Source organism: Schistocerca americana, chromosome 5 (genome assembly GCF_021461395.2).
Source record: "Schistocerca americana isolate TAMUIC-IGC-003095 chromosome 5, iqSchAmer2.1, whole genome shotgun sequence".
Taxonomy (NCBI): domain Eukaryota; kingdom Metazoa; phylum Arthropoda; class Insecta; order Orthoptera; family Acrididae; genus Schistocerca; species Schistocerca americana.
In genome coordinates this window covers 708309763-708381851 of record NC_060123.1, presented here as the reverse complement: position 1 = coordinate 708381851, position 72089 = coordinate 708309763, and the positions used below count along the sequence as shown (strand labels likewise).

At 45.7% G+C, this 72089-nt stretch overlaps 1 protein-coding gene across 1 annotated transcript; it reads left to right on the top strand.

Moving 5' to 3' along the window:
* Positions 1-34893: 34893 nt before the first annotated feature.
* Positions 34894-59850, top strand: LOC124616649 (thyrotropin-releasing hormone receptor-like). Its single transcript, XM_047144978.1, has 4 exons — positions 34894-34899; positions 35190-35389; positions 46515-46760; positions 59706-59850. The coding sequence occupies exons 1-4, from the start codon at positions 34894-34896 to the stop codon at positions 59848-59850; spliced, it is 597 nt and encodes a 198-aa protein (XP_047000934.1).
* The last annotated feature ends 12239 nt before the right edge of the window (positions 59851-72089 follow it).

Below are 72089 nucleotides of genomic sequence, written 5' to 3'. Positions count from 1 at the left end.
CGCCATACGAGGTATCCGTTCGCCCGTAGATACCATTACCGCTGCCCACGCGAAGCCGGTTGAGTCGCTTGTTTTTAATATATTAGAAGACGAATGGCGACTTCTAAAATGCCAAAAATAAATTCCACTTCCTTCCGCGTTAAAAACTTTTTAGTGTTACTAAAATACTCTGCCACGGCACTCATATTCTATAAAAATAACAACACGTTATTTGTACTATTTTAGTGAAACCAGCGGATATTTCGCAACACATGTGGAGGAGAAAAGTCTTTGTACGTTAATACAAGAAACAAATTAAAAATGCACACTTCAGAAGATTTTACAGTAGTGCTGATATAAAAAGCAAACTTATTTTATGGATTTGATGCGAATATTTACCTGAAAAAGCAAACTGTATTTTTTTTTTTTTTTGCCAAACAAGTGAATCATTTTGTCTTCCAAACCAGAGTTTTTCGTTCTTTTCCTGTGGGCACTACAAAAACACAAGCTGATAGACAGTCCGCGTCAGTTGTACTTCAGAGGCACGTCTTCACTGCAGTGTGCTGGAAGAACGCCCTACGGTGCAAGTTGAGGGGGGGATATGGTTTGACAGAATATAAGAAGTCTCCATACTGCTGAGTAAAACATAGTCCGTAAGTCTGTCACGGAGATTTGTTTCTTTTTTTTGTTTTGTTTTTGTTTTTCAAGCTCTCGTTATTGGTCGACAGACTGTACCATAATCTGGCTTTCGTTTTTAAGTTGCCCATTTGATAAAACGTTTGCAAACTTTTTATGTGTCTTTGAAAATCGGCTAGCAGGTCAGTGTTGAGGTATGTGTAGACTGAGTGGAGATCAATGTCAGTATCCAGGAATTTGTTCACAATTGTTTCTAGATACGAAGAATATCTTGGTAACAAAAGACTCAATACTACTGGTGGAAGAACTCTGTGGCGTGGACACTTCTGGTGAGTGGCAATGGTCAGTGGCAGCTCGTGAGTATACATTCTGGGTGCTCACAGATTTTTAGATTAAAAAGTAAATATAAGAATGTGTAACTAATAGCATCTGCTGTATAACTACAGCCACTGAAAATAATGATCATAACAGTAACAACAATAATAATAATAATAGTAATAATAATAATAATATGCATAACTTGGCTGAAAAAATAAAGAATTACTTTTGTGGAAATTTGTTGTTTTATGCATAATTAAGCATAGTTTCGGGAAAGAGGGTCCTAGTCGCTTTGTGGCTAACTTTTCCTAGTGATTTTCTTTTCCGTTACCACTTAAAAACAGATTCAAAAGAGTTCATGCGACACTGCACAAGAAAGCCGATTTCTGCACAGTAAACAACCAGCTCTGGACACTAGCTGCCGTTTGTGGAAATGATTAAATTCAATTAGTAAAGTCTACCAACATGGTCACTTGACGAGAATAGGAATGAGGTACTGAGAACAATAAGGGGAATAAAGCGCACCATCATCGATCCAACACTTAAGTGAATATCAAAGAAACCATCCTTTCGTGGATGTTCAGATATACAATTTGGGCCTACAGCACAGATAAATGTGACTCACCATAAGATCAACAGATGTTAGAAGCATAAATAAATGCTTGAGTCTCTGAGTCAACACTAATGTGCTTTAGGGCCTTATTGTTTTCACCGCCTCAAATGGATTACTGTATGATGAAGCCCAAAACTTAACATACTATAACTCATTCACAAACCCACAAAATAGGATTTCCTATCAATGTAATTATAACAGATATTGAGGTCTGATCTAATTTTAGTGTATAGTGAGGTCAAATGGCATATCTGAGGAATGTGCTACCGTCTAACGGGATTTATGCCAAGGAAACGGGGAAAAGTCTGCTGCAGTGTGTATGTATGTATGTATATATTTGGCCCATAAGGCAATAACGTCACGCACGCGCAAAAACTTCTTGAAGCGTGCACAAGTGAAGGTGTGCTCCCGACCCCAACGCCAAGTTTCACCGATCCAGAGGAACAGCGTTGTGGCGTAGTGCGGTAGAGTTGGCGCTGTGTATTTCAGAGTACAGCACCTGTGTTGTGTTTGACAGCATTCAAAGAAAGATAAATCCGTAAGGTGTCTAAAGTCAAGGTGTTCACGTGCTCTTGTGCTCTTACACAACAGCCGCCACTGGCAGTGTTGGAGATTCTTCTCAACAGACAACGTGAAGTGAGAAGGCAGTGTTGACAATAAAGTAAAAGTTGTTGTGGGACGCACTTTCGATACCTTGTAACTTGTAACTTTTAGTGAGTCATGCAGGTTTCTTTTCTGTGTAGCAGAAACACCTTTCTGTAGAACGGCATTGCTGATATCCATCTCTGAAATAAATACAAGGAAACTTAAGTTGAGAATAGATTAATAGCAGTTCGCTTCAGAGGATTTGTAACTGTAAGCTGGCTTAAGAATTTAGTGTCTTTTTTATTAGAAGCAGAAGAGGCGATAACTTTTCAAAGCGTCAACTTGCGCTCACTTTCTCGCTGTACACCACGCCTTGAGAGCACTAAAAGTCATATATGAAAATGAAAAAATGAAGTAGACATGTAAATATGTTTATAATATGTAAAATATTTTAGCGTTGAACCACTTGTATGTAATATCGGCGTTTAAATCAATTTTTATATTGATAACACGTGGGCTGCAGATTCCTCGACTTGTGCCATATGGTGGTGGGGTTTCGGGTTCCGCTGGATAGGTCAGGAGTCCACTACACACAGCAGGCGGCTACACGGGTAGCAGGGGTTGTGTGATGTGGACTGGGCGGTTTTTTAGGTTAGATGGCCTCGGGCAAGTACAGAAAGGGCAATAGCCTTAAAGGGTGCGGGGCAAAGTCAGGACATGCGGGGACCAAGCAACAATCGGTATTGTAATTGTAAACTGTCGAAGCTGCGTTGGTAAAGTACCGGAACTTCAAGCGCTGATAGAAAGTACCGAAGCTGAAATAGTTATAGGTACAGAAAACTCGCCGAAGCCAGAGATAAATTCTGCCCAAATTTTTACAAAGGCACAGACAGTGTTTAGAAAGGATAGATTGCATGCAACCGGTGGTGGCGTGTTTGTCGCTGTTAGTAGTGCTTTATCCTGTAGTGAAATAGAAGTGGATAGTTCCTGTGAATTATTATGGGTGGAGGCTATACTCAACAACCGAACTAGGTTAATAATTGGCTCCTTTTACCGACCTCCCGATTCACCAGCATTAGTGGCAGAACAACTCAGAGAAAATTTGGAATACATTTCACATACATTTCCTCAGCATGTTATAGTCTTAGGTGGAGATTTCAATTTACCAGGTATAGACTGGGACACTCAGATGTTTAGGACGGGTGGTAGGGACAGAGCATCGAGTGACATTATACTGAGTGCACTATCCGAAAATTACCTCGAGCAATGAAACATCTTAAACCTACTGATAACAAACAGACGCGAACTTTCCAACTCTCTAAGCGCGGAACAGGGAATCAGTGATCTTAATGCCGTTGCAGCATCCCTGAATATGGAAGTAAATAGGAATATAAAAAAGGGAGGAAGGTTTATGGTTTAGCAAGAGTAATAGGAGGCAGATTTCAGACTACCTAACAGATCAAAACGAAAATTTCTGTTCCGACACTGACAATGTTGAGTGTTTATGGAAAAAGTTCAAGGCAATCGTAAAATGCGTTTTAGACAGGTACGTGCCGAGTAAAACTGTGAGGGACGGGAAAAACCCACCGTGGTTCAACAACAAAGTTAGGAAACCACTGCGAAAGCAAAGAGAGCTTCACTGCAAATTTAAAAGCAGCCAAAACCTCTCAGACAAACAGAAGCTAAACGATGTCAAAGTTAGCGTAAGAAGGGCTATGCGTGAAGCGTTCAGTGAATTCGAAAGTAAAATTATATGTACTGACTTGACAGAAAGTCCTAGGAAGTTCTGGTCTTACGTTAAATCTGTAAGTGGCTCGAAACAGCATATACAGACACTCTGGGATGATAATGGCATTGAAACATAGGATGACACGCGTCAAGCTGAAATACTAAACACCTTTTTCCAATGTTGTTTCACAGAGGAAGACCGCACTGCAGTTCCTTCTCTAAATCGTCGCATGAACGAAGAAATGGCTGACATCGAAATAAGTGTCCATGGAACAGAAAAGCAACTGAAATTAGTCAACAGAGGAAAGTTCACTGGACCTGACGGGATACCAATTCGATTCTACACAGAGTACGTGAAAGAACTTGCCCCCCTTCTAACAGCCGTATACCGCAAGTCTCTAGAGGAATGGAAGGTTCAAAATGATTGGAAAAGAGCGCAGGTAGCTCCAGTTTTCAAGAAGGGTCGTTGAGCAGATGCGCAAAACTATAGGCCTATATGAAACTTCCTGGCAGATTAAAACTGTGTGCCCGACCGAGACTCCGAGTTCGAGTCTCGGTCGGGCACACAGTTTTAATCTGCCAGGAAGTTTCATATCAGCGCACACTCCGCTGCAGAGTGAAAATCTCATTATAGGCCTATATCTCTGACATCGATCTGTTGTAGAATTTTAGGACATGTTTTTTACTCGCGTATCATGTCATTTCTGAAAACCCAGAATCTACTCTGTAGAAATCAACATGGATTCCGGAAACAGGGATCGTGTGAGACCCAACTCGCTTTATTTGTTGATGAGACCCAGAAAATATTAGATTCAGGGTCCCAGGTAGATGCCATTTTCCTTGACTTCCGGAAGGCGTTCGATGTTCCGCACTGTCGCCTGATAAACAAAGTAAGAGCCTACGGAATGTCAGACCAGCTGTGTGACTGGATTGAAGAGTTTTTAGCAGACAGAACACAGCATGTTGTTATCAATGGAGAGACGTCTACAGACGTTAAAGTAACTTCTGGCGTGCCACAGGGGAGTGTTATGGGACCATTGCTTTTCACAATATATATAAATGACCTAGTAGATAGTGTCGGAAGTTCCATGCGGCTTTTCGCGGATGATGCTGTAGTATACAGAGAAGCTGCATCATTAGAAAATTATAGCGAAATGCACGAAGATCTGCAGCGGATAGGCATTTGGTGCTGGGAGTGGCAACTGACCCTTAACATAGACAAATGTAATGTATTGCGAATACATAGAAAGAAGGATCCTTAATTGTATGCTTATATGGTAGCGGAACAAACACTGGTAGCTGTTACTTGTGTAAAACATCTGGGAGTATGCGTACGGAACGATTTGAAGTGGAATTATCATATAAAGTTAATTGTTGGTATGGTGGGTGCCGGGTTGAGATTCAATGGGAGAGTCCTTAGAAAATGCAGTCCATCAACAAAGGAGGTGGCTTGCAAAACACTCGTTCGACATATACCTGAGTGTTGCTCATCAGTGTGGGATCCGTCCGAGGTTGGGTTGACACAGAAGATAGAGAAGATCCAAAGAAGAGCGGCGCGTTACGTCACAGGGTTATTTGGTAAGCGTGATAGCGTTACGGAGATACCTAGAAAACTCAAGTGGCAGACTCTTCAAGAGAGGCGCTCTGCATCGCGGTGTAGCTTGCTGTCCACGTTTCGAGAGGGTGCGTTTCTGGATGAGGTATCGAATGTATTGCTTCCCCCTACTTGTACCTCCCGAGGAGATCACGAATTTAAAAGGAGAGAGATTCGAGGACGCACGGTGGCTTTCCGGCAGTCGTTCTTCCAGCGAACCATACGCGACTGGAACAGGAAAGGCAGGCAATGACAGTGGCACGTAAAGTGCCCTCCGCCACACACCGTTGGGTGGCTTGCGGAGTATTAATGTAAATCTTTCTTTTTCCCTTCCCTGAAAGCTAGGGGATGATGGGGAGGGCACGATGCCTTCCCCCCCCTCCTCCCCACCCCTAGCGGCAGTTATGGGCGCCCATGTTTGCAGGAAGTCCATTACTTGGTCTCCGGTTGCAGGTGCAAACTTTAAGAGGTCACGATGTGCACAGTGCGGCGCTCCCCCCTAGAGGCCGACTGCGCCTTGAGGACGAGTGCGCCTGCCGGTGCGTTCCCCTGTCTCCAGCGTCAGGCCAGTGTCACGTTCTGATGCCAGTCAGATCTGGAGTCTGCGCGATTCGACAAGCTGCTTAAATGGAGACCCACAAAGAGGCCCCGTTCAAACTGCCGTGTGCTGACAACCCTGTCTCATACACGTACGCGGCATCTCCGTATCCTTCCCGGCGACAGCTCAGCATCCGATGCCGTTCAGTCCCCTTCTACATCTAGCAGGCCTGGTCACAACACTAATGTACTGTGGTGGCCACACAGGAAATTGCAACACTATCATCTACACGATTGCTGATTGTATGCACGTGTACGAAGTTGCTTAGCGATCCGAACATATCGTTGGGTGTATGACTAAGAGTCGTCAAGAGTATTTTCTCTGGTATTTCTGCAAATATCTGCAATTTAGTGTTTGCAATATGTAGCCGGAGACAGCGTATTTCATGGGACGCCCAGTGTTGACGGAAATCGTCGGTTCATTCCCCGTTCCAAACAAAATGAGTTTTTAATTAGAATTATAGGAGCCCATTCAATAAAGCTGACGAGCATTAGTGCGACATTTGTTTTATCCATATCCTGTAACGTGGACGGTAAGAGGCGAATACTCCAGCAGCGACTCAGCACCACTGCTGCACGGAGGTGGTGGTCAATGTGGGCCATGGCGGCGCGGAAGTCACAGCTGGAGGCAGTACTGGTTATTCTTCGTCTCTTACTGTCCGCGTTAATGGAAGGCATTAAAATGAATATCACACTAGATTCATTTGGAAGCGCTCTGTCGAACAGGCACGTAAAACATTAAGAATCATTTTTATTTTGTAATCGGGAACAAACCATCGCTTTCCGTCGACAGTGGCCGTCTCATGAAAGAAGCGACGAACAGTATTTGTTTGAACTGACTTCAGCTACACATTGCAGTATCGAAATTGCCGCTTATTCACCCCCTTGTCTCCATCAACAATTTAACCTCCTTTCTCCTCTCCACCAACACACTTGCCAGCATTTCCAAATTGACGATTTCTTCATGCCTCAGGACGTATCCTGTCTCCTTTTAGCTGAGATGTGCCCATAAATTTCTTTTTTTCCCAATTCGAGTCAGTACCCCCTCGTTAGTTACTTGATCTACCCGTCTAATCTTCAGCATTTTTCTGCAGCTTTACAGGCGTGGTCCAAACAAAAATACATGTACAAACTTATAGATTCACTGTAGAGATAAAAAGTAAAATTCGTATTACGTGATACTAGTGTCTCAATGTTACCGTCTCCACGCTACGAGCCCTTGAAACGAAGGACTTATTTCAATAGTGGTATAAGTCCACTTTTGTTCATTCTGAGATACACAGTCCTAAAGTTAAATGAGAGCTGAAAAATGTGCAGTTGAGATACCAGAAATATTCAAGTATATATACTGGAATATTTCTGGTATCTCAACTGCAGGTTTTCAGCGCTCATTTAACTTTAGGACTCTGTATCTCAGAATGAACAAAAATGGACTTGTACCAGTACTGAAAGAAGCCCTTCAGATGTTTGACGCTTGAGCTCCCTTCGGTCACCGTTCACACGTGTACTGATCCTTCACATGCGAAACGTTGAAACTGGAATCTGATTTCCAACTAATTACATCTTACAGCTACGAACGTGAGGCTTCATTACTGCTAACAGTATCCCCGCCATGGGTAAACATTTACGTTATTATAATTTTTCAGGCTTTCCCGGCGAGTCGTTGTCAAGTTGACCACTAGGGTTTCTGTCGGTTATTCGCGTCTTTCTTGCACGGTATTTCAACTGCTCGATGTTTCCTTGGACCACCTAAACTCACGTTAACCTAAAATTGAATTTACGTTGGAACTGGAGAACAAACGACTAATCCCGTTCCTACATGTACTAGTCAAGAGGAAGGTAGATGGTACCTTCAGTCACAGCGTGTACCGCAAACCCACTCACACTGACTTGTACCTGCAAGCTAGCAGTTGCAGCACACAGAAATGTTATGGTCAGGACTCTGGTTCGCAAGGCAAGACCTGTGTCAGATTCCGATAATTTGGCTAATGAGACAGAACACATACATTCTGTGTTGTACAAAAATGGATACTTTTCTCGAGATATTCAAAAGACACTGCACCCTGTTTCCCCTCCAGATATTCCTGAAGAAGTACAAGAAGAAACGAAGAAGACTGCACATTTGCCATATGTCGGCCCGATATCTGCCAAAATCAGCAGAATTCTCCTCAAACATAACATCAACAGCGTGTTCCGTTCACCCACCAGGACTAAAGCTCTGCTAGGAAGTGTGAAGGAGGTCCTGGGTCTACAGAAACCGGGCGTTTACCACATACCATGTGAATGTGGTATGTCTTACATCGGTCAGACGACTAGAACCGTTAACATCAGGTGCAAAGAACACCAAAGGCGCACCAGACTCAGACAGACTGCCAAGTCAGCGATTGCAGAGCACTTATTAGACCTCAGTCGTTTTATCAACTATAATGATGCAAAGATTCAAACACAAACATCGAGATACTGAGAAGCATCATCAAAGAATCTATTAAGATTAAGCTCAAAGGGAATCTCATTAACGGTGACACCAGTTTCTAGCTGACGTCTGCCTGGAACGCAGCACTCGATCTTCTGAAGACGCAACGGAGGCAACGTCGAGACCCCAGGGAACACATATACGTAGGAATCGGTGAAGACAGCCCAGTAGATATAACAAAAAACACCCGTGAAACGGTAATTCAGACGTCAAACCCTATTCTTTAGGACGCTCTACCGAGTTTCGAGCAGCAATCTGAACACCACCAGCCTGAAAATAACACTGCATCCACTCCTGCCGGACACGGGCCTCGAACGGAACGCGTGACACGGCACGGCACGGCACGGTAACAGAGCGTCCTAGATCACAGGTGGGCTTAAATGACGACAATCGGAAGGTAAAATGTCTAGGCCGACCTGGACGTCACTCAGAACTTCATACAACAAGATTGACAACGGATAATAACCACGAAGTACGTGCACATGGATCGGCACATCCACGGCTCGAAGAAAACATTACTGTCGCTGCTACTGGTCGGCGCATACGACGGACAGAGCACCTGACGCGTTACGGACCGTAGACGGAGCGCCTAGCACAACACAGGCATAAATACCGGACTGGTTCCACACGGGAATCAGTATCAGTCAGCACCTGAAGAAGGCTGCGAGTCACGCAGTTGAAATATCGTGCAAGAAAGAAGCGAATAACCAGCAAAACCCGATGTTTCATCATAATTACATTGTTATTATTATTGTCGTTGTTATTAGTGGTAGTGGTAGTAGTAAGAGTATTTATGTTGTGTATATTTGAACGTCTCAGTTGCTGTTTACAGGTTCTTAGTGGCTGCTCACACTCTACGCGGTTTGACTGACGTGCATCACATTTACACTGATCAGCCAGAGCTTTACGACCAGCTACCTAACAGCCGGAATGTCCACCTTTGGCACGGGTAACAGCGGCGACGCGTCATGGCTTGTGGAGGGGGAGGGCGGGGGGGGGGGGGGAGGGGGAGCAGGCGGTGGGGTCTGACGCCACGTACAATTACATCCGAGGTGTGTTCGATCAGGCTCAGATATGGCGAGTTAGGGGCTAGCACATTAACTAGAAGTCGCGACTGTGTTCCTCGAACCACTCCATCACAGTCTTGCCTTGTGACATGGCACATTATCTTGCTGAAAAATGCCACTACCGGTGGTAGACATGGTCGTGATGAAGGTGTGTACGTGTTCTGAAGGCAGTGTGAGGTATTCCTTGGCCGTCATGGTACCTTAACGAGCTCCGCTGGCCGCATGGCTGTCCACATAAATGTTCCCCAGAGCCGCCGCCAGCTTGTCCCCGTCCCGCTGTTCACAGGGGCCAAGGAACTGTTCTTCTGCAAGGCGACGGATGCGCGCCCTGCCATCGACATGATGAAGAAGGTATCGGGATTCACCAGCCAAAGCTACGCTCTGCCATGGCGCCAGTGCCGATGGTTTCAGTCTTTTTTGCCATAGTTGGTACTTGGCTCGTCGGCTGCGGAGGTCCATCATTAGCAGTTTTCCGAGCGCTGCGTGTTCAGACACACTTGTACTCCGCCCAGCAGTAAATTCAGTTCGCCGCCTGCCCCCTTTCGCCAGTCTGCCCAGCCCATGACGTCCGACATCTGGCCTCCCAACCCCACGACGTCTGGAGATGGTTTCACTTTGGTTTCACCACGTTGAAGACACTCGGTACAGCACACTCGTGCAGTTTCCGAAATTCTCGTGCCGAGCCTCTGGGCCATCACAATCCGCCCTTGTTCAAATTCGTATAGATCGCGCACCTTCCCTGCTAAACACGCACAGCACGTTCACTGATACCACATGTACCGTGCGTGCGTCTGACTAACAGTCATTCCTCGGCAGGTGACCTTGATGTCGCCTGGAAGGGCTCGTATCGGTAATACGTCGATGACCTGATTAGTGTACGTGGACATACGACACAACAGTCGAGCAAATCAGACTGATTTCCAAGGAAGAAGTTACCAAATGATGTAATATTCCAAAGACGTGATGACCATCTTCGTGAAACAGGATCCCTTGGAACAAACTGATGGTAAACTTGTATAACTCGTAACGTACGAACTATTCAATTCTAGGAAGCCGTGTTACCTCTGTCGTCAATGTGTAGAACGTCCTGCAAGAGACTAACGTGCAGCCATTCAAGTATAAGAAGGTAGAAGACCTGTCACCTTGTGGCTCTCACCAGCGCTTGAAATTCTGATAATGGTATCTACATCAAATTGTAAACGTCGCTGACTTATAAACGTGTGCTTTGTTTACTGAAGACACTGTTTTACAACAGAAGAATATCCAGCAAGTTCAACAGCCATGTCTGGGACATGAAAAATCTTAGATCAACTCGTATCTTCCACCATCAACAAAGATTTACCATAACTATGTGGTTTGGTATTGTTCAGGATCAACTGTGCGATGTCTGTCGCCAACCTAACACTCTCAGCGGTGGGAATTACCACATGTCTCTTCGTAAAGAACTACTCGAAATGTCGGAAAAATCCCGCTAATGGTCAGGCAGCGATGAAGGTTCCAGCATGACGGGACCCCACCACAATTTGTCGTTCATGTCAGAGAAGATTTAGGCATTATTTTCCCCAATTGTTGAGTTGGAAGGGGTGGGCCGTCACATGGTCAGCACGTTCTCATGACGTCTCCCGTCTGGTTTTCTTTCTGTGGGGGAAGATGAAGCATCAATAGACATCCATAAACTTCTTAAAATAACTGGTCACTCGATTGCATGAAGCTGCAGGTACTATTCGTAAAACATTTTGCTTGTTTGACAATGTTAGACAATCGTTACCACGCAGATGCGAGTTGCGCATTAATCTAAAGAGCGTACATTTTCAACAACATGTCAGAAACAAATTTATCACACGACAATTGCCCGCATCTCGTGGTTGTGCGGTAGCGTTCTCTCTTCCCACGCCCGGGTTCCCGGGTTCGATTCCCGGAGGGGTCAGGGATTTTCTCTGCCTCGTGATGGTTGGGTGTTGTGTGATGTCCTTAGTTTAGTTAGATTTAAGTAGTTCTAAGTTCTAGGGGACTGATGATCATAGATGTTAAGTCCCATAGTGCTCAGAGCCATTTTTGAACACGACAATTTGTGGAACGTCTCTCAACACCGCAAACGCCAAAACCTTCACGGGGCCCTACATGAGAACAGTGCATGTACGACATTTGTGTCACACAACAAAACTGTTTTTCTCTTCCTCCTCTAGTAATTTCACAGATATTGTGCGTGTAGTCTTTTACACACACAAAACTTGCACCGGAAATATTGCGGAACTGGGAAGTGCTACTGATGTCCGGTTTTCACGGGATGGATTTGTAGTCATACGTCCGTGTTAATAGCAGATCAACAGATTGCAATAATACTCAGGAAATGTAGTTTTTTTTTAAATTGAACAATGGCTGTTAATGGACATTAACAAACTAATAGTGGGGTAAATTAGAACATCACTCGTGTTCGTTGGAGGATTCTAGTGCGAGTCGTTTACGAGATATCGTATTTTGAAAAGTTCCCACATCGACACTTGTAGCATATTCTAAAGAACAGCACAACTGCACACACTAGTTGTGTGGATTCTGTCCAGTAACGAGACAACTGACCATCACAGGTTGTCTACAAAGCGACCACTGGCAGTGGCAATATAGGCTTCCACTCTGGTATGAAACGACTGCTGTACACTTGGTACCATTTCGATAAAAATATCCCAACAGGCTGCAGTAATACGTCTTTGCATATCATCACATGTAATTGGTATGTCTTTGTAGATTGGGTGTTTCAGCTTTCCCCACAGAAAAGGTACATGTCCTCAGCGTCGAGTCCAACGATCTGGAAACAATTCGTGAAGACATACTGTGGTACTTCGTGCACTATGAGTTGGACAGCCATCATGCTGCTACCACCGGTTCCTCCTAGTACGCAGCGGAAGACGGGCTGCTTGGGTACTGCGATTTCCCGACACGTTTCACCTGACAAAGGCAACGGGAATTGTCAACAGACCAACAGCGCATCTTTCAGCGGTTTACCTGGCTTTGATTGGTAAATAATGTGACTTCATCACTAAACAGGATACATGATACATGTGGAGTATCCGGTCTTAATGCCCATGTACAGAAGTTAACACGGTTCTCATAATCGTTTCCATGCAGCTTGTAACCTCCCCCTCACTTATCGACCTTAATGACAGTGAAAAATTAAACCGCGTGTGCCTAATGGAAATTTGGGAAAAGCAATCGTCACCGAAGTTAATCTATCGGTAAAGAGGGAGGAAAGGGTTACATCTAAATGAAAGGAAAAATGCAAATGAAACTGGTGGAAATTAATTTTGAAAAGGGGTAAAGTTAATAAAGAAAGTAAATGTGCGGCCGTTACGTTAACAATTAACTAGCGGTAATTAGATATTTGAGATTTGGGGGAAATCACGGTCGCCAGTCCTAAGGACAATTACTATAGTAACTGAAAAAAGAAAGGTTATTACACATATAATTAACACTAGAAGCGTGGCAACTGAAGGTTGACACGTGTAGTGTGAAATCTGAAAGTTTGTCAGAAGTAATAAATTTCGCTACACTCTGACTTAATTTAGCAAAAGAATTAATAAAACCGGAAAATCGAAAGTTAATTTAGTGACTGAAGTTAATAGTGAGCTTTCTTTCTGAAGCACATCTAAATCCAGTAAAATACGGTTAGTCTTGGGCTACCTCAACAATCATTTCAAAAGCAACTTGACTCTACGCAATTTAGAAACAAGAGATTTAACTTTGAACTTGAATTAAATGATTCTGAACTATTAACAATAGTAAAATTTAGTACGTACCAAGCTGAGCTGCAGTCACAGGTAAGCTAAAATATGCTAACAAAACTCGCACTCTAAATTTGTGCTCGTGTAACCTAAATATTGTAGCCAGCTACTGAACTTTGAAATTAAAGTAGTGAAATCTAATTATATTATTTTAATGCTGGCGTTTGAATTTCAACGACACTCGGGTTCATTTCGGAAAAGGAAGGGACCCTGCTTGGCAATGCAATTGGGACAATGAGCAACAAAGGTTCATGCTAAGTTGCTGTAATTTTGCGAGGCAAATGGAACAATTTGAAAAGCTGAGGTCTGCCATACAGTTCTGAAACTTTACGTGCTTTTAGTCTTCCTTGTTGGTTGATTGAAGGTTTGAAGCCGTCGATCGAGGAGGTGGCGACAGTCACTCATTGTCGGCCGTCGCTGTTGCAGAAGCTGGATGTTGGCGCGCCTTCTTCTCGACACGGTCACCAGGCGAAACGGGCTCTTGATGTGCGCCAGCTAATGCTTCCCGTCCGCGACACCATGTCAGAAACTATCATCGCGAGTCGAGCGCAATTACATGCTGCCAAACCCCGAAAGCGCGGCAACTCGCGGGAGCGTCACACAACACCTGCTCCACTCGCTACTCCCGCCAGACTCTCACTGCCCGCGCTCCACGCGGCAGAGTTAACACTACCAAAGATCCTACACACTTTGATTCTTCACACGACCCATCGATGTAATCGTTCGATAGCAGTTTTCCCTAGGCAAGACCCAGCGTAAAAATACAAATAATATTTACGAAACAAACCAATTATACATCGACATAAGTGCATAAATATATATATACAAACAGTAAAACAATTACAATATATAAAGAGACAGAAATGTCATACCTTGAGGTAACAAAACAAGGAAAAAAAATAATAGTACAATAGATGAAAATAGGAGGATATGCATTTCCGGCGTTACACGTGCCCCACATTGTCTGAGGATGTTCGTGTAACGTAAACAGACTCAGAGAATGTCCCAAAAAAGAAACAGCGGAAATGCATATGCTCAAAACGTCAACAAAATTTAGCATTCGTCTAATTAACCATAAACCAATTTTTAGACAATAACAATTGAGTGGAGACACTCCTAATCTTATTCCACTCTGTCATCTTGCACAAAATAAAACCGGTTGACAACATATCAAAATTCATAGAAAACATAGAAAATGGTTTAGCTATTCCAAAATCATTAAAATTCGTAACACTATAAGAAATGGAACACTATTTGCAAAATTAATTAGAGTGCATGGTCATAAAAACAGGTAGATCAAAATACGCAAATAAATAATTAAATAGACTACACATTTTATATAACCTCTTCGTAATTAATATTCTCGTCACGAGAATCTATTTAAAGCTAAACAAGAAAATAATGTACAGCAGATCGACAAAAACATAAATATTAACAGCAGAATTCTTTCAGCTGTCCAGGAAGAAAAACAATTCCGCCTTCCGTACTCGCAAGTACAAAGAATGCCGACAGCGGCACAAGAGCCAACAGCGGCACAAGAGCCGACAGCGGCTCGCCTCGCCAGTATTGTTGCGCCCGCGTGTGCGGCACGCTTGATCTCACTCGCCCTTGTGACGGCGTTTCCAGAACGTCCGTTTCACTGAATTCTTTCGGAAAAACTCACTCCCGAGTAATCTCAAGGAGTCCCTTAATACTATCACAGTGGATAACTCAACACTGTCCATCATCACACGCATGTACTAGCCTGAAACTTAAAACAGCGTCTAAGTACATCGGCAGTGACTAGTAAATCACATATTCATGAAATATTACAGCTATTTACAAAAGCATATTTACATTCCTTAATCTACTGTGACTCAGCTGAAAACTTAAACTAGCACCTTCGATTTTTAAATTGATTTATATTCAGTAACTCTTAAATCATTTAATCAACATAAATTACTTATTAATTACAACTTCTTTAATGACCTCTAGGTCAGGCAAAAGCATCGCCACATGGCACATCCTTAAATCTTACACTCTATATCTACATACTGCACAAATTACCCTATCTGTGGTACTAATCAATCCTTGGTTGGTACAATTTCAGGTCTACAATGTTTCGTATACCTAATAGCTTTCCAGAGCTTGGATACTCTAAGCAATAAGCATTTGTGTGAGGTATACCAATGACTTTATATGGTCCATTATAAACAAACTTAAATTTAGAGATTTCATTGTCTATCTCGCTCGATTTCTCATGAGCTTTTACAAGTACTAAGTCTCCGATCGCAAACTTAGCAAAACGCGTTTTAGCGTCATGACGACGTATGCGAGCATCGGCTTTTAGCTTCATTACTTCTCGCAAACGATCTTTTTTCACACCAATACTAATGTCAATCCGTGGAGGGAATTTGATTATCTCTTCCAATTCACTTTCTACACTTTTGTCAATGCCGAAATTCCTCATGTTACGGCAGTTTAAACTCATTCCTACGTCAAGGTCATCCGGCCAGTTAACAATGTGTATAGGCTGGTATTGCCTATGCACACCGTCTCCTGCCTCGTCAAAACCAACTACCATTGTTTTATCTAGTGACATACATGTCAAAGTTTTGCTTTCGCAGTTAATCACTGCACGGCACTTTAATAGCCAATCTAACCCGATAATTACTTCCGTAGTTAAGTCTGGCACGACGACAAACTCTTGTTCAAATCGTGCCCCACATATCTCGAAGTTGACAAAAATCTGTTTTGTGACCGGTTTACTGGCCTTCCCAGTAGCACCGATAATTTTCACTCCTGTTACTGGCATAACTACGATGCCAGGTCTGTCTTTCAGTAACTCAAATATTTTGCCAGATACAGCACTCAATTCTGCACCGGTGTCAATCAACACGTTTAGTTGTAGGTCGTGCATATTAACAGACACTACTATCTGTCTACACTTGTCCTCGATTGTTTCTTTATTTTCCCACAGTAAATCCTCGTCTATATCCAGGTTATTCCAGAAAAAACCATCCGGCTTTGATCCTAAATCCGGTTTATCTGGCGGCTTTTTCAGCCTCTGTTCACATACAGTTTTAATTTCAACACGTTTGTCCTGAGGCTTAGTCTGTAGCTTCGCCTCCAATACCGAAACCTTTTCCTGTAACTCGTCAACTAGTGAGTGTTGCTTTGCTATCAATTCACTAATTGTCACCTTCGTTGATTCCTCTTTAATCAGATTGATCTCATCTGCCAGTTTACCTGGAGACATGTGCCCAGTAGTATCTGCAATTACTTCCTCTAGATCTGCGCAACCCACACTGTTATCTTCTGACCGTATAATGTCAGCTCTAACCTCATACACGCTGTAATCTACGTGCTTTTCTACCAATCGTGTTCGGCTATCACTAAAATTTTCGTAATCTTTCTCCTTAATACTCTCGCAATGTTTAAACTGGACGTTCGCGTCGGATGGGTCGGCTACTTCTACCACTATAACTTTCGGTAAAGTCTGCCGGTTAGGGCCAGAACTTTCCGTTACTACTTCAACATTCAACTCCTGCGGGACGAAACACGACGCATCTTGCTCGTGCTCCCCATTAACATCAACTATTTCTAGTAAAGTCTGCCGGTTAGGGCCAGAACTTTCTATCACTTCACAATCACTATCTTCCTGCGGGACGAGACGCGGCAAATCCTGCCCGCGCTCCCCATAAATGCTTCTCCCGTACAGGCCCCTATAATCTCTTAGTTCGTCGTATAAGTGACCGAACTGCCTTAACCAGACCTCATCCCTCTCTGCATCCCCTCGCTCAATGACAGACGTGTTATCCGACATCTGATCTTCTCTCAACAATTGCGAATCATTCTTAAACTCAATCTCCAGTTCCGCTGTGGGTATTACAGCTGCCCCTTTATAATCGATTTCCGGAACACTACTTAAATTGTTCTCACTGACAGTGAATGTATTTTCTACTGCAGTGTATACAGTTGATCTACTACTTGTGGGCGCACTCCTTTCTCCTAACACTGGCACGCTCTCCCGCCATTGATTATTCCACACGGAATTTTCATAACGACGACACCTGGGTTTTCTCCTGTTATTGGGCCGCCAAAATTTCTCCACGCCCGGTCGGCCCCATACCGGCGCGGCTAATGGTTTCCCTGTCTCGTCCCAGCAGATACGGTCCCCGGATGCTGCTGAGGCGGCTGATCACACCCTCTGGCGTTATTACTATTCTGTGAAGCCCGTATCACGTTAGTATTATACTGGTTTCCGTCATTCCTGTTATTATTTGCATTGTACCGATAGTTATTACGATCCGAACCATTATTGTTATTGCTGCCTTGGTTGCGGTATGCATTATTCCCATGGTTATCGTTGTTGTGGTTGCTGTGGTACCCGTTGTTGTTACCACGGCCTCTACCACTGTCGCGATTATTGCGCCAATTGTCCTCGTCCTCCACTCTTTCCAGGAAATCATTTATTGTTCGGTAATTGCTTCCTACGTAGCGTTTTGTATCATCTGGAAGCTTCATGTAGAGTTCCCAGACTATTTCGGATTCCGTGCGGCGATCACGCAAATATTCCAACTTGCGGATCCAGCCCTCACAAAACTCCTTCATCGAGCCACGCGAATTCGCATCGAAAGGCCTCGATACGACAAATTCGCGCCAGACACTTTGCTGTTTTCGCACTGACCAGTATTCAGCCAGAAACAAATTTTTAAACTCGTCAAAAGTCAGGTTCGTAATGTTGAGGTTTAGGCCCCAACGCTTGGCATCACCAGCCAACACATCAATAACCGCATTAATTTTTCTCTCATTAGCCCATGATCTGGGTAAAACTCTTTCACAATTTTTAATGAAATCCGTCGGGTGTATACCGCCTTTTTTCAAGGGGTCGAACCGCTCCTCTTTCGTCAACAACTCCGAACTATGTGCACAGATTGGCACATAGCTCTGTTTTTCGTCAAGTTTCCTTTCTAATTCCGACACTCTCGTAATTACTTGGCAAGTGGTTGCCGCAAGCGTTTCCACTTCCCTCTTTTCCTCTTCGCAGGTATTAGCCTGCTTCGTCACTTTAGCATCAACCTCGGACACTAAAGCCTTTAAAGTTTCCACCTTCTTTTGATCCTCTTTTTTCACTAATTGAATTTGTTCCGTCACCTTATTCTCGATGATCGGAGCAACTGCGTCTCCTACACTTTTCTCGATTCTGCTAATTTCGGAATCAAAACGAGTATTTATGCTCGCAATTTCCGCCTGAACGCCTATCATTTCCTGTTTAAGATTACCGATTTCGGTATTAATTACAACAATATCTTCTTTGATTTTATCAACTTTTGTGTTAACAACTCCAACATTGTTGATAACAACGTTAATAGCTTTGTTCTGATTGTCTAGCATCCGTTCAAATTTTTCAGACTGAGCTTCTTGCTTGGCAGCCCGAGCTTCTTGCTTGGCAGCCTGATCTTCTTGCTTGACCGATTGACTCTTGATTTCGTTAATCAAAACGTTCAATAAATCAGTTAAATTCCCGGAAACTACCGGTTTTACTTCCGTAGCGGCTTCCTCTTTAATTGTCCCCCCGTATTCGTCATCAAGGGATTCAGATTTGATTTTCACTTCTGATTCCGAAACATTTTCTAAAGTTTGGAATTCCATTTCTGCTCTTTGTTGCGTTTCGGCGGTCGCATCTTTCATGCTAGCCGCCTGCCCCGGAACAATGGGTACCGTGGTGCGCGTTTCCCACTGTTCGACCGATTGTTCCGTATCCAAGTCTACCAAATTTTGGCAATTGTTGCCTTCACTCATTTTAATATTTTTCAATATAAATGCCAAATCTCAACTCTAATTAGGATTCCTCACACGAATATTCTCGCTGACGTATCGACCATTTCGTAACCAGTACTTTGTTACGACATTTGCACCAAACAAAATTCGTGTCCAGAACAACCTCAAAACTGAAGATTGTCCTGTCACCAGGTCGCCACGTGTAACCTCCCCCTCACTTATCGACCTTAATGACAGTGAAAAATTAAACCGCGTGTGCCTAATGGAAATTTGGGAAAAGCAATCGTCACCGAAGTTAATCTATCGGTAAAGAGGGAGGAAAGGGTTACATCTAAATGAAAGGAAAAATGCAAATGAAACTGGTGGAAATTAATTTTGAAAAGGGGTGAAGTTAATAAAGAAAGTAAATGTGCGGCCGTTACGTTAACAATTAACTAGCGGTAATTAGATATTTGAGATTTGGGGGAAATCACGGTCGCCAGTCCTAAGGACAATTACTATAGTAACTGAAAAAAGAAAGGTTATTACATATATAATTAACACTAGAAGCGTGGCAACTGAAGGTTGACACGTGTAGTGTGAAATCTGAAAGTTTGTCAGAAGTAATAAATTTCGCTACACTCTGACTTAATTTAGCAAAAGAATTAATAAAACCGGAAAATCGAAAGTTAATTTAGTGACTGAAGTTAATAGTGAGCTTTCTTTCTGAAGCACATCTAAATCCAGTAAAATACGGTTAGTCTTGGGCTACCTCAACAATCATTTCAAAAGCAACTTGACTCTACGCAATTTAGAAACAAGAGATTTAACTTTGAACTTGAATTAAATGATTCTGAACTATTAACAATAGTAAAATTTAGTACGTACCAAGCTGAGCTGCAGTCACAGGTAAGCTAAAATATGCTAACAAAACTCGCACTCTAAATTTGTGCTCGTGTAACCTAAATATTGTAGCCAGCTACTGAACTTTGAAATTAAAGTAGTGAAATCTAATTATATTATTTTAATGCTGGCGTTTGAATTTCAACGACACTCGGGTTCATTTCGGAAAAGGAAGGGACCCTGCTTGGCAATGCAATTGGGACAATGAGCAACAAAGGTTCATGCTAAGTTGCTGTAATTTTGCGAGGCAAATGGAACAATTTGAAAAGCTGAGGTCTGCCATACAGTTCTGAAACTTTACGTGCTTTTAGTCTTCCTTGTTGGTTGATTGAAGGTTTGAAGCTGTCGATCGAGGAGGTGGCGACAGTCACTCATTGTCGGCCGTCGCTGTTGCAGAAGCTGGATGTTGGCGCGCCTTCTTCTCGACACGGTCACCAGGCGAAACGGGCTCTTGATGTGCGCCAGCCAATGCTTCCCGTCCGCGACACCATGTCAGAAACTATCATCGCGAGTCGAGCGCAATTACATGCTGCCAAACCCCGAAAGCGCGGCAACTCGCGGGAGCGTCACACAACACCTGCTCCACTCGCTACTCCCGCCAGACTCTCACTGCCCGCGCTCCACGCGGCAGAGTTAACACTACCAAAGATCCTACACACTTTGATTCTTCACACGACCCATCGATGTAATCGTTCGATAGCAGTTTTCCCTAGGCAAGACCCAGCGTAAAAATACAAATAATATTTACGAAACAAACCAATTATACATCGACATAAGTGCATAAATATATATATACAAACAGTAAAACAATTACAATATATAAAGAGACAGAAATGTCATATCTTGAGGTAACAAAACAAGGAAAAAAATAATAGTACAATAGATGAAAATAGGAGGATATGCATTTCCGGCGTTACAAGCTCTTGAGGAGAGATATGTGATAGGAAGGAACCCGTGTCGATGGAGAATGCGTCGGACACTTGCCTGACTCATGCCACTGCCTCGTGCGACAGCGCAGGAACTGACATGCGGATCACCTCCAGCAAGTATAATTTGCAAATATTATTAGAATGTGTTGATTGTCAAAGAATACGAGCCCCTGACTTCCTATCCATTCTGTGAAAACCACACATTTCCGAAATATATGCGATGCAAGTTTTAGGTGATTCACCAGGGGCATTCAATACGTAATGCAACGCATTTTTTTCTCTCTCGGTCAATTATGGTTGAAAAAGTGCGGAATTTGATTTGTTGTGGAACATCGCGGAATATTCCCATTACAGCCTCTATATTTCTATATTTCCATGAAGTCCATTAGGTGGCGGCACTACACATAGCATTCAAAATGGCGTCTGTAACGGAGGTGTGTGTTTCAAACAGAGAGCTGTCACAGAATTTCTTTTACAGAAAACGCGTAACGTTGCACACATTCATAGGCCCTTGCAGCATGTCTTTGGGGTGCTGGCAGTGAACGAAGAAGCACTGTGAGTCACTGGACGAGGAGCCTGTCGTAATCGCAACAATGTCGCGCGAACCTGTCGCTGGCGCTCCCAGGAAACTGAGGGACGACTTGGTCGTTCACGTCGCCACAGAAATGCAGACGAGCTTCTCCTTCTCCATGAAAACCTGGGGTCTCGTACAAATCTGGGCAGCCGGAAGGAGCTCACAAAACCTGTTGAGCGGAGTCGTCTCACTCTTCTGGCGCTGGCCTTGGTGTCCGCTGAGAACAGCAACGAAGCACTGGTTCACGCTGACTGCACTCACCTGAAACTTACCTCCAGGACCACGGCCGAAGGAAACAAGTTGAGGTATGTATTACCCGTCGTTCCTGTGGAATGATGGGAACCCCAGCCTGCCCTCTGCATCGATCCGTTACGGACTCCCACAAGTCCGGTTCTGACGAACTCCTGGAAAATGCTTATAACATCCAGCTGTGCACTCAATCGCCTACGTGTTACACACTCAGCGGCATTTGCATCAGAGAAAGCATTTTTCATTCACTCTGTCATTTGTAAACATTGACTGCTTCATAAATTCACCCGCACCGGGGCCACACTGAGTCCATGTTTATTCATTCACCCCATCATCCCGGGAGCCTGAACTACATAGGGTTTACTGGAAAATTTTGGAGTCAGTTACCCATGTCTGGTTTTGCTGTTCGAAAGCAGTTTTACATGCTGTTGTTGTTACGCTTTGCGACACTGCTTCAGAAATATGGCCTAAGGCTAATATTTTATCTTATACCAGAATCCTGACATGTGATATAAATTACAACAAAACTTGTACGCTTGTGAGAGTAACGTTATCGGCCTCGTGCGTCAGCCAACTGACAATTGAACATCGTGGAGTTCACTTCTGTTTACAACAAAGTCAAAAGACCAGACGTTCAAAATTACAGACATCTTTCACGTTTATTACAAGTCCCTACAGCGTACTCTCAGGTCAAACATAATGACACTACAGGAAGAAAACAAGCCGCTCTCAAACAGACAGCACAGAGGAAAACTGGAAACCCTGCCTTCCTCTACTAATACACGCTGCCTTACAATCAACGCAGGAGAACTAATTGATGCCGCCTTTCTGTATTTCCAAAATGCGTCTCACGCTGATTCCTAACCAAGATAGGATCAAACGGAGTGTAGTCGAAAATACGTGACTGGCTTCAGGAATATTTGACTGACAGGACCCAGTAGGCTACACTGCATGGCGAATCAATTACATAGAAGGAAGTAACATAGCGGTGTCTGCAAGGAAGCTTGTTACTACCTCAAATCTCGTAAATGTACAGCGATCAGCTAGAACATTATGAAAAACCGACCTGCTATCGACATAAACCTGTCCAGGAGATGGCGCGGAAAAACTGCTAGTCATACACATCCACGGTGGATGTACTATCAGTAAACTTACTGCCCGTGCGTAGAATGGGCAAGTCGCACTACCCATCTGCGTTTCACCGAGGCCAGTCTGCGATAACCCGGAGACTCGGCACGAGCATTTCGCAAACTTCCCGAGTTTTCGGGTGTTCGAGGGGTGCTGTGGTGAGTGCCTTCAAGACGTGGTGTAACGAAGGTACAATCGCGAACAGACTTCCTGGGGTTGGGCGGCCACCCCTCATTACAGATGCCAGACAGAGAAGTTCGGGCAGACTGGTAAAACAGACCAGGCGGCAACTGTGGCGTATCTAACATCAGACTTAAATCTTGGGCAGAGTACAAGCGTGTCTGCACACACAGTGCACCCAACACTCCTAACGATGGGCCTCCGCAGCCGGCGACCCATGCATGTGCCAGTGTTAACGCCACGGCATCGCCAACTACGACTCAAATGGGCACGTGATGATCGGGGCTGCGTGTTGCTGCAGTGACAGAGTGTAGTATTGTCTGACGAATCTCGATACCTTATTCATCATGCCGATGGTAGGGCTCAAATCTGCCGCCTTGCAGACCACATTCACCCCTTCATGAGAATCATGTTTCCCGACGGCAGCAGCATTTTTCAGCAAAATAATGGTCCGTATCACAACGCCAGGAGTCTGATGGAGTGGTTTGAGGAACACAGCGACGTGTTCCAGTCGTGCTGGCCCCTAAGTCACCAGATCTGAACCCCATCGAACACATCTAGGACGTTATTCTACGTGGCTTTAGAGGTCATTGCCCCCTTCCCGGAATTTACAGAATGAAGGTGGTATGTGTGTGTGCAGATGTGTTGTCAACTCCTTCCACGACCTAGTAAGGCCACGCTGCTTCCATGCCACGACGCGTCGCCGCAGTTACCCGTGCCAAAGGTGGACGTATCTGCTATTAGGCAGCTGGTCATAATGTTCTGACTGATCAGTGTACTTATCACACGGCATCAAAGAAGAATTTTGCGACGGCAAATGCCGTAAGGATAGGTATACTAGTTATCAGGCTAAAGCATCAGCTCTGTAACACTGTAGACTGGTGACGGTTGTGTCTACGACGAAGTATGGTCCTCGGACTGTCTTAAGCAAATGCAGAAATGTTTGCAAAAGATATGCATCTGATGTAATGCGTGGCGTACGGCAAGGACAAAGGCCTGAGAGTGTTCGGTTCCAGGGTTGATGGTGCACAGCTGAGCACGTCAGTACGTACTAGGGCGTGCTCGAAATTAACGCCTCCGAAATTTTTGTGTAAAAGCTCTTGAAGCTTTTTTAAATGAAACAAACATTATTATCATTACATTTGTTTTGTAAATAAAACAGCCTTTTCTTGCTGCAAGTTAATTTATTATCCCAGACTCGTTTCGCCTTTTCCTTACTCTAAGGCATCTTCAGTGAAGATGCCTTAGAATCAGTAAATTAAGTTGCAGAAAGAGAAGGCTGTATTATTTACAAAACAAGTATTTCTGTGCTTGCTGCGGAGGATGGCCACGCAAACGAACTTGTTATTATCAACGTAAATCTTTATTTCTCGTGTCTACAGACTTATTCCTCAACATATGAGTAACTACCCTGGCGACGAACACATTTTTACCAACCAGGGACCAGTTTGTTGTTACTGTCGCTGTAGAATGTTTGACTTCGTTGACAGAGCCACAACCCCATCACTGCTCGCACCGCTTTATCACTATGAGAGTAAATCCCTCAAAGGTGTTCTTCAAGTTTTGGAAAGGGATGAAAACCGGATGGGGCCGAGTCAGGACCGTATGGCGGATGGTCGGTGGCATACAGTGAGCCCCAGGCGTCAGATTTCTGCAGACGTCGCAGCACCCAAGTGCGATCTGGCATTGTCGTGGTGACGGAGAGGCTACTCCATGTGGGGACAGACTCTTGGAGTTCGTGCTTTCAGTTTTCTGGAGGTTTCGCCGTACCTTACAGAGTTTACGGTGGTGCCTTTAGACGTGAGTTCCAAATGCACCACACGCCGAACATCCCAGAACATTTTCAGGATGACTTTGCCTGCTGATGGTCTGTAGCTTGTTTGGAGTCAGTGATCCTTTATGACGGAACTCCATGGATGATTCAAGTTTTCGCGGTGAATATGGTGAAACTAGATTTTGTCACCGGTCACAATGTTTTTAAATAATCCATCAGCCTCACGCTGAAAACGCTAAAGAAATTGTTGCCAGATGTTCAGTCTGCTCTGTTTCATGTCACGGGTGAGCATTCGAGGCACTCACTGTGCACACAGTTTGCTGTACCGCAGCTATGCAGTGATGGTCTGTACACGCCCTCCTCATACGCCACACTTACTTCAGAGCTGTCTGTTTATTTGCCACACTTCGTCGTTCACATTGAGGTCTGTCAGACACGTTCAGGTTAGCTCCACCGTTTCCTTCGTTACGTGCTCAACGTCGTACATTACTGAAGTCGATATAATCATGATACCTGCGGTTAGAAACTCAATTACAGCACGCTGTTTCTCACTCGCCGTGATAGTTACTTTCCACACGCTACAATTCGGAGCCATTTAGCGACAGAGAGTTGCAACTCGCGTCAGCTTAGCGGCAAATTCGACCGAGTGATATAAATGACGCGTAAATTCTCATCCAATATTGAGAGCAGGATAAAAAATTCGGAAGCATTAATTTTCAGCACACCCTCATACAAGGATGCAGTGCTAATACCTACAAGCGATATGACGTGGGACCATCACGTAAAATCAATATTAATAGAGACGAACGTAAGGACTGCGACAGTTAGGCGGATTCTCGAAAATTTCACGGCGTACGCAAGGAAAACCGCTCACAAGATGACTGATGTACCGTCTGTGTTGCATTGAGTGGAGTGCCTGTGGAGTGGGCGTGACAGCCGGCGTCCAGCGGTCCAGGAGTCGTAACGGCTCCGTGGGGGAAAGCTTAACGGGAAATCCTCGGTGTAGCTAATCGGCAAATGGAAATGAGGGTATGGCGTCGTTGGCCGGGAGGGCCCATCGCGGAAGTTCGGCCACCAAGTGCAAGTCTTACTTCATTCGACGCCCCATTGTGTGACTTGAGCGCCGGTGATGATGATGAAATGATGATGAGGACAACACCCAGTCCACGAGCGGAGAAAATCTCCGACCCTGCCGGGAATCGAACCTGTCCCGCTTGCATGGAAGGCAAGCGCGTTACCACCCAGCTAAGTAGGCAGACACCTGATCGGGAATCCTTGGAGGAAAGGCGACGTGGTTCTCGAGGATTCGTGTTGAGTTAATTCAGAGAGCCCGCACGGAAAAGTGACTGTGCTACCATTTCGCTGTCATCATCGTGTGTCTCGCTGAAGCCTCCTGAGAATAAAGTAAGACGCATCAGAACGTGTTCAGAGGCATACCTCTACAACTACATGACTACTGTGCCTGAAAAAGTTTCATAGAATCACCTACAGGCTATTTCTCTAACGTTCCACTCTCGAAAAGCGCTTGGGAAAAGTGAGAACACACATCTTTTCGTACGAGCTGTGATTTCTCTTACTTCATTACGATGAGTATTTCAGCCGATGTAGGTTGGCACAAGTAAACTATCGTCGGATTTACAGCAAGAAGTTGGTCATTGAAATTTCCCGGAAAGATAGCATACAGGAAGTCATTCTTGGCATGCATAGTACGCGAAAGGGATAGGACTGAAAATGGGTAATACTGGTACTGTGTTCCCTCCACGATGCACTTTACAGTAGTTTATGGAGTATATACGCAAATAAAGATGTAGGTCGCAGCTCAGCTCTTCTTTCAGTAGTAGCTCACGTGGTCCGCGCCACCGATCTCCAAGCTGTTCATTGTTTCCCGCGCGTGCCTATGTCCAGAACAACAGTGGTGATTCGTGGCAGCTACTACAAGCCCGAAATTATCAAAATCTGATAACCTAACATAAACAGCCTGCAGCTATCTTGGTATCCAACATTTCCTTTTACATTTTTTTATGTTATGTGGTTTCAGGCAGAGCTCATTTCGCCAGACACAACGAAATATGCCGGTTAATGGTGTACCAACCATTTGTCCCTATTACCAATGTTCTGGAGATATGTGTCATGAACCATTTTATATCTGTAACACCTATTATTTATTACTGAATGGAGAATCAATGAACACAGCTGCAGGTGTAGTACCCACAGAAAATGCACTCACGTTCAGAAAAATCAAAAGACCTTCAACAACGTTTATGTTAACTGGACACGTACATCAGTATGTCCTGCAGCAATGATTAGGATTTAAACCGTGTCTGTATGCGAGTTCAAGGCCAACATCGATATCGCAACGCAACACCACCTACCAGTAAAGTGTGCCTGCGGCTCTCGTTGTCGCTATAAACCGAAGGTGATGGATCAGTGGGAACTGAGCAGTCGCATACGTATGCGCAAACCGTACCGTCAAATCAGTCAGTTTGAAGGAGACCGCATTAGTGGCATGAGAGAATGACGCATCTATCCCGGAAATTGATACTCGTGTAGGACGAAGCGTTTTGGCAGTGCAACGGGTGTGTGCAGAATGGTTCACGGAAGGCCGTAGAACACGATGAGGTGGGGTAGGACCCACCATCCAGACCACACCCCGAGTAGATCAGCGCCTCACCAGATTGGCATTGCAGGAGCTATCTGCGTCCTCATAGGCTATGGCGGAACAATGGAGCAAACACTTTGTACACTATCAGGGGTGACAGTCGTCGCCGTTCATTACAGCGTGGGTAATGTGCGCGTCGTCCACATCTCCGCGTGCCTGCCTTTGACGAAAGTGTAGAAACAAGCTGGACGGCAATGGTGTGTGGAACGACGTCACTGGGGACAGGAGTAGCACCAGACAGAGTTTTTGGAAGAATCCAGGTTCTGTTTGTTTGAAAATGGTGGCCGCACTTTGGTTCACCGCAGACAGGGGGAGCGGCATCATAGTGATTGCATTCGCACGAGACATACAGTGCCACGTCAAGGTATGTGGGGTATGGGGTGGTATTGGGTAGAACCACAAATCACAATTGGTGCGTGTCCAGGTCACTGTGACCAGTGTGACCTATATGAACGACATCCTAAGACCCGTATTCTGCACAACACTCCAGACGCCATTTTTCAACAAGATAATGCACGACTACATGTTGCTGCACGAACATGTGCCGCCCACGTATCACATGATGTCAGCCTTTTGCCCGCCAATAGAAAATATGTGGTGAAACGACAGGTGCAGACCTGTGACCCAGTGCCAACCACCACAGGTGAACTTTTGAACCAGGTGAACGCAGCATGGATGGCTATACCACAGGACGTCATTTTCGCCTTATACACATATATGCTATTACACATCGAAGGAGCTATCAGGGATCATGGCTGACACTGCCTATTAGGCAGCTGGACACATGCTGAACACACGTGACTGAAATGCTAATCATTTCTGCAGAATCACAAAGCACAAAGGTTTTTCTCTCTGGGTTGCATTTTAGCTCTGATCAGTCATTTATTCTCTACATGCTGATGCCTAATGCCTCTGCGTTCCTACCTGCAGATCTGCTCTCTGAATTTCTAAAAGAATACTGAATACTTTACAGTCACCATATGTATGTCGGTTGTATTTGCGATAGTGTATGTTTCAAAAAGGAGCGATATGCTGTCCTGCGTCTCTTACAAGTGAGCTGAATTTCGAACAGGTCTCTTACAGTTGAATAATAATGCTGATTTTAAGTTTATGTTACTGGTTTCACACGCCAATGACAATGTCACCACAGTAACTGGTAATTAAACTTGAAAGTATTTCGACGTATCTAAAATTCATACGCAAAAGGTGGTTATGATGAGGTTTGTGTCGTGGAATTTGCTTCGAAGATTGGAGTGTTGTGCAGGCATGCATAGGCTTATTTTAGCCATAAACATTTATTAAACACAAATAAATTATTCGACAATTTGTGAAAACAGAAAATTGACAAGAAGGACTCAAGTATCTTGCCCAGCTATTATCCTTGCGAAATAGGTCACCAAACAAATATAAATAAATTACAGAAGTTATCAGTACTGCAGCAATGACAGGAAAATTTGGGGCAATAGCAACAGAATAAACAACCCACAGTACTCAGCCTCTTGGTCAATGGAACACAATAGAGCACAAATAGGGATCAGTAGTCAATCAGCACAAAACAGTACAATCATAAATCACAACTAGACCCTTCAGACTTTACAACAGGGCGTACATTCTCTAACAATAAATTCACCTTTACTTCCACTGAGAACTCGCTCCATTAACTACTCCCTACTGCTAATACTAATAGCAAAAGTTCTTGAATTCTACTTACACTAAAATGACGGAAGTGGCACAATTGTCTACAAAAATGTGCACATGTAATCCCAATAACGCCCACAGTATAACGATCACAATGCAGTTCACAGAACTCTACTCATGAGAGACATCAACGGACATCCTCAGCGTGCAAGAAAATACATTAACCGAAACACATGACACTGTGTTCATGGCATCACCGCCGGCCGGTGTGGCCGTGCGGTTCTAGCCGCTTCAGTCTGGAACCGCGTGACCGCTACGGTCGCAGGTTCGAATCCTGCCTCGGGCATGGATGTGTGTGATGTCCTTAGGTTAGTTAGGTTTAAGTAGCTCTGAGTTCTAGGGGACTGATGACGACAGTTTTTAAGTCCCATAGTGCTCAGAGCCATTTGAACCATGGCATCACCATCCGATATATAAATGCCAACAACCATTTCAGTCAAGCCACAATGCTAGCTCCACAAATGCTAACAGACATTTCAGTCAAGCCACAATGCTGGCCCCATTCTCTGTACACTACACTGATCTTGCACAACTCAGGTTTCAAGCAGCTGATCACTTGTAAAAACAGTTGAACCTAATGGACAGTGTTTTGAAGGAAGGATATATTGTATTGTATGGCGCTGGAGATCGAGAAACGGCGGAGAGGCTCCGTCCCCACTCTAGCCCTCAGTGGTTCACAACCCCACAACAGGCTACAGCAGTCTACTCACACCACCGCCGCCCCTCACTGAACCCAGGATTATTGTGCGGTTCGGACCCCAGGGGACAGTGCCCCCCCCCCCCCCCCCCCCCCTCCCGAACGTCTCACACCAGACGAGTGTAACCCCAATGTTTGCGTGATAGTGTAATTAAGGTGTACGCGTACCTGGAGAAAATGTTTTTGCAGCAGTCGCCGACATACTGTAACTGAGGCGGAATAAGGGGAACCAGCCCGCATTCGCCGAGGCAGATGGAAAACCACCTGAAAAACCATCCGTAGACTGGCCGACACACCTGATATCGATACTAATGCACCAGGTGGATTCGTGGTGGGGACCAGCACGCCTTCCCGCCCGGAAAGCAGTGCGTTAGACCGCATGGGTAACTGGGCGGGCAAGAAGGATATAAGGTAAACATCAACAGAAATAAAACAACGATAGTGAAATGTGATCAAATTAAATCAGGGAATTAGATTAGGAAAACCCGACACTTAAAGGGTAGATGATTTTTGCTGTTTGGACAGCAAAATAACGGACGATGTCCTAAGAAGAGAGGATATAAAATGCATACTGGGAATGGCAAGTAAAGCATTTCTGAAGAAGAGAAACTTGTTAACATGGAACACAGATGTAAGTGTCAGAAAGTCTTTTCTGAAGGTATTTGTCTGGAGTACAGCCATGTATGGAAGTGAAATATGGACGATAAACAGTTTAGTCAAAAAGAGAAAGCCTTCAAAATGTGGTGCTACAGAAGGATGTTGAAGGTTAGATGGGTAGTCATGTAACTAACGAGGAGGTACTTAATAGGATTAGGGAGACAAGTAATTTGTGGCACAACTTGACCAAAAGAAGGGATCAGTTGATAGGGCACATTCTGAAACATCGATGGAACACCAATTTGGCATTAAAGGAAGGTGTGGGGGTTAAAAATCGCAGGTGAGGCCAAGAGATGAATAAAGTAAGTGGGCTCACACAGGATAGAGTAGCATGGAGAGCTGCATCAAACCAGTCTTTGCACCGAAGACCACAACAACAAACAGATGAAAATCATTGCTAATTACTAAAGCATATACCCAGCTCACTGTTTCTTTTGGAATAACCGAAACCCTTAATAGCACATTTCCTGCTGTCACATAACTTCATCACCAGGAAAGACACTTGCCGCCCATCTGGCCTGCTGTTGCCACATAATTCATCAAGCGCTCGCACGACGGCGTCTGCCGGAGGTTCTCATAAACGTCGCCGCACCTCCCACTCTGCTCACCATTCCACTAAACTCAGCAGCCTTTCACCTACCTTGGCCAATGCCCGCAGCTGGGGCATAAGTCCCCTGGGCCGGATGCGTTGACACTAGAATTTTACCGCGAATTTGAGAATTCAGTTACAGATCCTTTCTACAACGAGCCTCATTACCCGTGAGATTTCTCTTCTCTGAGACGTCATCATGGCTGCAATGTTGTTTAATTTAAATACCCAACGAGGAATTGACGACAGACTTGGCGAGCTATCCATACGCCTCTCCTCACCATGGCAGCGATATCGTCTTGGTATGCATTAACCAACCACAAGACAGTCAACCGCCAACGATTGTACGACATTCACATGGTAGATTTCCCGCTCTACTTTATATGTGGCATGCAGGTCACCGACGAACATTCTCTGCAGTGCGGTGAGGCAAAGGATGTTTGGCGGCTGACGCAACGCATCATGGCGCTTCTCCGAAGCAACGACGAATCCACGGTCACGACGGACGCTTTATTTTTCCCAGACGCTGTCTTTTTTCTGTCACAGAAAATGTCGGCAATCCGCTGGATTGGAGGACACGCATCGCACTACGTGCTCTCGCGGGCCTTTATTTCGGGCATGCACTATGGCGATTATCTACTAGTACAACACGAAATCATCCGACGTCATTCTAAATGCAAAATGCACTTTGCGAACTTTGTAGGCAGCATGTTACATGAACCCCCCGAAGCGGCGGGGAGCCCCAGGTTTACGTAATTTCGCGGAATAGGATATTACTCCAAGTGACGAGGATGTCACTTAGGCCCTATATTTCTTACCATTCTTTTTTATATGTGACTTTTTTTCTGGAACATTAAAGTTAAATAAATAAAAAAATAATAAAGAAAGAATTACATACATGTACAATGTTCTCTTTCTGCTGCCTCTCCCTTATCTTGTCAGGAGACCGGGACACCGTGACCAGGCCTCCAAGCACGAGGCCCGCCCACTCTGCCCTCAGATCTACTCTACCTGAAAAAAAAATGATAAAAAATATAAAAAAATGAAATAAAATAAAATAAAAAAAGAAATTGAAATTTCTCTAGTATCACTTTTAAAAGAAATATTTTTCTGAAATATTCATTGCACTTTACACTCAAGAGCACTATTTCTCAGTAACCAGTATCTCCGATTTCGTGACTTCCGTATGTTCAAGAAATGAAAGATGAAATTACTGTGCATGAAAAAACTGGCAGTGACATTTATACTACTTCTTGTCACAAATAATTCACCATTTTTTTCGGAATACGTGGTGATTTCCGAGAGTGTGGTCAGACAGGAATCTAACAGCACAGCGTAAATTGCTGCGAATGAAACTAGCAGCAATCGTCTTTATACTCTAGCTTGTCACAAGAATCGTTAATAACAGTAGTCAGAGATGAAAGGTTCCCACCACATTATTTTCAGACAATATGAAACATTTTCATTCGTCAGGTGCGTGTTATAAACTACAACGAACTTCTATAGCTGCACTCGGCACACGCTCTCCAAAAGCCCATTTTTTGAATTTTGTTTTTATGAAACAAATCGTTGATGTGTCATCTACAGAAGTACGCTACTTCATCTTTTGATCTCTTGGAGCGAGCTACAACCACATTCTATGCATCTTCTTATTCTTTGACACTCTCTTAAACAATTTTTCGTGCTCTTGGAGATGTGTTACGTATATGCAACTAATTGAAGGCAGTTTATTCCGATGCGCGTTTCGCTTCTTTTATGTGTCAAGCATCATCACGAATAGAGGAAGCGAAACGCAAATGGCAATAAACAAACTGCCTTCGATTAGTTACATAGACGGAACGTACCACCATGAATTTTGAAACAAGTAAGGAACGACGGAAAACAGAAAAAATGACGAATTTTTCGGGTGTTTCTATAAATGTATTTGTGCCGTGTACTACTACACTCCATTCCTAACTCATATTCCGAAACGTAAAATCCAAAACAAGACGATGTGAATGAGTATAAAATATCATAATGTGACATGTACGATAGTTTCCAGAACACAGCCAATACACTATCGTTATCATGCATTTATGGAAGCCCATGGTCAGCGAAATTTGAACAGTATTACGTACTCTAACCACACTTTTCGGTACTGTGAAGAATGGCATGCCTGTGTCGGCTGCTAGCCTCTTCGAGTTCCTGCTGCAGGACGCATGCAAGATCTGAGGCAGATTGCTTTTCATTGGTTGGCGCGAGGAGAACTGACAACAGCGTTTCAGTTCCCTAGGACCGTTCGGCATCGCTTTCGAAGCGCGTACTGAATAATATTGGGGTTCCGTGTCGAAAACAAGACCGTTCGGTGCGCTCGCGAACCGAACAGATCGACAGAATAACGGAAAGATTCATAATAGGGCCCCAGGCCCGGGGACGAGATGTGTCGGCTCCAGCAGCGCACCATTGTGTGCTAGCCCCGACCTCTACCTGCCACCTCACACTCCGTTGTTTTCCCATTTGTTTTGGCACGGAGGAATCAATCTGGCACACAGCTGGGAGCAGGCAGAGTCCACAGCCACAGTATGGCCACACACACACATTCAGATGGGTCGCTGACCAGCAAAGTGAGCCGACTCGTCGAACTGTGCTTAAAGAGTGTCGTTAACTGCAGCACAAACGCCGCCGACCACGCTTTCCAGCCAGACGAGTCAGGACATCGTCGGCGCAGCCGGAAGGGTGTCGCAACAAGTATTGACGTGCTGCGAGTTTCAATGTCAGGTCACAGGTCTCAGCCAGCAAACCAAAGTAATTAACGGAATTTCAATGAAAAATATCTAAAAACGAGTAAATGCATCTGACCAGCTGAGCTCCATGAAATATATTCTAATTCCATCTTGGAAATTAGCACGAAAAATTGCATTGTTAGCAGTAAATATCGTGGAAGATGTGTGGAGCTTGTTACCAGACAGCTGCACTAAATTTATACTGTAGACTGTGACCACGGAGAAGTAGTACCCTTGTTACGTGATGTTGGCTCCAGCAACCGTGGTTCCTCTCTGGCTCAGCAGTAGAATACCTGCTGATGGTGTATGTTGCTTGTCAACATTGACTGTTTCAAAAACAAATTACATCAGTCCAGGAATCTCTTTCAGGTACGTTCCAGAGCAGAGAAAAATTTCGTTACGCAAAGCATTGAAGGCTTAAGGGAAACCAATCCATCAGCTAAAAGGCAGGTAAGACGAGATAATGTTTATCGTAGAAGTGGCTCAATTGAAGTACAGTTCAGGTATGTAATGGCTTTCACGGTCGATGGAAATTTGTCAAAGAGCTGCTGTGGCCTAGACAGCTAAAGCAATGTCCTGTGGACAATAATGTCCCAACACCAGGGACAAAGTATGTGAAAATAGCCCGAAATTAAAATCAGTATTGGATAATATACTCCGACATGAATACATTTCCAGTTGTGGATACATAGCGATTTGTGTTGCCCATATGTTAGCCTTGTTGTGGCACATTAAATGGTGTTAGTGGCGTCTCTGTCCTTAGAGGTAAAGTTCTGCTATTTTGGAGTAAATTGATGGTATGTACAAAAAGACTTAGGATACTGCACTGTGCTGCTGACATTGGTGTCCAGAAAGGTCACGAGCTATTATCAAATGGGCAACCAGTGGCTCGGTAGGTAAACAGACTTGTGCTGGCTGCAGTTGGGTATGGCGGTAGGGGACTACCTGGCGACGGTGGAAGCGGAGCTCGTTTGCAACCAGTGGGAATGCCAGTAAGTGCAGGGAGACTTGTACAGGGAGACTGGTAGTGGTAGGAAGTGAGCCTTATGTTAATGGACTTAACTAATGTTGGTGCCATCGGTGTCAAATGAGATAGTGAGCAACTGTCTGGTTGGGAAAGTGAGGCTGAGTGTGTCAGCACAAAGAGTCTCGCGTCGGCTGCTGGTTAGCCTAGCAGTGCCCAGTGCCAGTGGCGTCGATGCTCGACAAGGTCGCGAGCCTGTGCTCAGATGATAACTGGTGAGTGAGTGGGTCAGTATGGAGAGCCTCGCGCTGTCCGCAGGTGAGCCTGGCGGTGGCGGACTGCCTCGTGCTGGTGGCGTCGGTGCCCAACGAGATCCTCAGCTACTACCTGGTGGGCAACCAGTGGCTGTGGGGCGACGTGGGCTGCGCCGCCTTCGTCTTCTGCCAGAACCTCGGCATCAACGCCAGCGCGCTCAGTCTGGTCGCCTTCACCGTGGAGCGCTACATCGCCATCTGCAGGTAACCACCTCCTCACTCAGTCCCAGTCAGCTTTCAGGCAACAGCTATTCGAAGCACAATTTAGCTATGTAATTCCGTAGGCATACAGTAACAGCTGGCTCACAGTATGTAAAGCCGTACACTATTCTACACACTTACCTTACACCACAGTTTGAAGACTGCTGTGATAAAAAAATCCCTCTATCTCCAGCTATTAGTTAAAGAGTAAACCACTCTCTAAACAAAACTAAAAAGTGCATGGCAGAGCGTACATCCCCATAGGACTTGTTGTGACTTGGCAAGACGGCCAAGCCACTATGAGGTAGCCGAAAGGCACGCGTTTAAGCTCACGCAGGCTGGCGTGAGGTCTGGAACAGTTAAAGGAGTTGAGTCTAGTAAAAAAAGTACGTAGCTTCTGAAATACTTAACTTTAATCCATAATTGGTGAACATCGGTCTGACGGTACATGCATCACAAGATAAATAGCAATTGATAATGGCGCCTTGCTAGGTCGTAGCAAATGACGTAGCTGAAAGCTATGCTAACTATCGTCTCGGCAAATGAGAGCGTAATTTGTCAGTGAACCATCGCTAGCAAAGTCGGCTGTACAACTGGGGCGAGCGCTAAGAAGTCTCTCTAGACCTGCCGTGTGGCGGCGCTCGGTCTGCAATCACTGATAGTGGCGACACGCAGGTCCGACGTATACTAACGGACCGCGGCCGATTTAAAGGCTACCACCTAGCAAGTGTGGTGTCTGGCGGTGACACCACAGGACTTTTTCCCAAAACATTCACGGGCGAGTGCAGGAAGAATGACTGTTTAAACGCTTCTGTGGTCACTGTCATCGGTTTAATCTAGTCTTCGAGATCCCTTTTACAGCGAAAATATATTCCTAGATTCAAAACTTGAACTTGATTCTAGAAAGTCTCTATGTAGGCTTTCATGGGATACTTTGCGCATGAGTACAGGTGTCTGCTAGTTCAGTTCCTTCCTCACATCCGTCACACCCTCACCCTGTGGAGATCCGCGCTGCACTTCTTTGAACGCATTCAATATCTATCGTTCAACCTGTCTGGTAAGGGTCCCACACACTTGCACAATGTTGAAGAACGCGTCACTCGAGGGTTTTGTGTACAAATATCCTTCGTAGACTACAGCCATTCCCTTGTATTTTACCAAGGAATTGCAGTCTGCAACCTGCTTTACCCACAACTGGCACTACGCGATATTCCTCTTCATTTGCCTGTAAATTATTGCATCCTCTTATTTGTAAGAGTAGATCGATCATGCTGTGATCCGTTGATACTGTAGTCCTAGGATAATACATAAACACATCAAAAAAAGCTTTGCATCACACCAGTTCCGAGAACTCCTGAAGATATACGTTGAGTGTGGATATTGTATCACAGACACAGCCCCTTTGACTGTTCAGAGATGTCACTAAACCCGCCCAAAGATGTAAACAACCATGCATGAGTAGCGCCTATTAGACGGAGGGGGTCCGACAGCCGATCAGTTACAGTCATTCCGGGAAGGAGATAAACGGCTCGTGGTGTCTGCAGTTCAACCATGCCTAGACCGTCAATACCGTGGTTAGATCGCGTCCGTATTGTTACTTTGTGCCAGGGAGGGCTCTCAACAAGAGAAGTGTCCAGGCGTCTCGGAGTGAACCAAAGCGATGTTGCTCGGACATGGAGGAGATACAGAAAGACAGGAACTGTCAATAACATGCCTCGCTTAAGCCGCCCAAGGGCTACTACTGCAATGGATGACCGCTACCTATGGATTATGGTTCGAAGAAACCCTGACAGCAACGCCCCCATGTTGAATAATGCTTTTCGTGCAACCACAGGACGTCGTGTTACGACTCAAACTGTGCGCAATAGGCTGCGTGATGCCCAACTTCACTTCTGACGTCAATGGCGAGGTCCATCTCTTCAACCACGACACCATGCAGTGCGGAAGAGGTGGGCCCAACAACATGCCGAATGGACCGCTCAGGATTGGCATCACGTTCTCTTCATCGATGAGTGTCGCATATGCTTTCAACCACACAATCGTCGCAGACGTGTCTGGAGGCAACCTGGTCAGGCTGAACGCCTTAGACACGCTGTCCAGCCAGTGTAGCGAGGTGGAGGTTCCCTGCTGTGTTGGGGCGGCATTATGTTGGGCCGAAGTATGCCGCTGGTGGTCATAGAAGGGGCCGTAACGGCTATACGATACGTGAATGCCATCCTCCGACCGATAGTGCAACCACATCGGCAGCACATTGGCGAGGTATTCGTCTTCATGGACGACAATTCGAGCCCCCATCGTGAACATATTGTGAATGACTTCCTTGAGGATAACGACGTTGCTCGACTAGACTGTCCAGCATGTTCTCCAGACATGAACCTTATCGCACATGTCTGGGATAGATTGGAAAGGGCTGTTTATGGACGACGTGACCCACCAACCTCTCTGAGGGATCTACGCCGAATCGCCGTTGAGGAATGGGACAATCTGGACCAACAGAGCCTTGATGATCTTGTGGGTAGTATGCCACGACGAATGCAGGCATGCATCAATGCTAGAGGACGTGCTACTAGGTATTAGAGGTACAAGTGTGTACAGCAATCTGGACCACTACACGTAAAGGTCTGACTCTATGGTAGTACGACATGCAATGTATGGATTTCATGAGCAAAAAAGGGCGGAAATGATGTATATGTTGATCTCTTGTCAAGTTTTCTGTACAGATTCCGGAACTCTCGGAACCAAGGTGATGCAAAACTTTTTTTCATGTGTGCATTTTCATTTTGTGTGTTGTAGGATCTTTTATATTTCTGATCATTTGAAAAGTTACAATCGTTGCACCACTTTAAAATATTATCAACATCTGATTTATCATTTGTGCACCTTTTTTCAGGCAGTACTTTATTGTAGATAACAATATGGTCTACAAAAACGCTGAGGTTACTCTTACTATTCTCCGCAAGGCAATTAACGTACAACATGTGCAGCAAGAGTCCCAACATATTTCGTTAGGGCACACCAGAAGTTACACGTCTGTAGATGGCTCTGCATCAAAGGTAACCTGCTGCGTCATCCCTACCAATAAACCCTCAGTCCAGTCAAAAAAAAAGGTTCAAATGGCTCTGAGCACTATGCGACTTAACTTCTGAGGTCATCAGTCGCCTAGAACTTAGAACTACTTAAACCTAACTAACCTAAGGACATCACACACATCCATGCCCGAGGCAGGATTTGAACCTGCGACCGGAACGGTCGCTCGGCTCCAGACTGTGGCGCCTAGAACCGCACGGCCACTCAGTCCAGTCAAAAACGTCGTTTGACGCCCCGTACGACAGTGCTTTTGATAACAGCCTAGGTGAGAGACTGCGTCAAAGGCTTTGCGGAAATCGAGGGCTGCTGCGTCTATCTGGCTGCTTCTATCCATGGCTTTTTTAGGATGTCATGTGAGAAAAGTGGAAGTTGGGATTCACATGATGGATGTTCTCGGAAGTCATACTCGGTGTCATGGATGAAGTCATTCTGTTCGAGATACCTCATTACCTTTCGACACGCAATATGTTCTAAGATTCTACCTGAAACGTACGTCGAGGATACTGGACGGTAGTTTTGTGTGTCACTTCTGCTACCTTTCTTTTGCACGGATGTCACCTGTACTTCCTACTTACTACAGGACACGGTTTTCCGTTCGGCAGATCTATGGTAGGTTACAATTAAAAAGAGGGGATAAGTTAACCTACAAATTCTGTACAGAATATTTGTTGTGTTGGCAGAAGATCCAACACCGTGTTACTAGTGGAGGCCGAAATGCTCGCGTTTTAGCTCACGCAGGCTGGCGTGAGGAGGGAAGGACTATACTGACGTGAGGTCTGGAACATCACAAGGAATTATAATTCAGAAAGCGGACGTAATTAGTTTGATACTTAACTTTAATCCATTAATGATGAACGTCGCTGTTGACGGTACATGATTCACAATCTTATCTGTTCAGAAGACATATAGTAACTGAATATGGCGCCTTGCTAGGTCGTAGCAAATGACGTAGCTGAAGGCTATGCTAAACTGTCGTCTCTGCAAATGAGAGCGTATGTAGGCAGTGAACCATCGCTAGCAAAGTCGGCTGTACAACTGGGGCGAGTGCTAGGGAGTCTCTCTAGACTAGACCTGCCGTGTGGCGGCGCTCGGTCTGCAATCACTGATAGTGGCGACACGCGGGTCCGACGTATACTAACGGATCGCGGCCGATTTAAAGGCTACCACCTAGCAAGTGTGGTGTCTGGCAATGACACCAAAAATATCACAGCGATTGCATCGGGTCCTGCAGCTTTATTTAATTCTAATGATTTCATCTGTTTATTAGAGCCAGTGAAACAAATTACTGTTTGTCTTATCTTTTTGTGCTACGAGAATTAAACTGGAGCAACACTTATGTTTTGTAAAGAAACATTTGAAAACGGAGTTAAGTATCTATGGACGAGCGGTTCTAGGCGCTTCAGTCTCGAACCGCGCTACCGCTACGGTCACAGGTTCGAATCCTGCCTCTGGCATGGATGTGTGTGATGCCCTTAGGCTAGTTAGGTTTAAGTAGTTCTAAGTTCTAGGGGGCTGATGACCTCAGGAGTCCCATAGCGATCAGAGCCATTTGAACCATTTTTAAGTATTTATGGTTTTGTTTTACTCGCCTCAGTTGCAGGTCCTGTCTCGTCCATGAGTGACTCAACACTAACTTTTGTGTCGCTGCCAACCTTTGCATAAGAGCAGAACTTCCCCGGCTTTTGTCAAAGGACATTCGATGATAATCTGATAGGTCAGTGATTGAAGCCTTCAGTTTTTGCCCTCTTGGCAGCCAAACGCTTTTAATGCAATACCTATCTGTCTATAGCCCTGTGCTTTCTTTTACATCTATATCCAGCAGCCTATATTTATTTACAAGTTTATTTATAATATCTGTATACCATAGAAGATCCGTCCCATCACAAACTATTCAACTGGGTACATATCTGTCCAGTGCAGATCAACAACACTTTTGATCTTGAGTCATAATTCCTCTACATGTTCCCGACTCGAGGTAAAAATTTCAAGTTCCTGGTGGAGAAACGACACTGCCTCTTCTTCATATAATTTACTGAACATACAAATCTTTTTACTTATTTAAATTTCCCTTTGTAGTTTGGTAATCACTCGTGGTACAACTGCTTCAAGGTGACTGATACCAGCTCTCATGTGGACATAATCAAAGAGGTCATGTCTACTTGTTGCCATTAGATCTAAAATGTAACGATCATGCGTGAGCTTCCAAACAATCTATTGTAGTTAGAGAAGCAATTTCTAATGTTTGATAGGATGTTTTGTCATTCCCATCACTAAGAAAACTGTGCTCATCATAACTGGAGATTGAAGCATGATTGGGGAACTTACCTAGAAATGAACTGAAGTTTTCTCTTAAGTTTTCGGTTTCATCAGGAAGTGAGTCTGGTAGTCCATATGGGGCTCCAGTTATAATTTTATACCCATTTTATTGAGTATTTCGTTTGGTTCTACTTCTACAATGAGCGAGGCAAACTATTCAATTGAACACTATGCGGAGTGCATCATGTAAGACAAGCTTGTGGCTCCTGACGAGGGGAAACAGCCGTTTCAGTGGCTGCAGGGTCAGCAGTCTGTCGATGACTGATTTGGCCACGCTGTGCTGCTACTGCGAACGGGTCACAACAATGGGAAATTACAGCTACTACTTTCCCCAACGGCTTGCAGCTCTGCTGTACGGCTAGATGGAATACTCTTGCATAAAACATTCGGACGTGAAATAGTCCCTCATTCGGATCTGCGTGCAGGGACTACTCAGGATAGCATCATCAGCAAGAACAGAAGTCAGCTTGGGTGAACGAACCAGGAGCCTGCTGTGGTGGCTGTCACGAAGCAACGTTCGCTGAACAGTGGTCTAGGAGACTGTGTCGACAGCCCCTCGGTTCATCTGGGCGGTCAGTTTGTCAACAGCTGCAAATCTGTTCGCCTGTACTCGTCTCACCAGCCATTATTCACCCCTCCCACCAACGGCCCGTGGTGTTTCACGGCAGCCTCGGCGTCTGTTTTGGATAGCGTCATTTTTCCACCCACGGCACGCTTTAACCACTTTTTCTGCATTACGAGGACGACTGCACTGTTGTGCGCACCGCACGCCTTGTGCGCCCTGCACTGCTCGTGCTGCCACCTGTCGCCTGAGGTGGGCTGCTGCACGTTGACGTCGGACGCGGTCGCTGGTCAGGTTAACGTGACTGGACCGTGTACATGGCCCACCAGTGTGTGTTTCGCGCTCGTTACAATCTCACACGTTATCCTTCAATCCCGTCGCCACATGCTATGAAGGAATGGGTAGAGATGAGAGGTGTTTGTGGAAACGTGATACGGTGCGAAGGAAGGGTGGAAGTGGAAAACGTGAGGGCACACGACAGACTGTTGCAAGAGTGGAAGAAGCCGACAGCCAAGGGCCCAGGCGTTCTGCATGCAACCGTGCGCTATAACTTGACATAACAGATCAGAGCGTACATTACATAGAACAGCAGTACGCCCCACGCAAAATTCAGATAGTGCAAAAGACTGAATGTGTAGAGCCTCCCAAACACACAGCGCTTTTGCCAGGAACTGTTGGGAACTCAACCCAGATGTGTGCGACAACCTGATCATGAGCGATGAGTACAATTTTTATGTGTCACACTTAGTTAACAATAAAACTATAGATACTGGTTAAGTGGAGATCCTGAAAAGCTTCATGAAACGCCATTTCACTGTCAGAAAGTCTTAACGTGGTGTGGTGTATCATTGTCTGGAATCATCTGGCCATATTTTTTTTAAGACGATCGCTGCATTGATGTTACTGTGAATTCGCAAAGCTGTGTTCACATGTTGAACCATTTTTTAGTGCGACAGCTTACTGATGTTCCGCAAATACAAACACATTCTCCCGATAACACGGAACCACTTGCCATATGTCGTAGTATTCCGTTAACACTACACAGAAAATCTATTCTGGCCATCTCATCTGCAAGAACGGAGACGTTTCCTGTCCTCCAACATCCCTTGACTCTTCAGGTGTGATCTCGTCCTTTGGGATCATTTCAAAAACTGAATCTCTTGGTGAGACCCACTACACACCATCCAGGAACCGAAGGATGAAATTTCGGACGAAATGAATCGAATTCCAATGTCAGCCCAGCATATTTGACGTCTAATTTACGTAAAAGTGTGGGAAGGAAAATAGCAGCTGTGGTGTCACCGCCAGACACCACACTTGCTAGGTGGTAGCCTTTAAATCGGCCGCGGTCCGTTAGTATACGTCGGACCCGCGTGTCGCCACTATCAGTGATTGCAGACCGAGCGCCGCCACACGGCAGGTCTAGTCTAGAGAGACTCCCTAGCACTCGCCCCAGTTGTACAGCCGACTTTGCTAGCGATGGTTCACTGCCTACATACGCTCTCATTTGCAGAGACGACAGTTTAGCATAGCCTTCAGCTACGTCATTTGCTACGACCTAGCAAGGCGCCATATTCAGTTACTATATGTCTTCTGAACAGATAAGATTGTGAATCATGTACCGTCAACAGCGACGTTCATCATTAATGGATTAAAGTTAAGTATCAAACTAATTACGTCCGCTTTCTGAATTATAATTTCTTGTGATGTTCCAGACCTCACGTCAGTATAGTCCTTCCCTCCTCACGCCAGCCTGCGTGAGCTAAAACGCGATCATTCCGGCCTCCTCTCGTAACACGGTGTTGGATCTTCTGCCAACACAATAGCGGCCATCTACATGATGTCATGTTCAATTGACGGCCATTTTAAATAGCAAAAGATTGTAAATGAGTGTCGTATTTCTTTTCTATGAGTGTGGATAAATTTGCATCTCTAGTGGAAGTTCCAACAAGTGTCCATATCACTGCCGGACTATTTTTGTTTTTTGTTATTGTTTTTATTTAATCCTTGACAACCATTGCACATCAAAAGTGAGGCCAAATTGTTGGGTAGGAGCATAAGATCGGAGTATTTTCCCATAATTTTAACGAACACAACACATACACATGACAGAGACTTTAGCCATCAGTAATATACTCTCTTCAGCTATTTACAACACTCTGCACAGCTGGGGTAGCTTTTCGATTCCGTAGCTGTAGCAATCAACCAGTTTTGAGGCGTACAACTCCTCGAGCCACGTTCGGAGCGTATTTTCATCCGGACTGGAAGTTTCTTGAAGCAGCGAGGGGGGCAAAGGGATGTCAGGTACCAGGTGCCACTTGCAGAGAGACGCCAAATGGTCTGGAGCACAAACAAGATTTTTCGGAAAAATATTATTGTTAGAGTAAATTTTGTATGTTATATTTCTATTGTAGATGTGTTTCTGGAAGGGGTGACGGGGCATTGAAGTGTAGAGTCGTACCCCGGGCACCGAGGAGGGGGGTGCCAATAAGTGCTGTGGCCCGGACGGCGATGGGGAGGGAAAGGGAGAGTAAAATGTCGAGACCCGGGCGCCAGTTATCTTCGGTAAACCCTGCCTTGAAAGTTAGTTGTTCGATAGAGTTCGGAAAAGGCGAAAATCTGAGGGCGAAATGTCAGGTGAACAACGTGGGTGGGGAATGCCTTTCCTACCCAACTCCAACACAGTGGCTTTTGCAGGTGTAGGAGAAAGGGGGCGTCGTTATTGTGGAGTAGCGTTGCTTCTCTCAGTCGTCCTGGTCGTTGTTCTTCGGCTGCATCTGCAACGTGTCTCTGCTGTTAACAATAAATGTCGGCAGTGATGGTAACATCTCGGAAAAGTTTCATAACATCATGTCTTGTAGTTGCGTACAGGTCTTTGTGCAGGGGGCTGCTGCCTTGTTTGAGCTCAACCATTCTTTTCTTTTCCTTGCGTTAGCATAAAGGCACCATTTCTCACCAGCAGAAATGGTACTATACAGGAATAGTCAGTGTCGTTCACAAGCCAGTTTGTGACGAGCAGGCAGACTTGCCAACGACCCTCCCCATTGCATGCAAATGTCGCACGGTGGTGGAATTATCGCAGTTCATCACATTTGTCAGTTATTCAGTAGACCGACATGGAACGTTGTAATTAATGCTTGTAAACGATCTTCGTCAAACACGGAAGATATTCGTGAACACGGAGAGTCACTAATAACAAAACGATCCTCGTTTAAACGAGAAAACCATTTTCTTTCTGTTTCTGTCGAGTAACATTATTCCCGTACATGGCGCAAATGTTTCTGGCTGCCTCCCCTGCTAGAAATCGAACAGAAGAATTCGTCGGAAATGTTCCGATTTCTCCACTTGCAACTCCGTTTTTTAGCGCACACAGCTCCACTCGTAAACCCCAAGACAAAATGACAATACGCAAACTCAAATAGCAACAGTGAACTACAAACAAATGGCGATCGATAAATGAAGGCGTAGCAACCGAAATTCTAACACGCAACACAAAAATGCTACCAACGTATGCACCAACCTAATACGTGTCGGGGAGGGAGCAAGCAGAATGTAACAAACTGTGACCGCAGTCCCCGGAAGGCAGCCCTTTGCCGTTGCCTGGGCTGCCGCACTCACTGAGGTTTCGTGGTGCCCTCTCGTTTGGGATGTGAGCCGTGGCGCTCGTTACTGGCGCGCCACTCTCTTGGATGTCCATTATCGATCCTTCGATGCTTCTTATCTTTGCTTGTCTTGTTGTTTTCGGCATTCGCGGGGCGGGTGGCAGTTGACGTTTGCTCGGGCGACCTGCTGAGACGCCGCGAGGTTCGAGGTGTGAAGCAACCACGTGTATGTGGAGTTGGTTGTACGCGGGCTGCCGGTTGAGTATGGAGGATGTGTGTTGGCTGCCTGACTGTCTGCTCTCCTGATTTTGCTCGTCGTGCCTTGCGACCGTCTAGCTTGAGTTGCTACCTGGTGTATCCTACACGAGCCATACCGGACGTCCAGCAGAAGTTAAGCTGCCTTGTGTTTCTTTTAAAGAAAAGGAGCAAATGTATAAGACCTTTTGTAACCAATTTTGGTGGCCTCTTAAGTGTGACCTTAGCGTTTACACTGCCTTTGGGGAGAGCTAATTCTTTTAAATTTAAGTAGTTGGGGTTTCCCGTCCTTCATAATCTTTTGTGGGTTTTATTTGAATGTTTTCTTTGGGGTTCCTTCCATGCGCTTGGTTAAATGTTTACTTGTATAGCGGGAGGTGACACCGGGTGTCTGATGTTACTGCCGCCTCCGGCATTCGTGTTTTCAATTAAGTGTTGTCATCCCTTCGAGCGACCTGGTGTCACTCCTCGTTAATTAATGCTCGTTTATGTGTACTTAATTTTGAATTGTCCATTTGAATTAGTATTTTGGAACGCAGTATAGCACTAAGGCAACTTCATTGTATACCACCTTGTGCCCCGGTCTAGTACCTTAATTCTCAGTGGCACGAGTTAGCTCCACTACCGGTTTTACTGATGTGCTCCCTTCAAAATCTTGTCTTGTACAAGTTTGCCCCACGTGTGTCTGGGAACACAGAGATGAGCTTTAGTGTGAGTTCAGTGCTAGTCAGTTAATGGAATCTTCATTTTGGCTCGGCTTCCACTGAAGAGTTTTAGTGGAGCGTAGTGTGTTTGATTTGTTATTCATTTAATTACTATAAGTTTGTTTATTTAATGGGGAGCAGGACATTTAAAGACTGTCGGTATTAACTCCCCTAGTTGCTGGGTGTTGCTAATTCGTTCCAAATGGCCTAATACTTATTCAGTGGCAAGGCTGCTAATTAGTTGGTTACTGTGAGTACAAATTCACGCTATTTATTTGTTGCCGAAATTGTTAAGGGGTCTGTGTCGTGATTCGATCACTAGCTACGTGTTTGAGCTGAATTGACATAGACCTTACATTGCCTCCTTAAAATTTGTTGCGAGCAGAAACCCTTAAGGGAACTAAGTTCTGTCTCTGCTTACGTTAACCTTTACTGGGAGCAATATTTCTTGTAGTTAAACTTTGTCTTAAAATGTGTATTTGTCTGGTGTAATAAACGAGTGACGAAAGGAGAAAGCAATGGGGCCTGGTGCTTGCTATTGTGTCCGGTGTGTAACACGTATCAGGATGTTGTGTCTCGCGACTGACTGCGGCCGCCCGCAGGCCCCTACGGGCGCACGCGCTGTGCTCGGTGTCCCGGGCGCAGCGCATCTCGCTGCTGGCGTGGGCCCTGGCGGCCGCCTACAGCGCGCCCTGGCTGGCGCTGACGTCGACGCGGCCGCTGCGCTACCGCGGCCTGCCCGAGCTGCGCGCCTGCGACTTCCGGCTGCCGCGCGCCCACTACCTGCTCTACTTCTTCTGCGACCTGCTCGCCTTCTACGTGGCGCCGCTGCTGCTGTCCTGCGTGCTGTACGCGCTCATCGCGCGCGCCCTCTTCCGCCGCGGCGCCGCCGCCGCCGCCGCCTCCCGGGGCGCCGGCGCGCCGCCCCCGGACGTGGACACCGCCGGCGTCGCCGCCCGCTGCCAGGTGACGCCTCGCCGCTCGCTGCCCGCGCCGCGCGCTGCCGTAGCAGAGGACGTCGAACTGAATTAAACTCGCTGACACACACACACACACACACGGACTGACGAGCCGACACATTCTGACCGCCTCTTTAACAGCCTATTAATTCACATTATAATTGAAAATACTGCTCCGATTTCTGGACAACAGATGTCTCTCCACAGCTCGTGTAATTCCCATAAACTGTGGGCTGGTGGTTGTGGGCACCGTGCTCGCGCCTGATACCGACCCTGCTGTGTCCCATTACGTTTACATCAGTTGGTCAACACGTCAGAATCAATTCACTATCATGATCCTCAAATCACGATCCTGTCCTGATGACACGCTATGCCATGTCCATCAGGCAAGATACGGAAGGATGCGAGTGGCCTGTTGTAACGTTTTCGCAGTACATAACTGTCACAGTGCCTTTCATTACTGCCGCAGATATCGTGCGAGCCCAGGTGAATATCTGTCCGTGGCAGTTAATATTGAAAGGGAAAACACTTTCGGCTTTTCAGGCCATTTTTAGGCGACAGTTGAATGACGCGAGGACAGATAAACATCATTTGCGGCTTACACAGAAGCTGTTTGTACAGAAGACACGAAAATGGCAGAGTGTTTACATGGGGAAAATCACATTTTTTGTCACATAGAAATAATTACATTAACTCAAAAAGGGGGAGGATAAAAGAAGTTTCTATATATAGATACACTTAACAACTGATGAGAAATAGATGAATCCCATGGCTCCTAGACTATATAGCTTGCTAAAATTACATAAAGATGTTCCACTATGCCCAGTAACGTCATCCTTTTCTGCTCTAAGTTACCTGCTAGAAAAAGAGGTAGACTATATCATTAAAAAGATAACCTGTTCTAGACCTAAGTTTGGTATCAGGAATTCCGTGACTTTAGTTGAAAAAATTAAAGATATATCTCACCCAGTTCTAAAGTAGTGCCATTCGATTTCGCTAACTGATTTGCAAATGCTCCTACTGACAAACGTATAAAAATATTAACAGATCTTCTGCAGGAATCCGAAGTAAATCGTTGAGATTTACATGACTTAATCGATGCTACTCAAATGTGAGTATAACAGGACTACTTCCAGTTTCAACACACTTATTGTAGTCAGACTGATGACCCAGCTATGGGTTCACCTCTTAGTCCTATACTATTTGAAATTTTCATAGGCTGTCTCGAAAAATTTCTTACAGCAAGAGCCACTGAATAGCAAAATTAACTACTGTCTCAGATATGTCTATGATGTGTTTGTGGACCGGTAATAGTTGATAGTTAGATACGTTACTACAACATTTAAACTCACAACACAAGAAAATTCAATTTACAACTCTTCTATAAATTTATTGGACCTTAATGTAGATATCAATACGAGACGACACTTATTTAGCGTTTACAGATCTAAACTTAGCTACTGATGCGATAACACCGGAAAGATCCCAGCACCCACACAGCCACAAATATGTACCTTCTCATTCGATGGTGCTTCGCCTCTTATCTGTTCCATTATTTGAATCAGCCTTTCAAACAGAGCTACAGACCATCAGGCATACCGCTCTCACCAATGGCTATGCCTGTGCCCTAATTGATGATGTACTACGAAAAAAAGGAAAAGCGTAGTTACACCACTACTGTACACTGTTAACAGTACTGACTCAACAGTTACAAACATGGTGTAAAGTTGCGTATATCAGCAACATCTCGGCATTTAATCACAACATATCAAAATTTTTATTCAATAGAAAATGTTGTGACTGTGCCCTCTTGTGATGTTTTGTGGTTACTGGCTGAATGCGAGGAGAGGGTGACATGACAGGCGCGTGGTCGGTTTCCTCTCACTATAACGCAAAATGCAGACGTGGTTAAAACACACTTTATTACAGGAACCAGTTGAGTACTCAACTTCAGTGATGTTCTACCTGAAGGTCAGTGGTTAACAGCAATCAAATTACATGTACTAATTCGTGAATCTTGTCCATATCACAACTCTACACAATCACTAACGTTCCCTCAGAGCTAGCTAAGTTGCGAGGCGATGGCTATCACTGCGGAAGACTAGAGCACAGTGCGACCAATTGAGATGCAATGCGAACGGAGTCCCGATGCGGCGTACTGAGGTTGAGAGATTGATAAGAGTTGTGTCGGCGGAGGCGGCCTATATGCACGCTTTCCAGGGGGCGTTATCGGCGCGCAGGGGGGCGTGTCTCGGTCTTCTCTTGTCGTAGGCGTGCCTAGTTCACAGCCTGCTATATAATGTTTCTTAGTGCCGACCAGGGTGCTGGCGAAGGGGCACGCCAGCGCAGTAAAGACAAACTGCAACCCTCGGGACAGGATGATGTATATAAACTCACTTGCAGGCAGTGTGGAAAAATGTATACTGGTCGGCCAGATAGAGATGTTGCAATTCGGCTACGTGAATATGAGAGGATGCGGAGAGAAAGAAAGAAATATTCAATCTCTGCCGATGCTCTTTTAGGAGAAAAACTTTCAGACTATGTAGCACGTGAAGTTTTACATCCTGTTAAAAAAAGCAGAAAGATGACCCTACTGGAAATACTGGAAAATCAGTAGACACATGGCATGGAATGCCACCCGAGTATTAATTGAGCAGACTCAATTTCTCCTTTGTTAAATTAAGTTTTCGTTACAGATACTACACTCATCAGCGACAACATTGTGACCGCTTACCTAACAGCCCGTATGTCCACCTTTGGCACTGATAACAACGGCGACAGGTCCTGCTACGGAAGCAGTGAAGTCTTGGTAGGTCATCGGAGGGAGCTGGGACCACATATGCATACACGAGTCACCTAATTCCCGTAAATTCTGGAGGGGAGGGCGATGAGCTGTGGCGTAACATTCAATCATATCCCAGATGCGTTCGGTCAGATTCAGACCAAGACATCGACGGTAACTCACCACATTGTTCTTCGAACCACTCCATCACACTCCTGGTTTTGTGACATGGCGCAATACCTTGTTCAAAAAAGACCACTTGCCATCGGGAAACATGATCGTCATGAAGGCTGGCTCTGAGCACTATGCGACTTAACTTCTGAGGTCATCAGTCGCCTAGAACTTAGAACTAATTAAACCTAACTAACCTAAGGACATCACACACATCCATGCCCGAGGCAGGATTCGAACCTGCGACCGTCGCGGACGCTCGGTTCCAGACTGTAGCGCCCAGAACCGCACGGCCACTCTGGCCGGCCGTCATGAAGGGGTGTTTGTGGTCTGCAACCAGTGGACGATTCTTCTTGGCCATCATGGTGCCTTACACGAACTGCACTGGACCCGTGGATGCCCACGTGAATGTTCCCCGTATCACAATGGAGCCGCCGCCAACTTGTATTCATCTCCGCAGTAGAGGTGTCAGGCGCTGTTGCACTGGCAGTCAACGGATTTGCGCTCTCCCTTCGGAATGATGAAGATGGTGTCGGGATTCGTCAGACAATGCAACGCCCTGTCAGTACGCCAGCGGTGGTCATGTGCCCATCTCAGTCACAGTTGCCTATGCCGTGGTGTTAACATTGGCACATGCAAGGTGTCGTCCGCTGCGGAAGCCCATCGTTAGGAGAGTTTGGTGCACTGTGTGTGCAGACATATCTGTACTCTGCCCAGCATTAAAGTCTGCTACAGTTCGCCATCTGTCCTGTTTTACCAGTCTGCCCAGCCTACGGCGTCCGACATCTGTAATGAGGTGTGGCCACGGAACCCCGCGACGTCTGAACATGGTTTCACCCTGGTTTCACCACGTATTGATGACACTCACCACAGAACTTATCGAACAACCGAAAAGTCGTGCAGTTTCCAAAACTCTCGTGCCTAGCCTCCGGGCCAATTGTGACAACCTGTCCTCGGTCAAATCCAGACAAATCACGCGCCTTCCTCGTTCTACACACGGACAGCACGCTCGCTGATACAACACGTACCGTGCGTGTGTCTGGCTAGCGGTCATTCCTCGCCAGGTGACACTGCGATCGCTGGACAGATTTATATCGATAGTAGGTCGCTAGTCATAATGTTCTGGCTAATAAGTATAGTTTAAAACCGTAAATTCATCTTATTTCTCATTAGTTGTTTAGTGTATCTCCACACGAAAACTATTTTTACCTTCTGTTTAGTTAGCGTAACTATTTCTATGCGACAAAAATGTGATGTTTTTGTGTGAAAACGTCGGCTGGAGTGGCCGAGCGGCTCTGGGTGCTTCAGTCTGGAACCGCCCGACCGCTACGGTCGTAGGTTCGAATCCTGCCTCGGGCATGGATGTGTGTGATGTCCTTAGGTTAGTTAGGTTTAAGTAGTTCTAAGTTCTAGGGGACTGATGACCACAGCAGTTAAGTCCCATAGTGCTCAGAGCCATTTGAACCATTTTTTGTGTGTAAACACACTGTCATATTTGTATCTACTGTACGAATAATATTTGTGTAAGTAGCACATTATGTTTGTGTTTGCGATATTCACTTATCACGTGAATATTGCCTGAGGAACTGAAAACCTGTACGTGAGAAAATAAATATAATTTTGTAAATAGTCTTCACGGGTTTGCCGCCGAATCACGTTTTGCAAATTCCACAATATTTCCTCGGAGCAGTTGTCCGACTTCTTCAGGTGGTTCAAACCTTGCTGGTGGGTAGGCACGACTGACGGTATCCGCACGTCGACGCCCCGTTTCGTCGTCATCCGGCGGCACACCCGTGAGGACAGTTTACAACACATCCGCCGGGGAAGCTTGAAGAGTCACAAATATAATTTTGCAGAACATTAGGAGATGTTTTGCTACTTAATATTATTGGTAGGATCTGCCAAGAACCGAGGGTAAAAAATTCAGCTAACACAGACAATCACATCCTCATCGTTTATTTTAAAGTGACAGATTTGTAACGAATTGTTCCACTAGATGAGCAATGAAATTCACAACTATCCTCATATAGACGGCACAAACAGTCACGGTATCGTAGTCAGCATGGACTGTAACAGAGGACACCAACTTATCCTGAGATATCTGTTACATCACATTAATTCACACCGTTTAAAACAGGATGCTGGAATGCTATGACATTAGAGTTTCCACAATAATTACTGCAACCGGACATTACTCGAAACACCGTATAAAATGGACCTTGGAATTAAGAATTCAGGACTGATGAATACCAGCTCTTTTCAGTCATTGTCGATGCGACACTTTGTAATTCAGCCGCGAGGTAAAACGCCGTCAAAACGTATACGAACAGCAACCTCTCACAGACATGAAATTGTATACTAATATGTACCAGTCATTGGTAATTTAATTTTGTGTTGTAATAAATCTAGATCGATTAATTTTGTATTCCCATTGCTATTTCAGTAACAAACAGAGCCAAACATTTCTCTAATATTTTTCTCTAGGAGCCATTTCATCCTTGCTGACAATTTATGTAGTTTGATCTACAAGGATTGGAAATTATTTTGAATTGTTTCGGAAATGACAAGTCTAAAGTTTTCTGAATAGACTTCACATTTGAAGTGATGTCCGCCATTAGTTATTCTGCATAGATCAACCGCAGATGTTATCTTAGTTGTGATTGGCCAAGGGTTTCCGTTAGCGTAGTTACCAAACTTGACGGGTGATGAACACGTATGTTGTTGTTTACGTTTATGTTTATCCACTTGCTTACGTTTAATTTAGAAAAGTGGGTTGAAATGCTACTAAACCTTTTCGGCGTTTGAAATTATTTTATCTCTTCAGCAAACTTGCTAAAGACCCATAAGTAACCAAAATTAATGTTCCTAAAGTGTAGATTTTTAGAATTTCCGATTATCTACTTTTATAATTAGAGAAGTGTTTTGGACTTTGGTAAAGAATAAATGGTGACTATAAGATTCGAATAGTGAATGAAATGCACTTGATTGGTTATCTTACATTGTAAATTTAAATCTATTATTAATGAACACATTAAAAAAAACATCATTACATACAAGAAGAGATTAGGTAGACACCAACATACATGGTCAATTCTACTTTTAAAATATAGTTCGATCAACTCGTTTTGATGTAGGTGAGGGCGTCTATGTGAAAGAAAATTTATTACTTTCCGCACGATCGACGTGACTGAAGTGAAATGTTTGGTACGTGTACTTATTGCCGGAGTGGCCGTGCGGTTATAGGCGCTACAGTCTGAAACCGAGCGACCCTAGCGTCGCAGGTTCGAACCCTGCCTCGGGCATGGATGTGTGTGATGTCCTGAGGTTAGTTAGGTTTAATTAGTTCTAAGTTCTAGGCGACTGATGACCTCAGAAGTTAAGTCGCATAGTGCTCAGAGCCATTTCTACATATTTATTTCTCAACAAACTAACCCCGGAGGGGAACACTTTTCTCCCAACGAGATACCTCACGTTTGCTCGCACCGCTTCATCGCTACCAAAGTGAAGTCCTCGAAGGCATTCTTTTAGTGTCGAGTAGATGAAAATCGGATTGGGGCCAAGTCGGGACTGTAAGGAGGACGATCAGTGACGGTGATGCACGGGCTTCAGACTCTCACAGATGTCGCGGCAATCGCACGTCGCTTCGTATTGTCATGCCGAAGGAGGACGTGCGTCATGTGTGGACAAACCATATTCGTGGCCGCATGGCGAAGAAAACCTGTAAGAATTTTTTGATCAACTTAACAGCATACGTGAGATTATGAAGTTCGATATAAAGTTAGAAAAAAAAGCAGAAAACTGATGGCACGCTGGGACATACTGTCTACAGAAAAAGGTCGCGCACGGTCCTGTAACTGCTGACACCATCCAGCACAGCGGACACCCGTGCTCAACACCTTGTTGCATAGAGCACCAAACATTTGCGACAAGGAGAGTCTATACACCGAGTTACAGCATATTCGGGAGACCATCCAGAAGAACGGCTACTCGGAGACACAGATAAGATGCCCTTCGCCGCCGAACAAGAATATGAAACAAGACGACTCAGAAGAATACACAAAGCGTCTGGCGTTCCTTTCACATGAGAGACCCCCATAATAAAGAACGCCAATGTTTTGGAGAAAAATAGCATCACAACCATTTTCCGTTCATCGGCTAAAATGAAAAATATGCTTGGCTCAATGAAAGACAAATTAGGACTACGGACACCTATAGTCTACAGCATTATTTGTGAACGTCGCAAACAGTGCATCTTTGCAGTCACAAAGCACAGCCACAGCGAAGTTTAACTTTGAACAGACCAAGGTGCTGTGCTGGGCGAACGGCTTCTGGGACTCTGTCATCAAAGAGGCAGTGTAGATATGGGTCTTGTCAAACGGGAAAGCGTTTTATATCTAAGCTCCGCTTGGGAATACGGCAAGAGCGCTCTGATCGGAAGGCAGCGGATGGAATAGTCAGGCAGCGCCAGGAGCCAACGCTCGAACCCTCCAGCGAGCCGCAAGTCCCTCCCCCCCCCCCCCTCTCGTCACCCCCTCCCCACCCCATGTACCGTCCCCAGCTCTCGGCACCACCGTCCGTGACCGGCGACACGCTTTCCGACACAGCAGTTGCAGTCGAGGGCTTTGGTGGTGGTGGTGGTTAGTGTTTAACGTCCCGTCGACAACGAGGTCATTAGAGACGGAGCGCAAGCTCGGGTTAGGGAAGGATTGGGAAGGAAATCGGCCGTGCCCTTTCAAAGGAACCATCCCGGCATTTGCCTGAAACGATTTAGGGAAATCACGGAAAACCTAAATCAGGATGGCCGGAGACGGGATTGAACCGTCGTCCTCCCGAATGCGAGTCAAGTGTGCTAACCACTGCGCCACCTCGCTCGGTGAGGGCTTTGGTCCAGCGACTATAAAGGCACAGAATGGAACTGAAACAGACACTTCGCCTGAAGATGACGAGTAGGAAACTTGTCGAAACGTCGCCGCAGAATGAAGCCTTGACTTGGCTGATAATCCGAGTAAACTTTATCATCTCGGGAGCGTAACGAATATCGACCCTAAACCGGGAACACGAACTGTGTGTTCCAACACGTACTAGACAACATCATCGTACAGTGGTTTAACACATTGCTGCCTTTGACTGAATCTCTCCATAGCGATCCATAGTGCAGCGTATAAGCGACAGCGATTCACGCCACCTGGAAACTTTAAAGTTACTAGGCAGAGAACACCTCATACACAAAGGCACGTAATGCTTCTTCCACTTCTCTATTTTCAAGGGGAGTAGCACAGGTAACGACTGGTAGTGATAAAATTTGATCCAAAGTGTGTTGTATGAAGGCTTGCAGAGTAGGCATAAATGCTTTTGTAAAGGTTGTAGCTTATCAGGAGCAGCATGAAAGTCTTCACCTTGAAATAATACGATAATTTCACTTGTTTCGTGGTATGTTCAACTCAAATCATCCCTCCTATAAACAGAAAGCGATCTAGTATTCAGGCCATTTTAAGCAAATCTTCACATAAATCTTGAGTGTTTTACGTTGTACATAGGACATATACCATCTGCAGCGGATTTCTTATAGCGCTGACTACTGGGGCTCAGCACGTGGACGTGTGAGTCATTGGGCTCAGTGTCATTGTTAGGAAGGTGAATATAGGTACTTTACGGATAGATTTCGCGAGATTAGATCTGTGATACTGTCTTGCTTAAGACGGTGGAAGCACTGAGATGGAGATGCGCTCACTCAATCTTTCTGAGATCAAACTTTGCTGATAAATGTCGCTCATTTCCGATCAACGATAAGAGGTAGTGCACTGCATCTCTTCAGAAGTGCTGCAGAAGATGCGCCGTGAGTTGGTTGTCAGGTATACACATCGCACGCTTTCACAGGATTTGTAAATTGTATCTGACGATTCCAGCTGATTCTTTCAACAACACTCTGAAATTGTTGTGCTGGCCAAGGTTACAAAGTATACGGATGTGACGGAGAAGATTCTTTTAGAAGACGCTCCTCGATGGATTTAATCCAAACAGATAAGGGTCCCAAGCTGTCAACAATAAGAAAAAAAAAGTAATTTGAATTAGTGGACCTTGTCGTTGGTGGGTTGGCTTGTGTACCTAAGTGGTACAGATATCCGTACCGTAGGTGTACCCACAAAGGTGTCAGTTGGGACGCCAGACAACTGTGTAGTTCCTGAAGCCTTCTCAGTGTGCATGACTGGGTGATCTGGTCTTGTAACAACAAGTAAAACATCCTTGCTATGCTGGTACTACGAATGGCCGAAACAGGACCAAAATACAGCCACAGTTATTCCCGAAGACATGCAGCTGCTGTATTGTTCAATGGTGATGGCGTCATGGTGTGTAAAATATTTGGGAGTTAAAATAGTCTCACATTCGGATCTCTGGGTGGAGATTACTCAGGAAGATGTAATCTAGAGAAACAAAACTGGCATTCCACAGACCAGAGTGTTCAATAATGAGTCCCTTAATCTTGCAGGTAGGGTAGAAAGGAGTATACACAGAGTGGTCAGAAACAGTCTGAAAAGTTTGTAAGGCTGTTGTAGGGTAGGTTGTTCTGAGAGGTAACGGTTGAGAAGAAAATCCGGTATATTGCGACGTATCAGATTTAATTAGCATCGAAGTGAGCCAATCAGGACGTTGCACGCGCAAATAAAACGGCCCGCCAGCTGCAATTAGAGTAAATTGTTCTCAAAGCGGCGCACGGGACTGCTTCGTCTTTGGCTCGGATTAGATCCTTATCACCGTCCAGTGTACTTCTCTCTTCTTCGCTTGTAGGAAACTAAAAGTACAACCGTCTCTCACGAGTTGCTTGAATTTGCACGGGCAACGACTGATTAGCAAACTTTAGTGGTAAATAACTCGCAAACGACGCAAAGTATCGCATTTTTTTAACAGTTGTTTCTCGGGACTACCTGCCTTACAAGCCTTTCAGACTGTGTTTGAATACCTTGTACAGTGTCTATACCAGAGAGATGAATCTGAAGGTAATATTCTAGAAATTGAAGACGTCGTAGACGAAGATGACATGCGGGATGTGATACCGCGAGAATAATTTGACAGGGCACTGGGAAACATACGGCGAAACACGGCTGCGGGAGTGGACGACATTCCGTTAGAGCTGCTGATAGTCTTTGGTGAGCCAGTCATGGAAAAACTCTACCATCTGGTGTGCAAGATGTATGAGACAGGGGAAATACCTGCAAACTTCAAGAAGAATGTAATTATTCCAATTCCAAATAAAGAAGGTACTGACGACTGTGAATATTACCAAACTATAAGTTTAATAAGTCATGTTTGCAAAATACTGACACGAATTCTTTACACAAGAATGGAAAAAACTGTCGTGGGAGATCAGTTTGGATTCCGGAGAAATGTAGAAACAGGCGAGCCAACACGGACCCTACATCTATATCTACATGGATAGTTTGCAAATCACGCTTAAGTGCCTGGCAGAGGGTTTTACCGAACCACCTTCACAACAATTCTCCATTTTTCGAATCTCGAACAGCGCGCGGAAGAAACGAACGTGTATATCTCTCCGTGAGAGCTCTGATTTCCTTTATTTTATTACGATGATCGTTTCTCCCTATGTAGATCGGCGTCAGCAAAATATTTTCGCATTCAGAGGATTGAAATTGTTAGTTTGGTATGAGTGGAGACTGTCTCTCAGAAAAGCGGAATATGTATATTTCTCCTTTATTTTTGGAGGATTTGGGAGTTACGGTATTTAGTCTCGCTACGACAACCTTGTGTTCACTAGTCCCTGTATCCGTTTTGATCCTCGTTATTAGGTCAATATTATTTACTGGTAAGAGGTCAACTGTGTTTTCGCAACCGTTTACTATTCGAGTGTGATCATCAACTAACTGCTCGAAATAATTTTCAGAAAATGCATTTAGCACAATTTCGGACTATGTTTTACGCACACCTCCGCATTTAAACATGTGTCTTCGCCAACAGATCGGGGGTAAATTGAAGACTCCACCAACTATAACTGTATCAGTCGGGTATGTGTTTGAAATCAAACTCAAGTTTTCTTTGAACCTTTCAGCAGTTGTGTCATTTGAGCTGTGGGTCAGTAAAAGGATCCAATTATTATTTTATTCCGGTTGCCATATTAACTCACAGGAATCAGTCTACTCTTTCTGAACACCGGTAGGTCCTTCGGAAAAATTTCGGCAGAACTTATCTCAGGCAATAGCCAGCTTTCAGTGCCTATAACGATTTGAGTATCAGTGCTTTCTATTAGCGCTTGGAGCTCTGCTACTTTCCCAACACACTTACGACAATTTACAACAGTTTTAACAGTGGTTCCTGGATCTACATTCTTCCTTTGTTCGCCCTGCTCCCTTTGGGACTGAAGCTCATGGGGAATTCTGCCCTTTCGTCTCTTACAGGGTGCCTAGGAAGATGTTTCCTCGTATAACTAGACAACATACAAGCAAATAATGTTAATGGAGTATATTACAGTAAATGAATTGATAATACTTAACTTTCATTTCTACATGATGGGTCGCAAGCAACTGGCGACATGCAAATAACTAATGTCCTTTGATATATACAATGTCAATGCAACCTAAGCACTCAAGTTCGTAAGTCACTGCTGTCGTTAATGTCACTGCCCTCTTGTAGTGCTCTATTCTAGTCCGGGTCTACTAGTGTGCGCGTCTTCCAGTGCGCGGCCTGGCTAGGCGCGCGTCGCTTTTATTCTCTGCTTGCAGAGGCCGTCCCTGTCGTGGTGGCGTCGATGTCCCAATAAAGTGCAACTTTCACACCTGTTTTTGCCCTCTCTGATTCTCGACACGCTTGCGCCGATTCGACTTCGCGAATCCGTTTCTCAAGTCGGCAGTCTCGCGTTAAATGGCCTAATTTCCCACAAGTCTTGCACCTGATAATACTCCTGCAATCCTTTGATCTATGCCCTACACGACCACAGGCAAAACACTGAGAGCAGCTTTCCCCATTTTACCCTGCTTACATCTGTCATTAAATCCTTTTTCCTTGATGGACGTCATTGCGACCTTGACAGCTTCAGACAGAGTAATGTTTGCACCCCTTACATGCACAATTGTCTGTATACGCTCATCATAGATCCCCTGAATGAATACTGCTCTGCTTAATTTTCCTACTAACGCCACAGATCCCACCAGCTCAGACGCTGGAATGGCACCGTGTACAGCTTCATGGAATTGATGTTGAAGCGAATCTACTTTACTAGCCCAATCCCCACTTGATTGCCCGCATCTCGTGGTCGTGCGGTAGCGTTCTCGCTTCCCACGCCCGGGTTCCCGGGTTCGATTCCCGGCGGGGTCAGGGATTTTCTCTGCCTCGTGATGGCTGGGTGTTGTGTGCTGTCCTTAGGTTAGTTAGGTTTAAGTAGTTCTAAGTTCTAGGGGACTGATGAATGTAGATGTTGAGTCCCATAGTGCTCAGAGCCATTTGAACCCACTTGATTCTCCCTTTGATTGCCTACTGGAAAACATGTTACAGGCATATAAATTTAACGTGCGCTTGGATGCCTAATTTTCTAATAAAATGGCTCTTACTTCCGCCCATGTGGAAGATAGTTCGCGCACGAGCAATTTGCTTCGTGCAGGACCCTGGATTCTTCTGTTGACAAATTTTAAGATGATCTGCTTCACATGCTAGTTCAAAGGCTATGTCTACATTATTTATAAATTCATTTTTTGTGGACGTAGTGCCATCAAATACCTGAGACATCAACTTTAATGCATCGCTTATTTAAATACTATCCGTAGCCAGTCTGCTGTCAGTAACGGTAGAGTTAGGGGTCGTCATGACTTAATGCGTCTGTGATGCGACGTGCTTAGTAGAGACGAGCTGGTGCTGTGCTGTTCTGGTCCGTGCAGATGGGTGCCGACGTGCTGTCCTTGGAGCCGAGTTGCTATCACCTGTACGGCGCTGCGCTCTCTCGGGCCGGGCGTGGTGTCGCGTAGCCCGCAGCCGCCGAAGCCGCTGCCGCTGCCGCTGCTGGAGGCGCCTGCTGACGCCTGAGGAACGGGCCTCCGTGCTGCCCTGGCGGTCCTCCCGGGACTGCGACGAGGCCCCGTCTCGTTGGCGCTCTGCCGCTCCCGCGACGTCCGCGGTGTCGGTAGTCGCGAAGACAGGCTGCCCTGGCCCCGTCTTCCGGCGTCCGGCTTCGAAGTCCGGCATTTCTTCTGTTCTTGTCGCTCCGTCTGCTCTCACTGGAGTGCCAATGTTGCGTCTAACAGAGTCTCGTAGCCGTCAGTCCAATCAAGACCTCGGGCTGAGCAGGAACGAAGTGTCTACCTATCTCAAAAATCAGTTCCACCGAAAACAATCCACCATCTGACACGGCAATATTGTGCCTATGTCGTGTCCTGACATAGGGGGGAGAGGGAGAAAAGGGGTTGCTGGTCAGTCTGTACTCCCGAGCGATACAGAGCAGAAGGCAGAGGGACAATTCACAGTGAAGGCATTTGATTGTTTTCTTATATCTGATCCAACACTGGTACAGGCATTTACTACAAATGCAGGTGGTTAGACTTGGTAGGGAACTCGTTGTGGAGACTCTTGCACAAACAGGGTTTTGAAACAGTTGTTTATTCCAGACAGAACTAACTAATACACTGGAGGCAAGTTCTTGTGTTACAAAAAACATGAATAACACTCTTACAACAGAAGCCAGTGCGGAAATCCCAGGAGTGGATGCTAACCACAGTAGCAAACACTAGCAGCATCTTAAGGCAACAACTTAGTTTGCAAAACAAAACATACTGAATGTGACACTGTTCACAGAGACGCTCCAAGTGAGAGAGCAGACTTACGCGGAGCTGGACCGAGGCTGGAGTCGCTGGACGCAAATTCGGCGCCCAGATCGTCTGACTGACTGAAAACTCCGCCAAAATGCGGAATCTAGGAGTTTTAAAGAGTCGCGTGGGGGCACTGTTTTTCCCACTTAAAGCCACCCAGCCAATCCCGCAGGTCTCTTGCACGTGCCTACCAACCACGGTTTAGTCCCCTCTACTGCTCCTAAGGCGGAAATGTTAATGCAGTTGCACGAAGTCCGTATTTGGTATCAACATTGTTCAGCTGAAAGCTAAACGTAACTGCTCTGCCAAATAAGGCTTGCAACATTATTGTTATATGTCATTTAGCCCAGCCCCTCGGCCTCCCCGGAGTATGGACTGCTAGGTCAACAGTTGTTTGGCGTTTTCGCTCTCTTTCTAACCCTTGTGAGTCTACTGACGTTGCTGTTCTCAGCACTGGAATCAAGCTGGCTTTATCGCTAATACGTGCCTGTTGGTTACTAAGTTCTGTGGTGGCAACCTACCACAGCGTCTAGACGACATATGAAGTGACATGTTATTTCCTTGAAGAGTAACCAGCGCCCTGGGACCGCATCTGCGGGCTCCTGCATTTTCCCAAGGCTCGCCCCTTACGGTTTACTTCATGTAACAATATCTCTCCTAGTTTCGTCTGCCTTCAGCATCGCCTCTGCTTCCGCGCCTTGGAGAGCCTGTCCTTCTTTCTCACAGCTTCAAAATAACACTAAAATAGCAAGGAATAATCAATATATTACAATGAGTCGTGCAGTAACCTAGGGTACACGAGTGGGTCTTCGGCTCCAAAAGCCCATATCGGTGCTGTTTCGTTGAATGGTTCTCACGCTGACATTTGTTGCGGGCCCAGCATTGAAATCTACAGCAATTTGGGGGAGGGTTACACTTCCGTCACGTTGAAAGATTGTCTTCAGTCGTCGTTGGTCCCGTTCTTGCAGGATCCTTTTCCGGCCGCAGCGATGTCGGAGATTTAATGTTTTACCGGATTCCTGACATTCACGGTACACTCGTGAAATGGTTGTACGGAAAAATCCTCACATCATCGCTACCTCAGAGACGCTGTGTTTCATTGTACGTGCGCAGAGTAGAACATCACGTTCAAACTCAATTAAATCTTGATAAGCTACCATTTTAGCAGCAGTAACCGATCTAACAACTGCGCCAGACACTCGTTGTCTTATATAGGCGTTGCCGACCACAGCATCGTACTCTGCGTGTTTACATATCTGTATTTGAATACGCCTGGACGTGTGGGCTGCCTACATAGCAGAAGACATGCAGAACCATACTCTAAATCCACTATCGGACCTCCGACGTCGGCAGCTACCATCAAATGTCAATGAACTTTTATAATATATGGAGCGGCTCTTCACCATCGTAGGAATCAACCAATTTCGTAGATCTGGAATGAGTTTACCGCTACTGTAGCGTAATGAGGGATCAGTATGCTGTTGGACGATGGCTCGAATTGCATGCAGCAGTTATAGAAAGAGAGAAAAGTGCTAAAGACTATAGGTCAGTCACATTTCAATTTCAGGAAGATGCAAACCTATATATCAAAGACTGGAAAATTCGTTAATGATGAGAATGTGGGGAAGCGATACTCTGACAAAAGGAGGCTGACAGACAATTTCTTTACTGCTCCTTGTAAGTGTTGTGAGCAAAAGTACTATTTTGTCCCACATTCATCGTGTCAAATAACTGCAACGAGAAAAGAGTACATATTGAAGTTGATTTTTGTGCATATCTACTTTTCGTTTATTGAGAAGTGCATAAGTTAAAATCACATAATTTATGACACTACCACCTTATAAACTGCAAAGATATTCTATTGGTAGGGGGGGGGGGGTATGGGTTTTTACTATCCGAGGGATTCCTTCTGTTGAACTCATCCTATCCTGTAAACATGGCCTCAGTTGTGAACATACAAAAGCAGTACAATTGTGGTATTCTGTATACTGCAGTAGTAACGAATTTGAAAATTCCACTTAACATGGCAAGTCCGGCGACTGCGGTAACGAAGCGGGTCTTTCTTTATGAATAGCTGGATTCGATGGAGACACTCAAAGAACTTACGTCGTCTGACATAGTCGTATTTACGAGTAGAAAACCTGTCCATACGTCGGGTATCACAGTCAGTGTACGGCACTGCCGACTACAAACGCGAGGCAGAACGGCCGGTACTGAATGCAAGCTTGAAGGCGAATGCTAAAGTGAGTGCCTTTGTTGTGAACACCAAGTACAGTGAGTGAATGAGTACCGTGAGTTCAAGCAAGGCACCACCGATATTTGTGCTCTTGGGTAGAGATTTTCAGCGTAAGCTGCGCATTGAGCAATGTCCTTCATATCATTTTTTTACGTGTTATATGTCGCCAGGGAAGAAACATGAAAGGAAGTGCGTGGAAGTGAATGGTTCAGATGGTTCAAATGGTTCTAATGACTCTGAGCACTATGGGACATAACATCTGAGGTCATTAGTCCCCTAGAACTTAGAACTACTTAAACCTAACGAGCCTAAGGACATCACACACATCCACTGTAGCGTTCGCACGGTTCCAGACTGAAGCGCCTAGAACCGCTCGCCCACACCGGCCGGAGAAGTGAATGGGAGACAGGATAAAAATGACACATAAAAGGAGCAGACGAATGAATCTACCACGTGAACCAGCAATAAAAGCAGGTTCTAACGTACTTTTATTACATTTAAAGTGCATTAAACGATGATTATGTAATAAATGACACGGCACAAGTAGCATTAGGAAGCAAGGGGTGTATAGCATGACGCTAAATAGATAAAAATGATGGCTCTCAATCTTCCACCATAATCAAGTCCATTAACATGAGGCGGCAAATATGAGGTAGGCAAGGAGGTGGAAACGTGGGTTCTACTATGCCAAGACTACTCGGTAGCTACAACAGGAAAACACAACTAATTAGCGGGAATAAAAAATAAGAAAGTATTTAATACTTTGCTGTAGTCCATGATCAGTTGGTTGACAATTATAGAAGACGCGACTAGACTAAGCGTCTGTAGGATGTCATAATTTACAAGTGACAAATCTTGCAGTGACGAATCAATCTCTCGTACTCTTGAATGTCGAATCCGGTGAATTTGAAGACTAACTTGGAACGGAGCTACAAAGTCTTGATGGCAGCAATGACTGAGGTGCAGACGATGACTAACATCGGCGCTGGCCGATCACTGAGCGCGGCTACGAACTGTAGCCTGGCACCACTGCACTACTCTCCCGCTGCACATGAAGTGACCTAGCGCCGCCTCGCGTCGAGCATAAGCACTGCCACTGGCTGTGTACTCTCTGGCTAGCACAGCCGTTCTTCCGTTTATCGAGAGAATCGCATCCGGCGGATCGATCTCTCAGGCGGCGGTGTGGTCGTATGACTGGCGACATCACAAAAAAGTTGAAAGTTTTCGATGTCTTGTAGAAGAAAATCTTAAACATTACCAACAGAATGAAAGTTGCTCGTAATTTAGCGTTATATTTCAACTGCTCTCGTAGAATATATTGCGTTAATTCGACAATCATTCTGATCCCTCTGCTAGGCTGCAGCAGAGTAAATAAAGTACTAGAGAGTGAGCTGCAGAGAACGCAAGGTGGGTAGTGTACGTTCTTCTGCGATGGAATAGCAGGCAGACGAAAGTTGCGTTGTCGGCTAGTAAATGAAGTCTTGCGAACAAAGTTGTGGAACTGCCCAGTATTTGAAAATTTTCATCGAAAGACAGACATTCTCTCAGCGTGCCACTCACAAATGCTATTAGCTGCAGAGGAAATCCAAATACCTCTGACAACTCCTAGGAGTGATACACTGTATATAGTATCGCTATGACAGTGAAGCGCAAACCAGGGGAGAACCATGTACTGTAGCTGGAACGTAATTGGAACGCATTCTGGCGGAATGAGGAAAAATAAATACTAGAACTGGTAAATCGTAATTAAACATGAATTACGTAATACACATGAAGTGATATACCTTTGGTAAAGTATCAAAAGGCTTTGTGTCACGTGAAACTGTTGTCGTATTCGGCATAAATGGTACAGCATAGCTATGATACGATGTATGCAGTGGTAGTATCGCGTACACAAAGTATAAAAGGCAGTACATTGGCGGAGCAATCATTTCTACTCAGATGATTCACGTGAAATGGTTGTCGACATATTTATCGCCGCTCGACGGGAATTAAGAGACGTTGAACGCGGGGTGTTAGTTGGAGCTAGACGCATGGGACATTCCATTGCGGAAATCGTTAGGGAATTCAATATTCTGAGCGCCACAGTGTCAAGAGTATGACGAGAATACCAAATTTCAGGCGTTACCTACAACCACGGACAACGCAGAAACCGACTGCCTTCACTCAACGACCGAGAGGAGCAGCGTTTGCGTGAGTCTCCAGCAGTATCAGACGAGCGACACTCCGTGAAATAACCGCGGAAATCAATGAGGGACGTACGACGAACGTATCCGTTAGGAGAGTGCGGAGAACTTTCGCGTTAACGAGCTGCGGAAGCCTTTTCTAACAGTACGACATCGATTGCACCGCGTCTCCTGGGCCCCTAGCCCTATCGGTTAGTCCCTAGACCACTGGAAAACCGCGGTCTGTTCAATTGAGTCTCGATTTCAGATGGTAAGAGCTGATGGTAGGTTTCGAGTGTGGTGCAGATCCCACGAAGCTATGGATCCAGGTTGTCATCAACGCACTGTGCAAACCGGGGGTGACTCAATAATCGTGCGGGGCGTGTTGTTACGGAATGGACTTTGTGCTCTGGTCTAATCGAACCGATCGTTGTTTGGGAACGGTTATGTTTTGCTACTTGGATAGAATGTGCAGCTCTTCATGAACGGAATTTTTACTAAGAAAATATTAAAACAGGCCGTATCATCGGATCACAGTTGCTCACGATTGATTTGAAGAACATTCTGGATAGTTCGAGCCGGCCGGTGTAGCCGAGCCGTTCTAGGCGCTTCAGTCTGGAACTGCGCGACCACTATGGTCGCAGGTTCGAATCCTGCCTCGGGCATGGATGTATGTGCTGTCCTTAGGTTAGTTAGGTTTAAGTAGTTCTAAGTTCTAGGGGACTGATGACCACAGATGTTAAGTTCCATAGTGCTCAGAGCCATTTTTTTGTATAGTTCGATCGTATGATTTGATCACATAAATCGTCCGACATGAATGCTATCCATCATTTATCTGAGATAATCAAGTCGGTAGTTGTGCGCCCTGCACCAGTAACACTTTCGAAGTTATGGACGGCTGTAGAGGAAGCATAGCTCAGTATTTCCGAAGGGAACTTCTAACGACTTGTTGAGTCCATTCCAAGTCGAGTTGTTCCACTTCGCACAGCAAAAGGAAGTCCGACACGATATTAGACGATATCCCAGAGTCCAGATGATGTAACGAAGCTTACTCTACATGTCTTGCCACGGAAAAAAAAATGTGGCACGGTGTTGGGATGTTAATAGCAGCGCTTTTCTGGAGCTTAGAGACAGGGCATATTGAGAAATCCTTAGTGTACGCAGAGTGGTGCCTGGGAGTCCGGTAGCAGCGAGCAGCGCGTGAGGGGAGCGAGGCTACAGGGGGCAGGGTGAGGGAGGGCGCGATTCTGCACCGGTGCATTCTCGGGTAGCGGGTGCAAGGCGGAAGCGTCCGGATCTTTTGGATCGCACTACAGTCGACTGGGAGGGGTGAAAATTCGCGTATGCAGTCTGCTCCAATACATCGTTTCTAGTTTCTTTACGCAAGATATGTATGCAGGTATTTCGCTCATAGCAGGCAGCCACCTTGCTTGTCTGACCCTGGGTGCTGGATGGCTGAGGGGGTTGGGAGGATGACAGGGCTACAGCACTGGCCAGCACTGCTGTTAGTGATTTGCCTGCCCACGTGCGGCGGGTAGGCTTCGACGCGCGCTGCAGTGTCGGGTCTAGTAAAGTGTCGCCTTGTGTGTCGAGCGAGCAGCTTGTCGTTAACTTCCACCTGTGCCGCAGCGCCGCAGCTACTCAGTCTTGTTGGTGTTTCGGCCGGAGTCACATCGTAGTAGCGTAGCGGAGTTTGTTGTCGTTTTCCTCTTGGCGGCGGTGTTTTCCGCCCGCGCCATGGTGTCTGTCGAGTCTCCTAAATCTGTTCCTCGTCGAGCTACTGTTCGTTTCAGTTTTGACAAGAGTACGCGTCGTGTTCAACCTGGCTCCTTAGAAATTCACGATTGGTTGGCTGATGTTATCCGTGTTACGCCTGATCAGGTAGATACTGCTTACTTTGATTCTGATTTGTATACATTTTTTGTGAAGTTTTATGATCCCGTTCAAGTAGAAAGACTTCTCTCCCGGGATGGTTCTAAAGTATTGTTTACACATCGCGATGGTTCTGTTAGTCAAGTCGTCCTTGAAAATGCGGCGCTCGAGTATACTCCCGTTAGAACTTATAACCTTCCTCCTGAAGTCGACGATTCACTTCTTAAAACAGCGTTGCTTCGTTTTGGAATCATACGGCATATCCGATGGGAACGCTGGCCAGCACAACATCGCTTCCAGTGTTATAATGGTATCCGGACTGTGGACATGTGCGTTAAGAAGAATATTCCTTCCCACTTAACTGTTTGTGGTTACCGCATCCATGTTACGTATACAGGGAAAGGAGGAACTTGTTTTCTCTGTAACGAAAGCGGTCATCTCAGATCTGATTGCCCACACCGTACTACTGTTCTGACGTCGCCTTATCAAAAACGACTTCCTTTAACGTTAGCAGATACAGTAACTTCGCAGTCAGCTGTCAGTCATTCTCCAGCTTAAAGCGATGGAGGGGCAACATTACCTCCTAATCCTCGCGGATTTCTACCGTTACTGACGCGTACCAGTGCGGCCTCTGTCCACGAGGGGACGACGGCTCCTGCAGCGGAAGTTAAACACCGGCGGACTGAGGACGGTACAGATTTCGAGGACGCCCCACTCCAGTCTCGTTCTTCTGACACGGCGTTGACAGAGGGTGCACCTTCTGGCGGTAATGCGTTGTCTACTGATGTTAATTGTGATTCCCGTATTACCAGAGAGTATGTAGCTGCTTCTGTTGATGTTGAAATGTGCGTTCAATCTGCGTCCCCCACTTCACCCGTCGACGTGACGGTTCCCGTGGGTTCCTTCGTTCCCGCAGAGACGCCACCTGCTGGCCAGCCTTTACAGTGCTCCAGTGCAGTACCACCCCTCCTCCACGCTGAGACGGTCGAGCAACAGGATTCTACGGGTTCTTTTCCTGATGTTCAGGAGATGCCACCCGACACCGGCACTGCATTACCTGTCTCTTCTGTACCTGATGTTGCTGTTGGTCGTTCTGAGTTGTGTTCCCCGATTTCCGATAAGTGCGGTGACGATGGCTCCTCTGTCAAATCGGAGCTTGACACGCCCCCACTCCTTCCACATCAAGAGTGTATATTTTCACGGAGGTGTAAAACAGCGTTTTCAACCTGCCCGTGCCGCGGCGCGTCGTAAAAAGAAAAGCGGGGATTCCTCGGCGTCAGGTGGGGAGGACTAGCAGTATCCCTTCGTCTCCCCGCCTCCGGACGTTGGGGAGAGACGGACGTGTGATAGTGCTTTTCCTTAATGTTGTTTATGACCTTACAATTGTTAACGGATGCAGACGTATACATTTCTAGCCCTCAATGTTAATAGGATGCGTTCCCAATTACGGCTTGCTCCGTTACGCCAGTTTATTTACGATTCCCAAGCTGATATCGTGTGTTTACAAGAGGTATTATTTGATGTGTTTTGTCTTCCTGGATATTCTATGTTTTTCAATATCGCGCTTGAAAATTCTACCGGTATGGCTTTGCTTTATTTAGATGGAATGCCGCTGACGGACATCGAAACGCTAGATGATGGGCTCGGTGTCGGCTGTAGTTTTTATGACCTCACCTTAATTTTTCTTTACGCTCCGTCTGGATCCGGTCGTTCATCCGATCGCGTGCGGTTTTATAAGGAAGAAGTTTTTTATTTACTCCGACGGAACCCGCGCAAGTTTTTGTTGGGGGCGATTTTAGCTGCGTCTTACGCCGTGTTGGTCAGACCCCCAATTATACACTCCTGGAAATTGAAATAAGAACACCGTGAATTCATTGTCCCAGGAAGGGGAAACTTTATTGACACATTCCTGGGGTCAGATACATCACATGATCACACTGACAGACCCACAGGCACATAGACACAGGCAACAGAGCATGCACAATGTCGGCACTAGTACAGTGTATATCCACCTTTCGCAGCAATGCAGGCTGCTATTCTCCCATGGAGACGATCGTAGAGATGCTGGATGTAGTCCTGTGGAACGGCTTGCCATGCCATTTCCACCTGGCGCCTCAGTTGGACCAGCGTTCGTGCTGGACGTGCAGACCGCGTGAGACGACGCTTCATCCAGTCCCAAACATGCTCAATGGGGGACAGATCCGGAGATCTTGCTGGCCAGGGTAGTTGACTTACACCTTCTAGAGCACGTTGGGTGGCACGGGATACATGCGGACGTGCATTGTCCTGTTGGAACAGCAAGTTCCCTTGCCGGTCTAGGAATGGTAGAACGATGGGTTCGATGACGGTTTGGATGTACCGTGCACTATTCAGTGTCCCCTCGACGATCACCAGTGGTGTACGGCCAGTGTAGGAGATCGCTCCCCACACCATGATGCCGGGTGTTGGCCCTGTGTGCCTCGGTCGTATGCAGTCCTGATTGTGGCGCTCACCTGCACGGCGCCAAACACGCATACGACCATCATTGGCACCAAGGCAGAAGCGACTCTCATCGCTGAATACGACACGTCTCCATTCGTCCTTCCATTCACGCCTGTCGCGACACCACTGGAGGCGGGCTGCACGATGTTGGGGCGTGAGCGGAAGACGGCCTAACGGTGTGCGGGACCGTAGCCCAGCTTCATGGAGACGGTTGCGAATGGTCCTCGCCGATACCCCAGGAGCAACAGTGTCCCTAATTTGCTGGGAAGTGGCGGTGCGGTCCCCTACGGCACTGCGTAGGATCCTACGGTCTTGGCGTGCATCCGTGCGTCGCTGCGGTCCGGTCCCAGGTCGACGGGCACGTGCACCTTCCGCCGACCACTGGCGACAACATCGATGTACTGTGGAGACCTCACGCCCCACGTGTTGAGCAATTCGGCGGTACGTCCACCCGGCCTCCCGCATGCCCACTATACGCCCTCGCTCAAAGTCCGTCAACTGCACATACGGTTCACGTCCACGCTGTCGCGGCATGCTACCAGTGTTAAAGACTGCGATGGAGCTCCGTATGCCACGGCAAACTGGCTGACACTGACGGCGGCGGTGCACAAATGCTGCGCAGCTAGCGCCATTCGACGGCCAACACCGCGGTTCCTGGTGTGTCCACTGTGCCGTGCGTGTGATCATTGCTTGTACAGCCCTCTCGCAGTGTCCGGAGCAAGTATGGTGGGTCTGACACACCGGTGTCAATGTGTTCTTTTTTCCATTTCCAGGAGTGTACATTTTGTCGTGAACTTAATGATATGGTGACGCCCTTGCATCTCCAGGATGCTTGGGTTCGCAGATATCCTACATCTGTGCGGTTTACGTTTTTTACAGCTACTTCAAGTAGCCGATTGGATCGCTTTTATTTATCTGCCCCGCATGTAACAGCTTCTATCGATTGATGTACTTCCTGCTAGCTTCACTGATCACTGTGCTGTTTCCATGACTTTTAACCACGTCCCGCAGCGGGTCCACCTCTCGCGCCCTTCTCTACATGTCACGGACCCCTCTCTGGAAGACATCATCGCAGACGTATGGCGGCGGACAGCCCAGTCCCAGACGCGTTATTCCTCACTTCTCGAATGGTGGGTCGCCTTTGCTAAACCCCGGATTCGAAATACACTCAAGCATTTTAGCGCTGAAAAATCGGCTTCAATAAGGAGCACTAGGGAATTTTATTGTGCAGTCCTTCGCGATCTTTACGATAATGCTCGTGATGCCCCCTTGAGGGTCGTCGATGTCCACCGTGTGAAGGCAAAACTTCTCCAACTCAGACGTAGGCAAATGGATGGGGTCCGGCTGCGATACCAGCCTCGTTCAATCGTACAGGAAGAGTTGACCTCTTTTTATCATCTTCTCCGGTTTCACCAGCGATCTCAAAGGACGTGTCTTTCTACTATTCGTTCTCTAGATGGGCGTGAGTAGTCTTCCCAATCTGATATCATGCGTGAACTTTACCAGTACTATTCCGAGCTTTATGCTGTAGTGGATTCAGATGATCCACTGTTGATTTCACCTCCCTCCTTGATCGTGTTGTTAGACCAGGAAGAGTTTTTCTCTATGTTCCATCGCGATGATATACTTGATATTGTGGCTCTTTCTCCCTCCCATAAATCACCTGGCCCCGATAGCCGTCCCAAAGAATTTTATATTTGATTTTGGCCCCTAATAGGAGATACGATAACTTCCATGGTGAATGAAGTGTTCCAGGGAGGCCTTCTCCATCCCAGATTTAAGGTTGCTAAATTAATCCTGATTCCCAAAAAGTCGGGACGTTTGCGTGTGGATCAGGTCTGCCCGATAACCCTCTTCAACTATGATTATAAAATAGTGGCGCGAGCGGTCAGTAGCCGACTATCGGTATTGTTGACTACCATCACCGCGAGTCATCAAAGTTGTCTTCCGGGTCGTACTCTCCTGACTCCCGTTGCTGAATGTCGAGATTTAATTTCGATTGCTCCCACCACTCCAGTGCCAAGCGATTTGCTTTTCATTGATTTTCACCAAGCGTTCGACCGCGTCAATCATGGATTCCTTATGCGAGTACTGACGACTGTTGGTTTCAACAATGCTGCACGACGGCTGTTTAGCTCTCTAATCACTGGTATTCGGCCGTCCATTGACGTAAATGACCGTCCTACTTCCCCCATCGCGGTGTGTCACGTCGTCCTTCAAGGGAGTTCATTATCAATGTCGCTCCACGTGCTGTTTCTGGAACCATTATTGCGAACTATAGCTGCTCGTTTGAGTGGCTGGTCGCTGCTGGGAGAAAGGTTTACCGTACGTGCATATGCTGATGGCGTTATGGTTCTTCTCCGTACCCATGATCATATACCACTGCTGAAGGAAGTTTTGGAAGCATTTTGTCGTCTTACGGGAGCGCGGGTTAATGACCAGAAATGTCGTTTACTCAATCTGCGAGGATTTGACGATGTTGAAATTCGATGGTCACCCGACATCGATCGTTGGGTGTTATATGCAATCATTGAACACGAGCGTCGCTCCGTCTCACTTGTTCAAAGGTTTGGGCCATGGGAACGTTTGTGTTAAGTAAGGCTTATTTTATTGCACAAATCTTTCCACTTTCTGCGATGATGTCCCGCAAGTTGCAAAGTTTAACTGGCAGATTTACCTGGCGTCACTCTGTATTTCGCGTGCGTT

Bases quoted from the DNA above. Each gene is read 5' to 3' on its own strand.
- LOC124616649 (XM_047144978.1), top strand. The intron at 35,390-46,514 runs GTAACCACCTCC...GGCCGCCCGCAG, and splicing joins CGCTACATCGCCATCTGCAG to GCCCCTACGGGCGCACGCGC. The intron at 46,761-59,705 runs GTACGCGCTCAT...TGGTCCGTGCAG, and splicing joins CTGCTGCTGTCCTGCGTGCT to ATGGGTGCCGACGTGCTGTC.